The sequence below is a fragment of the Eptesicus fuscus genome, chromosome 17 (assembly GCF_027574615.1).
Source record: "Eptesicus fuscus isolate TK198812 chromosome 17, DD_ASM_mEF_20220401, whole genome shotgun sequence".
NCBI classification, from domain to species: domain Eukaryota; kingdom Metazoa; phylum Chordata; class Mammalia; order Chiroptera; family Vespertilionidae; genus Eptesicus; species Eptesicus fuscus.
This window is the reverse complement of record NC_072489.1, coordinates 47,240,510-47,312,598: the sequence shown is the minus strand read 5'-3', so window position 1 is coordinate 47,312,598 and position 72,089 is coordinate 47,240,510. Positions and strand designations below refer to the sequence as shown.

At 39.0% G+C, this 72,089-nt stretch overlaps 1 pseudogene; it reads left to right on the top strand.

Annotated features, from left to right (window-relative positions):
- The first annotated feature begins 26,842 nt into the window (after positions 1-26,842).
- Positions 26,843-59,531, top strand: LOC114232538 (KRR1 small subunit processome component homolog; annotated as a pseudogene).
- The last annotated feature ends 12,558 nt before the right edge of the window (positions 59,532-72,089 follow it).

Below are 72,089 nucleotides of genomic sequence, written 5' to 3'. Positions count from 1 at the left end.
ACCAGAAAAGATTCAGTTTGTCCTTCTCGCTCTGCAGAAGTTTTTTCCTGGTTGGGGTTGAATTGATGTTTCTGGGGATTTATAAAATCAGATTTCTGGGCATCCATGAGGCGGGGTAGACATAAGTTGGTAAAATGGATTGCTCTCACACACATGCACATTTTTTTAGGTGAATTGCTAGATTAGCAAGAACAAGGAAAATAATCATTAACATGAGATGAGATTTTTCCTATAGAAATAAGCTGAAAATGCTCCCAGGAAATCTAGAGCAGATAACTATTGATTTTTTAAAAAATATATCAGATAAACAATTCAGAAAGTTATTTGTTCTGCCTAGTATTATATTCCAAATTTATAGATTATTTCCAAATGTGCCATAAATAGTATTTCTTCTTTTTCATATGCAACATATTGTGAGGGTATTGGGACTATGGGACAGAAAATGAAGGGTTTGATATAAGTAGAGGTCGATGAGCTATTAAAGGAGAGAAGAAAAGTTGGTTAAGTGTGGTACGTTTCCTATGTCATAAAGAATAAATGATTTTAAACATGCAAATGCTTTAAGGTAGGAATATTCATTTAATAATGCAGAAACCTTGTTCTGGGAAGTTTAAGACGCCATGTCCACGGTCACATAATTCATCAAGTACTAAGTCAGAATGGACACGTGTGCTCCTGTCTCCATTCTACCACCCTGCCCTCCACTCCTACAGGTAAGCCGCACGGTGGTGATGGTTCAAAACAAGAAAAGTGCATGTTCACATGGTCCCCTGCTCCAATACGGTGGTGGGAAAGGGTTTACACAAGGAAGAGGTATCATTCTTTTGAAAGCATCGACCAAATCCCATCTCAGCCCTTATTACTGAGTTGCACAAATAAAGACATATTTCTTTTGACCTTACTTGAGGTGGTAAGAGGGAAGATAAGCCATCTAAGCCCTCCTGGAGGAAAGAACTGACAGTTGCTACTAACTTCAGTAAACAAGTGGTTATGGAGAAAGTGTTTTCCAAATAGGGACACTAAGAGTCTGAGACCCAGCTGCTCCTGTAAACCAGTGCTGCATGTAAACCACAGACACAGACCCGGCCTAGCCAATTAGAAACTGGATTCCTTACTGCAGTTCTCAGGCCTCTGCACGAGGTTTCCTTTCAGTGGCCTAATTGCAGAACAAGACCTTCCGTCCCCACTTTGTCCCACGGAGTGAAAGTGTTTTTGCAGTAACTCCAAATGAAGCTCTGTGCCTCTGATGTATATGAGCACATGTGACCAAGAGTTGTTTTTGTTTTATAATGGATGACAGTCCACAGTAGTATTGAAAATGGGAAAAATCTGCCTGGTTTGACATGTCCTACTCAGTCATGATGCATCATGGGGCTTTATTTAAATGGGAAGAAAGAAGAAATCAAGATTGGAAAGGACGGGTGAGGCAGGACTGACCCAGGTAAGTGGCTGCTTCTTGAATTTTGTGAGGTGTCTAAACGGACATAACAACATTTAGATTGTGTGAGGCGAAATCCCAAATGTGGAACTTGTTACCTGAAGATTCCAAGCAGCGATTAAACCGGAAGTCAAGCTTGTGGCCATAATCCTGGTGGTACCTGGGGATCCTCAATCATCGGTATCAGTCTGACTATTAGGAATAGGAGTCTACTGAGGCTCCAGGGGTTGGGAGGTGGGCAAGGTCTGACCCTGCAGGACAGGGAATAGCAGATACAAGTCAGGGCACCAACTTCAACTTCAATGTAGGTGCCCTGTCAGGGGTCTGGAGTCTAAGCAAAAAACTGAGATGAAGGCCAACAGCTAGGTGTGAGCTGTGTGTTGGAGACCGAAGAGTAGCTGGGATTCAGTAAAATATAGCAGCCAGAGCTAGGCCCAGGTACACCAGACCCACTGCTGAAAGTGTCCCAACCTCTCCAGGCTGAAGACCTGAGCTGGTGACACCTAATAGACTCTTCTATCCTGGTAGCATTGGTGCTGGGACCAGGTGGATTCCACTTCATCCAAACCCTCTGGGAATGGATTGGTGATTTCCGAGCTTCTTTGACATCTCTCAGAAAGTGACATGATAAAAAGCCAAATACTATAAATCACAGCAATTGCCCATATGTTAGTTTCAAATAGATTTTGTCTGCACTTTCTCCCCACTTCCCCCCAAGTTCTCCACTCTATTCCTCTTTCTTTATTTTCAGCACTGATCTGGGTCCTAGCTCAGTGGTGTTAGGGGATAACACTACAGAGGCCACCAACTCACCTTGAACTCTTTTTCAGGGAAAACTTTTTCGTGAACAAGCAGATCTGTGGACTCTGTGTATATGCAGATACACAGAGTATAATGTGCGGTAGGCAGTTTCTAGGAACAAACAAAAACAACGCCAGGATGGATTAGTAAGCATCTTACAGTGGCCCACTCTGCATAATTGCAGAGACCTTACGAATGCATCTGCCATCCATCCACATGTGGGGAGCAGAAAGTAATAGCCTGCGTCCAAGTTTTCAGAGCCCAGGGGATAGTTGTATTAAGAATCTAGTCTGCCAGTGCTGATTTGCTAGAATCATAGACTCAGAATTCTAGAGCGGGAAGGGAAATTAGAAATCATTCCCTAAATGTTTCTTGACTACTGATTGGGCAATCATGCTATGGACTTGGCCAATCACCTCATTTGATTTTCTCATGGACACATAGCAAGTTAGTAGCAAAGACTCCTGTATCCAGATTAAACTCTCTTTCCTATACCCTTTTGTTAATCTAATCTCTATTCTTTCCTCTGTGATACCTTCTTCTGTCTTCATCTATGCAGAACACAGCCAAGATTCTTGGCGGGATGGGGGGAGTAGGGGGGAGGGGAGAAAGAAAGAAAAGTAAGTAACATATGGGCAATTGCTCTGATTTATAGTATTTGGCTTTTTATCATGTCACTTTCTGAGAGACTAGCGAAAGTAAGTAAAGAGGCACAAAACCCAGGCTTGGAGAGTGTGCAATGGCCCTCAATCCATGAACAATAAGGCATTTGATTACTCATTCATTTGTTCATCAAATGCAATCTGAGTAACTATTGCATTACAAGCAATCTGAATAACTATTGCATTACAAGACCGAACCCGAGGTGTGTAACTTAAAGAAGCAGTCTAGGCATCACTAGTAATTAAGAAAAATTCTAACCTTTACTGGCCTCTTTCAAGGGATATCATTGGGATGTGATTCATAGTTCTAGTAAAAATTTTCAAGAGCACTTTTTACTTGTACCAATTTTTCTCCTGTTCACGGTTGCTTGGGAGTCTGTCACAGACAACCCTGACCCATAACTTTTCCTTTAATCTCCACTCCTGTAGGCACCCACCTCTCAGGCTTCTTTCTTGTGAAAATCAATGTAGATTGCTGCTTAAATTCAATCTCTGGCAAGATCTTTATCCATTCACTGGATTCTGTTTTCCAAAAGATCTCTCTTAGACAGGAGGATCAGAGGGAGGTGGAAGAACACGTACACTTTAATAAATCTTGTTTGAGAATTACATGTGTTCATAAGTCCCATAAGAATTCATAGGAGAAAGTAGATTCAATAGTTTAACAACATGAGACAAAGAGGAACTAAACAGTAATATGAAATGTGGAGTCTGGAGGATAGTAAGGCTATTTGTTGAATAGGACCTGGGCAAAGATAATGATTTCAGATTTAGATAACTTGCATACAAGAGGCATACTTATAGCTGTGGTGAGCAGTACTAGCCGACAGCATAAGACGTAGACAAAAATATAAAATCTCAGGCATTCAGGCCACTGTAGCACAGGAATAATATCCGAAATTCATCATTAGTTCTGGGAGGTGTCTCTGTGAACAAAGGGATGTCATCATAATGGTGATCCTATGTCAGAAACATGCATTTGAATTATGTTTAGAGTCTCTTTTTGGGAGACGTGGGTGGCCAGTGTAGTATATTTTAGAGGAATCCATTGACAATTATTTAAAACTGGTTTGCCATTTAAAGTCATATGGTTCAGCTATTTTAAATAAGAAAACCTCACATATGTAAAACTACTAATGCCCCAATGGGGTGTGAACCTTCTATACTCAAATTATTCTAAAGAATCTAGCCAACCTGGAAGTTTGATTTGTAGAATGTCTCTGTGTAAGCACTCATGATCCTTAATATTTCAGTTTAGGTTTAACCCATTTCTCACCAGAGGCCAGCTACTTAGAAATTGCCCCAGTAATGCTAGTGAGTAGGATTACTGAGCTGGCTTTCTCTCAATGTGTTTGGAACCACTAATATCAGAGGCTGAGTTCACACGTTACTAATGGATTTTCCTGCCCCTAAGATCACGTTCTGGTATCAGTGGGACTTTTGGGGTTCAATCTGGATCCGTGTCCTCGATCTTCTTACTAATTGTGTGTCCAGGTGTTTCTTTTATTTATTGTTTTTCTCCCCTGTCCTTTCTTTTCCTTTTTTTCCTCCCTAAAACCAATTGTATAAAATGAATATACAGCAACTTCAAATGTCTAATGTATGGTTTAAAAATATAACCTATGTAAAATATTTAGTGCAGAGTTCTGTAGTAGTGAGAATTCAACACATATCGGCCAGGAATTCTAATAGTAGTGAGCAGTACCAGTAGCAAACAACAGCACCAATGTTCCTCTTTCTGGTTATTTAAGTTAATAGGTGATAAGCATGGCTTCAATAGCAGTATCTTGTATTACACATGGGTCTCCAGAGAAACAACCAACAGGACATGTACATAGAGAGGTTTCGGATTGGCTCATGTGATTACAAGGGCTGCCAAGTCTGAAATCCACAAGACAACCTGGTAATTCTGAATTTTGTTACATTCTTGACAAGGCACAATGCCTTCATCCTCTACAGAACTCATTCTTTCTTCTTATAAATGCTTTCAACTTATTAGATAAGGTCCACACCCATTAAGGAGAGTTATTTACTTTATTTAAAGTCCACTCATTTAAATGTTAATCACATCTGAAAAATACCTTCACAGCCACAGAGGTCAAAAAGTCTACCCTCCCTGCAGCAGCTGCTGGTACATCAGGGCTGGGCTACTGGGTTTATTTTTCCCCACTAAAATAAAAAGAGTCTGTGTTGGACCAGACAACTGGGCACCGTAGTCCAATTGATACATAAAATTATTTAATCATCACATGCCATCAGCATAAGTCCCTGGAATATGCACTGGTCGGCAACTGGGTAACTATTTGTCCCATTTGATTCCATTAAGAAGAAATCTTAGTGTCCTTGGCTATGTCACTGGTTTTGCTGAGCCTGTTTTCTTCTGTGAATGATATTGTCTTTATGATCTCTCAAGCCTCTTTCTATTTCATTTCCTGGCCCTGCCAAGGCAACCAATAAATTTATGAACTGTGTTCACAGCATCATAAATTTATATTAAGTTGTAGGAAAGTTGGTAGGTGATCATCGTGTAAGAAATGCCACACAAATGTGTGATAGTCCTGAAGAACAAATATAGCTTCTTTTTCTTTTCCAGATACAAATTAGTAGAGTCTGGTACTTGAGGTTACAAGTCCTTGCCCACTCTAACAGCATATCAGATAGTCTGCTTTATGCCTGACTATTGTGTTCTCATGGGAGATTTGAGCAAAGGGAGGCCCTAATTCATTCATATGAATAAATTAAGATGGTTTAAATCAGGGGTGGGAATATCTGGCCCAAGGGCCATATAAGGCCTGTGAAATCACTTGGTCTGGCCCTGCCAAGTCAACCACTAAATTTATGAGCTTTGTTCATAGCAACATAAATTTATATTAAGTGAATTATATAAATATCCAAATGGCCCTGGGCAGAAAAATGGTTCCTCACCCTTGGAAATGGACAGTGTGCATCAGGACTTAAGATGTCCCCACCATGAACTCAAAGGCACCAGGCAGCAGGTCAAAAAGTCTGCCCTCCCTGCATCAGCTGCTGGTACATGAGGGCTGGGCTACTGGGTTCATCTTTCTCCACTTAAATAAAAAATATTAACTATTTTTGTATAAGCATATTTCCCACTGGGTAAAAGTCTAAAGAATAGCACTTAGTAAGAGAGAAGGTAAAGAGAAGATAGATTAAAAAGTTGGAAGAAAGAAAAAGGAATAAGAGAAGAGAGAAGGAAAGGGAGTAGAGAAATTTTTATAGGCAGATGATGTATGAAATAACCTCATAAACTCCACTAAATCATCCCTCCATCTGTGGTAAGGAGCATCTGGAGGGCCACCGACCACTTTTCCTTCTATTGTTTCATGAGCCTCCAGGCAGGTTGAAGATGACTGGGAGGCCCTCTGAGAAGGAGGGAGGGTTGTTATATATTTTACTTTCTAAGAAACCAAGAGGCTGAATTGCAAGCCTAAGTGGAGGAGTCCTAGAATTAGAAAATGGCTAATTGAAGGAAACAAAAGGTAGTCATTCTTACTGTCAAACTACGATAGAGCAATCTATAATAATAAAAGTGTAATATGCTAATTAGACCAGACTTCTTTCCAACATCCTTCTGGATGAAGCTGGGGCTGTGAGGGAAGTCCAGGTCCTGGGTGCCAGAGGGAAGCTGGTGCTGGCAGCCAGGGGAAGGAACACCTACTCTTGCACGAATTTTGTGCATAGGGCCTCTAGTTCTCTAATATTAGGGAGATAGGGGAAAAATGTTGTGAGCAAGCAGAGCCTGAGCAGTGGACATTTAGACAGAATACTCCAGAAAGCAGCAGTTATAGAGGGATTGGACCCAAGCCAAAGGCAACAGAGGGTAAGAGCAGAGAAAAGAGGACACCCTCCTGACCAATCAAAACAGAATGATTCCAATGTCTTTTTACTACAGAGACCAGATGCTCTGAAGTATGTTCTAATCTCATCTTCCTTCTAAGGTTCTATTCTGCTACACTTAAGAGAATCCTGAATGTCTTAATTTTTTTTTTTTTTAAGGAAAAGGTTTTGAAAACATGATGGAGCTAAAAGTCTCTGTAATCACTATAATAAAGCCACTAGATTCCTGTTTAGGAATAGGAATTGGAGAAATCAGAGCATGTTATACAGAGAATAGATAAACTCCCATATTGGCTAAAACATCCACTGCAATAGAGGGCATTCTGGGGTATAAAGTAGAAGAGTTGGGTTGTTAATATATTATAGAGGTCCTTGAATACCAGACCAATAAGACAGGACTTTGAAATTTTCAGCATTGAAGTGGCATAATCAGAACTTTTGTTGTCTCTTTAAGGCTGTCCACAAACTTAAAACAACAAATATTCATTATCTCACAGTTTCCAAGGGGTAGGGGTCCAGGAGTGAGTGAAGTTATTGGCTAGGACTAAAATCATATGCAAATTGCAGTGAAATGGAGGATCCACCAAATAGTTCAATTCTCATGGATTTCACAGGAATCTTTCGATTATCATCCCACAGACCTTTCTACAGGCCTGCCTGGATGTCCTCATGACATAGCAGCTGGCTTCCCCAAGCGTGAATGGTCCAAGAGAAAGAGAGTGAGGAGGAAGCCTGCTGCTATTAATGGCCTAGTCTCTTAAGTCCCATACTGTCACTTATGCTCTATTTTATTCATTAGAAATGAGTCACTGAATCCAGTGCACACTCAAGGGGTGGGAAATTAGGCTCCACCTTTTACTCAAGGGAGAGAGAAAATAATTCAGGATGCAAATTAAAACTAATATAGCTTCATATCAAAATGTCCTAGGGGTTTTCTACCCGTGATGCTTCCCATTTCAACGGGTATTTGGCACAAGAAAACAAATTTGAAGTCCAGTGCCAAGGACTTCTAATTTGTTTGGTGAAAAGGACCAAACAAGCAAATCTGAGCTAAAGTAGTATTATAATAAGATAAATAGCACAAGTGACATCTGAGAGATACATTACAAAGGAATATGTTAGAAAGATGGTAATTAGATATTAATAGTAAGGAAGAAAAATATTCAAATTTTTCTCATTTACAAATTACCTATGATCATCAGATATGGTGGATGGAGCTGTTCTTATGATGACATCATAGGCAAAAATAAGGAAGTCAAAGGATAATCTGAGGAACGATGGAGAGAGAGTGTGTTTGCCTCTGGAAAGGTTGAGTTTGTGTTATCAGTAGGCCCACCATGTGAAAACGCTAGCAGTGGGGAACTGAACTGTGAGTCTCGGATGTAGTCAGAATCTGCACTGAGCAGTAATATACTAGTAAACCAGGCAATGAATGAGTTGGCCAAGGGAGAAAGGGTGAAGAAGGCTCAGTTCAGACTCAGGAGAAATAGTTACCTTGAAGGCAAGGAGGGAAGAAACAGACCTATTGAAACTGATCAAGGAAAGAGTTTGGAATTACTTGAGGCCCAAGAGATAACGGTATTGCAGGAGGACCGGGAAGATGGAACCAGCTTACACTGCCAAATGCTGAGAGATCAGGAAGGACATGGAAGGTCCCTGCAGGATTTGGAGATTGTGACATCTAAGGGAGGCTTGCAAGCGGGATGAAAAGTGAGGCAAAGAGCACATGGCACGGAGCTGAGTAGTGAGTGGCAAACTTCAGTGGTGCCCTGGAAAAGGTTCAGCAGCGGGTTCTCCTGAGCTGTATGAGCTGGCTGTACATCATCACTGCCAGAACTGGAAGATGAATGAATGGGTATGTGTAAGGCATTCTTTTGAACTTGATTGTGCTCTGTAAATGTGGAAAGGCATAGCAGCCTCTTAGAAAGCCCCCAGCAATCCTCACAGTATCCAGAGGACAGAGGAATGATTTTTTAGCTCTACTCCCTGTGCCCCTTTCTAGTTACATGGGCACCTGCAGTCCCCGTGGCCACCTGGCATCACTTCCCTTTAGTTTATCTCTTTCTTTTCTATCACTCTTCCCCTAGGGCTGACTTGACCTCACAGAAGCCATATTTTTCCAGTATGAATCTTTTGTCTAAAATACTCAACTTCTTTCTGGATGAAGTACCTAAAAAAATAAGCAAACTTCTTGCTGTCTGGTATCTGTCATCTCTCATAGATTTTTTATTGTCATGCTTCAAGCCTTCTCCCACACCAGGAATTAAAAACAGTGAGGAAGCCCTAGCTGATTTAGCTCATTGGATAGAGCATTGGCCTGCGGGCTAAAGGGTCCCGGGTTCGATTTGGGTCAAGGGCACTTACCTAGATGCAGGTCCTCTCCAGCCCGGGCCCTGGTCTGGGCTCATGCAGAAGGCAACCAATTGATGTGTTTCTCTCACATCGATATTTCTGTCTTTCCCTCTCTCTTCCACTCTCTCTAAAAACCAATGGGAAAATATCCTCAGGTGAGGATTAGAAAAACAAAAACAAACAAAACAAACCAGCCAGGAATAAAGGGACAAAGGAGGGAGGAGAATCATGGCCTTTCACATTTACAAAATGTAAAATGAGACTTCATAATAGAGACTGGGTGCCCACTACCTCCCTCTGCCAAAATGCTCGTATTTCTCACCCTCATTGTGATTTTGTTAGCAATCCGTGGTGGTGAGCCACCACCCCTTCCCAAAGAAATCTCAACAAAGACGCGACCAAGACAAGGGCTCTCTTCTAACCTGTTAGTGTCTCTTCTGTGCCAGGAGATAATGCGCTTCCTGGAGAGTTTTGAAGAAACTCAGTGCCAACATTTATTCATGATGTGTGTTCTTCCAAGCCGAAAATTACCAGGCTTGAGAGCTGTGTGATTTCAAAGCAAATTGATCAAGACCACAACTGTTAATAAAATGCATGACTACAGTCTGTATATTAACTAGGATCTCGGAGGAAACACACGTGGGAATCCCACACCCGTATTTTGCACTTGAGCTTGGAATCCTCACTTTCTTTAAATGAAACTTTATTGTGACTATTAACCTGCAGAAATTTTAATTATCCTTTCAGTGCTTGAAGGTTCATCGTGGAGAGGTGCCGGAAAAGCCCCACTGCTAATTAAATCCAACGGAATATTTCCTCTACCCGAAGATGTAGAAGTGTTTCTTGTTTGTCAAATCCCTTTCAGCCAAATAACCACTTAGCTAATCTCAAATTGAATATCTTATTTAAGATTTTGAATTATCTTCCCTCCCCAGGGAGCTGCTGTTGAATATTGTCGTAGCATCATCCAGGGAAATATTTATTTCCCTTTTGACTGAAGGAAAAGGAAATTTTAAAAAGCCCATGTTTCTTTATTTCACTGAGTAGATTGAAATCTGGGGAAATGAACAAGCTGACATTTGAAAGCAAAGGGGCATTAGTAGGTTGAAATGGCTTCCATTGCTGCATACAAATCCTAGTTCTGAGCTCACCAACAAGAAAGGAGGCGTTGGATCATTTTATATTTAGATAATTCTGACTCTTCCTTCTGAGAATTTTAAATCATGCCTCTAATAATTGAAACTCTAAAACACCAAATAATAACCTGGAGACCACAGGTTAAAGGCAGGGGCAGAATGACCTGGATGTCAGCATATTATGTGAGAGGAAAGAGAATCGGATCTGGCTCTATCACTTGTTAGCATTATGAATTTCAATAAGTCCACTTAGGTGCTTTGAACTTTAGTTCAAATGACATCTGAAACCTGTCTGAAATAGTGCCTGCCTTTCTATCCGTAAGGGCTATTTTAATTGAGATCATATCAATAAAAGCATATTGCAACATGAACTCATGTTAATTCTCTGCCCAGATCATGGAATGGCTGACTATTACACTCGGATGAAAGCCCAGCGTGCCTTCAGTGGCTTATGACCTGACTCTGCAATGCCTCTCTGGCCTCAGCTCCTGATCCTTTGCCCTGTGCTCTTGCTGCTTGCTCCAGCCACACTGATCCCTTCCCTGTTTCTTTCAGAAATGCACTCCCACACTAGTCCTCTTAGTGCTCACTGGTCCATTCCTTGAATATGCTCCCCCTAGTTTTCTATGAGACTTGCCCTTCCACTTCAATCGCAATAGGGTCTTCTAAAATGTCAACAGTTCACTATTGGTAACATTTTCTGTCCCTCTTGTTAAAAGACACTTTATATATAAAAAAATCCTTATGTGTCATATGAACATCTATGATGGTTAAATGTATGTGTTAATTTGATGGGTTTTTTTATTTTAAATATATATTTATTGATTTTTTACAGAGAGGAAGGGAGAGGGATAGAGAGTTGAGTTAGAAACATCAATGAGAGAGAGAAACATCGATCAGTCGCCTCCTGCACACCCCCTACTGGGGATGCGCCCACAACCAAGGTACATGCCCTTGACCGGAATCGAACCTGGGACCCTTCAGTCCGCAGGCTGATGCTCTGTCCACTGAGCCAAACCAGCTAGGGCTTGGTGGGTGTTTTTTTAGGAGATTCACATTTGCTTAACTTTGAGTCAGCAGATAGCACTTCCTAATGTGGGTGGGCCTCATCTAATCAGTCGAAGGCCTGAATAGAATAAAAAGAGCTAGAGAGAATACTCCAGCAGACTGTGTTTAGGTTTAAAAAATCATATAGGACCCCGAGCTGATTTGGCTCAGTAAATAGAGCGTCGGCCTGAGGACTGAAGGGTCCCAGGTTGGATTCTAGTCAAGGGCACATGTCCAGGTTGTGGACTTGATCCCCAGTAGGGGACATGCAGGAGGCAGCCAATCAATGATTCTCTCTCATCATTGATGTTTCTATCTCTCTCTCTCTACCTCTCTGAAATCAATAAAAACATATTTAGAAAATAATGTAAGGGCTCAGGAAAATCCTAGGATGGAATATAGAATCTGAAGTAAATTAAATTAATCTCAGGTAAATTATCATCTTTTTACTATTGGGAAAACAGGTGGTGTGAGAGAGGAAAAGACAATTGCTGTTTCCCTAACAGTCATGGGCCCTGCACATGTGAACACCTTTGGTCACCACAGCCATCCTCTCAGGTGGCCTTTATTGCATCCTCATTGACAGATCTGGAGCTTGAGGCTCAAGGAAGCATATTCAATCTCCCAGGGCTGCCTGTTGAATAGCATCCGAGCTACTAATTTTGAAGTAGCTAATGCTTGTGCCCCTAACTCTTCCCTTCCAAATTGATGTTTCTCATACTAGGATATGAGATGTATTTTTAGTGACTTGGAGGCAATGGGTTTTGTTTTGTTGTTGTGTGTTTTTTTTGGTTTTTTTTTTTTTTTTGCATCTCTTTTACAAAAAAAAATGTGGTCTATTTTAAAGTTAAATGTGACTATTACTACCCTACACTAAGCTTTTCCTAGAAAAACCTTACATTATTTTGGCACCTTTTTTTCCTTATGGTTTCCCTGCAGTAAAATAGGAAACGAAACAATGGAGAAATGGAAATGCAGGCACTGGCATTGAAAATAAGTAGTGAGACAGCAAAGATAAAAATTCAGGTTTGAGGGCAAATGAGAAAAATCAGTGATGCGGTGGGATCAATTCCGGAGAGGGCAAAGACAGTCTTCTGTGGTAGTTGGAGGATGAGTTCTAGGCAGAACTCCACTTCAATAAATTATTCATCGGTGCCCGAGAGCGAGCCAGGTAAAGTTCCGGAATGGCGCAGGCTCTTCCCTGGTCTGCGGGCAGCTGTGGTGCTGGGACTGACACGGGAGCTCTCCTGCCTGGATGGGCTGCCCGTGATCCTACCAGTCCCACTGGTTTCTGATACTCAAACAAAAGGAAAAGAATCCTCTAGCCCCTAATGAATAGCATTTTGTTACCTGAGAATGGGAAATATGTATACAGTTTTCATCAATAGTGACTTTTACCATTCTTTTAAGGTCTCAGCAGAGAAAATAAACATGGCACCTCAGGATAAACATGAGTTGATATCCCACAGTCTGTGCATCAGCATTGAGCTTCTGAGCAGCCAGGGAAGGTGTATGTAGACGTCACCCACAGAGACGCATTCCTTGCCTGTTTATTTTCAGAGCTGCCTTGTTTTTCTCTCCATCCTGTGAGGGAGAGAAGGGAAAAACACTTGGGAGGAGATGAGAGAAAGTTTTTGGTTTTTGGTTTGCTTTATTTGTCTTTTACTGAGGGTTTTCTTTCCCGATGGAAAGAGCCTTGGCTCATTCTTCCATTCCTCTGCAATGTACAGGTGTTTGACAACCTAGCCAGCACTGTTTTAAACGTTTTATGTATACTGGATTATTTGATCCTCAAAATAACCCAATGAGGTTGATTCTATGATGAATTCAGTTTACATATGAGAAAACAAAGTCACAGAGAGGAGATACACTTTACTCAAAGTTACACAGCTATTAAAATGTGGTGATTCAAACCTAGCAGCTTGCAATTTAACACACACACACACAGAGAGAGAGAGAGAGAGAGAGAGAGACAGAGAGAGAGAGAGAGAGAGAGAGAGTTATTGATTTCAGAGAGAAGGGAGAGGGGGAGAGAGATAGAAACATCAATGATGAGAGAGAATCATTGATCGGCTGCCTCTTGCACACCCCCTACTGGGGATTGAGCCCACAACCCAGGCATGTGCCCTTGACTGGAATCGAACCTGGGACCCTTCAGCCCCTAGGCTGACATTCTATCCACTAAGCCAAACCGGCTAGCGCTGCAATTTAACACTCAATCACATAACCAGACTAGAGTAGAACCAAACAATTGCCACCCCCACCCCACCACAGTGATCTTGCTTAGGTCATTACCTAAGACAACTGCCATGCCTTTTTTTCTGCATTTGTTTATTTATGAGAAAAACCTATTGGAGTCAGTAGGTAAACTGAAGTTATGTCTGGAGCAATCTACCTGTTCATGCCCACTTTGGACCTTAAACACTATCAATTTAACACCACCTACTTATTCCCAGAGACATAAGAAAGCAAAGAATGGTAATCTTAAAAATTCAAAGCTTTTAATTAAACCACCCAGCACATTTTTAAGAGTAAGTACTGAACTTGGTATGCAGTAGTCATGCCAGGATTGCTTGAATCTTTGACATGGAAGGCAATGCTTGGGTCACGCAGTAGAAGGTCTGGAATGTGGGAAGTGAGCTCATTGGCAAAGAGAAGGTGCTGGGATACAGAGATGTCTAATACAGAGATGTATTTGAAGGGTGAGTTGGTTTTGTTACAAAAGAAGCAAAATGCATCTTTCTAAAAACACACCCTCAGAGTTTCACTTGTGAGAAAAAAAAAAAAAACAAAACAAACAGCCAAAGAAACAAATAAAACACTCAGACACTACCACTAGTATGTACTCACTTAGAACCTTGGCCTCCCAAATTCAGAAATGATGCAATTGACTGGGGGATGATTGAGGGAGAAAGAGCTCAATTATCATTTATTTAATGAATACCTCTTATATTTCAGGGACATGCTATACATTATGATAAATCATAAAGGAGTTCAAGTATTTCTGAGGGCCCCCTGGGAACTTCCAAACCATGTGAGACATGAGATATAGACATATGGAAGAAGGAGAAAGATCTGTGGAATTATTTAGCTTGGTATAGTATTCTGTTCAGATCACCTTATGTGATAAATGACAGACTACCACCTCAAACGGACTTAAACACCAGGAGAGTTTTAACTGCTGGACTTGGAATGATCAACATCCAGGGGTTCAAAATGTGTTACCTGGAAAGTACCTGTCTCTTGATTTTACTTCACTCTGTGAATCTGGAGTGACCTTATCTTCTTTCAGCTTGGTCAGTCCAGCCAAAGGAGGACATCTTTCTTAGTAATTCCAGAACATCTGAGTCTAATAAGCCTAGCTTGGGTTATGTGCAATTTTTTAATCCATGTCTGTGGCCAGTAAACATTTTCTAATTGACAAGGAGCAGGTTGGTTTTCTAGCCTAGGTTGAGGTGAGTCAGCATTCTCCAAATGGAATGAAATTGAGAGTTCTCAAAATGAAAATCATGTACTCCAGTGAGATGAGGGAGCAATGGACACTGTATGGGCATAACAACAGAATCCTCTCATGGGATTACAAAACTACAAAACCATGGTGTGTAGCATCATATGGCCCTACTCAGTGACATCCAGGCGCATCGTAGTAACATTATCTTCACAAGGTAGGCTCACTTTGCAGATAACATGGAAGCTTTCTTTGGCCTGTGTCTGGTGTGCAGCTTTTCCCAGAGCCAGTTGGCTGACTTCCAGCCCAGGACATTAACTTTTTAATTTACACTGGCTCTCAGTCAGCTTCCAAGTTTTAGTCAAGGTGTTGATTTTAATCCAATGTAAAAACCTCCAAATCCCTGGCCACTGTAGCAGCAACAGCAGAGTTTGCATTTTTACTTTTGCAGACTTAGCTTCCTCAGACTGATGGTTAAATTATAGCCTCATTTTTTTGAGCCATAACCATGGTGGCTCCTTCCTTTTTTCCATCTCCTATTCAACAGACCTGTAAAACAAGGTTTAATATGACATAGTCATTGATGAGAAGATCTAACATTGAAGCCAACAAAATGAAAACATCGTCACCAGCTCTGGAAGAGACCTTCATTTTTGCTTCCTGATTCAACCGCCTTTATTAGATGTATCCATTGCCATTTTATAAAAAAATTGGTAAAAAAAAAATCATAACATAATATTTACCATCTCAACTATTTTTAAGTATATATGGAGAGGGAAAAGATCCAGAAATCCAACCTAATATTGAAGGAGAAAAACAAAATTGAAGGACTCATGTCACCTGACTTCAAGACTTAGTTGAGTTACATTTATCAAGACAGTGTGATATTTGTGAAAAATAGACAAATAGATCAATAGAACAGAATAGAGAGCTAAATACTCATAAATATAGTCAATTGATTTTTGACAGTGGAACAAAGAACAAAATGGAGCTAACAGTCTTTTCAACAAATGGTACTGAAACAAATGGACATTCACATGCAAAAACATGAATAGAGACACAAGCCATACACCCTTTACAAAAATGAACTCACACCTAGCCTACATGGCTCAGTGGTTGAGCATCGACCTATGAACCAGGAGGTCACAGTACAACTCCAGGTCAGGGCACATGCCTGGGTTGCTGACTCAGTCCTGGGTAGGTGGGGTGCAGGAGGTAGCCAATCAATGATTCTCTCTCATCATTGATGTTTGTACCTCTTTTCATCTCTAAAATCAACTTAAAAAATTAAAACAAACAAAAATGAACTCATAATGAATCAGACCTAAGTATAAAACACAATAGCATAAAACTCCTAGAAGATATTATAAGAGAAAACTCAGATGACCTCATCTCAGTATGCCAATGACTTTTTTGATACAACACCCAAGGCATGACCAATGGACTTCATCAATATTAAAAACTTCTCTATGAACGACAGGATAAGAGAATGAGAACAAAAGCCATAGAATGGTGAAAAACATTGCAAAATACAGATCCTATAAGGAACTGTTATCCGAAATATGCAAAGAATGCTTAAAGCTCAACAATAAGAAAACAACCCAATTAGAAAAAAATGGATCAAGGATCTTAATAGATACTTCACCAAAGAAGATACACAGATGACAAGCATATAAACAGATGTTCCACATCATATGTCATCAGGGAAATGAAAATGAAAACAATAAATTACCACAACGCACCTATTGAAGTGGCCAAATCTGTTACACTGGCAACATCGAATGCTGGAGAGGATGTGGATCAACAGGAACTCTCGTCCATTGCTGATGGGAATGCAAAAGTTGTACAGTCACAAAGGAAGACAATTTGGCAGTTTCCTACAGAATTAAACATACTCTTACCATATCACACTTTATAATGCGATCACACTTCTTGTTATTGACCTAAAGGTGTTGAAAATGTAGATGTTTATAGCAGCTTGATGCATCATTGCTAAAACCAGGAAGCAACCAAGATGTTATTCAGTAGATGAATGAACAAATAGTGGTATATCCAAACAAAGAAATTTTATTTAGTGATAAAAGAAATGAGCTCTCAAATCATGAAAAGACATGGCAGAACCTTAAATGCATACCTTACTTTGTGAAAGGAGCCAATCTGAAAAGGCTACATACTGTATGATTGCAAGTATGTGACATTATGGAAAAGCCAAAACTTTGGAGACAGTAAAAAGATCAGTGGTTGCCAGGTGTTGGGGATGGGGAAAGATGAATAGCTGAAGCACAGAGGACTTCTAGGATAATGAAAATACTCTGTATGATACCACAATGATAGATACATTCTATTTTACATATGCCCAAACCCATAGAATGTATAATACCAAGTGTAATGTAAACTATGGACTTTGGATAATTATGATGTATTATTCTGGTGGGAGATGTTGATAATGGGAGGCTATCCATGTGTAGGGGCAGGAGGTATGTTGGAAATCTTTGTATCTTCCTCTCAATTTTGCTGTGAAGCTAAAGCTTTTCTAAAAATTTATTTATTTTTAAAAAATCCAGAATGACAGAGATAATAGAACTAGCTCAGATGGATGTGAAAATAGTTTTTATAGATCTGAAAAAACTTTCAAAGCATAACACAAGAAAAGGGAAACTTGTATAAAAGAACTAATGGTACATCTAGAAATAAAAAATTAGGCCTCTATGTCCTTTAGGAATACAGGTTCCCCTGGTGCCTTGATCCTCAAGCATAAGGGCCTAATCCTTTCTGCTGTGTTTATCTCTGAAAAAGGTCTGTGCCACCATGAAAAATCTTAGTAATGACTTTTCAAGTTAATTGAATGAATTCAGTGTGGTTTAGAGAGTTCTTCACAACCCAATTTTGGTCCAAGAGTTGTTGACAGAACTATTGATAACGTTAGGTCTCTCTCTTTTCCCCAAAGGGAAAAGGACTCCTGGTGAGCTCAGTTCTCTCAACAGTCTAAAACTATGCACTAACAACTGCTCTGGGTTGGTATATTTTCTTTCCAATCATGCATTTTCTTTTGGGTTAACTAGTGTACTTTTGTTGTCTCATATATTAAAGCTGTTGCCCAGCTGGATTTTAAGTTCCAAGAGGCTCCTTATAAGCCTGACTCTGCCACATATCCCTAAGTTCTGTTCAGTCTTAGATGTACAGTAGACAAACACATTCTCATCCAGAACTTGGCTTTTTTATATTAGTACAATAACCTTGAATGTCACAGAAAGTGAATCTTCTAGAGCAGTTGCTCAGGGTGGGGTGTACAATTTCCTGATGATAAATACATAACTTCCAATGCTATACAGATCATTTAAAACAAAAAAGAAAAAAAACCCTTTTAAGTCTTCTGCATTTATTGTAGTAATGCATTAAAATAAATAAGCAGATGATAAATCCTATAATTTCAGGGATGATATTCTGAAAGACAAAGCTTAAGGTGGCTATTGAGCTAAAATAGAGAGGTAAGTTAACATTTTAATTCATACACAGAGAAGATAAAATGTGGCAAAAATCATAAAGATGATGTGGAAATGTTTGCTTTTTGTGGGCAGTGGGGTAACTAGTTAAGGCACACAGTAGAATGATTTATTACCTAAACTTAAGCACTCTGATTTTTAGTGTTATATTACATAGCCAACTTTTGCACCTCCCTTCCTCACACTCTGCTATAAGCATAATCAAACACTCCTCCTTAGATACACACACACACACACACACACAGACAGTGGTAGACATTCCAGCTGGCCAGTGTGTAGTGATCGAAATGACTTACTTGTAAACCTGATGGGCTCTAGGAGTGAAGTCCAGCTCATTGAGCTGATCCCCTGACCTCTCACTCTGTGGTGTATCAAGAGGAGGCCCCAGCAAATAGGTTTCAGGGTGTTTGCTGTGATTTATGAGCTTACAAACTAGGTCATGAGGAGGAAATAAATGCCATTTATCAGCTCTCCAGAGTCAATGGCATAGAATTGGAGTAAGAGCTGACTCCTAGGCCTAATAATGGAATAGCTCCCACCTCCCCAGAAGAAGTAGGGCCAAAGCAGGGACTTCATTACATTTCTCACCAAATTCTACTTTTGCCAAGTAATTCTTCAGCTTCAGTTGGAAATCTTTAAAAAAGGACATGTCAAAATTAATGTCGAGAATTGATTTATGTATAAAAAATTGTGCCAAATTAGCACTCCAGATTTAATTTTATATGTAGCATGCTGCCAAGCAACTTGGAACGTTTGCAGGTTGTTGGGAAATCATTACAAATGGCAAACAGCTTCCTCACCACATCCTCTCCTCTCCTCTCCTCTCCTCTCCTCTCCTCTCCTCTCCTCTCCTCTCCTCTCCTCTCCTCTCCTCTCCTCTCCTCTCCTCTCCTCTCCTCTCCTCTCCTCTCCTCTCCTCTCCTCTCCTCTCCTCTCCCACACAGGCACTGTCTCCTCTGGAAGAGACATGGATTCTGGGTCTCTGTATGTATTGGAGGGTGGGAGGAGGGTGATAGATATTGCGGGGACCTTGATGACTATAGGAAAATTTTAGATTATTTCCAACCTGCATTTCCTATGAAAGACTTTCAGGTCCCAGCTTTTAAACAATAGGAACTACTCATTTCAGATCTCTGTACTTGAATCCACATTGTTTAGGTCAGAAAAGATTTTAAAAAATCAGCCTGGATTCATAATCTGCTCTGTCCAAGAACCTGTAAGAACATCATTGTACAATGTTTCTCTCTGTTAAATAATCTGTTTTTAACTTTTACAAAAATCAAGAAATAAGTTAACATTTGCTTTTTGTTTATGTTGAGCATGACTGTGAAATAGGCTGTGATTCGTGTCACATGGCACCTGACCCCCATTTTCTGACTCACTATCATGTGACTCTTTGATAATATCAAATCTTAACTGAATGATATAAACTTGACTATTAAAATGGGTCTTTTATTTACAGTAAGTCTTATACTTTACATTCAAAGAGAGAGATTAAATGCCTTTCATAGCTGAAACTAGAGATAATATCATCATGTACGATTCAAGGGCTTTATTTTTTCTTTAGGTGGTTTTGATATATTTTAATTAATTTTTTAAAATCTGATAACCTAATTTACTCTTGATAGATGAGGTATCTGGGACCAGAGAGTCAAAGATTTTGCAAAGATAATGCTGATATTAGTGACAGAACTAAGCAGAACTACAGGCCTTCTAGCTCGTTCCTGGTCAAACTAGGGAGTGTGTATCTTTGCTATTAATTTTCTTCAGTTTACATAATTGGGAAGCTTTTATTTTAAGGAAAAATAAAAATTCCATTTATCTTCAAAATTGTCACTTTCATTTCTTACAAGCTATATGTACACCAGGTATTTCTGTCTTATATATATTTTTTGTGTGTGCATTGGAACCATGTCTTGGATTTCTGTGTGTATTGGAGGATAGGGGGAGGGTGATAGATATTGAGGGGACCTTAACCATCTTAATTTTTCTCACAGCCTCCGCACACACCATGACCCTGTGCAAGGATGCCCTGCTTTGTGTATTTCATGAACTAAGTGAACATACGCCACTGAAGCAGAGAGGTAGCCTGTTGGTAGTTATCACATTAGGATTAAGAGGTAAACAGACCTGGCTTGTTATTTACTATTTGTAATATTTATAGCAAGTTGCTTCAACTTGGTAATTTTTAGGCTTTTGTTTTTGCTCCTTTGTAAAATGAAGTTACTAACAGAACTTAATCTAATAAGCGTCTCTGAGAATTGAATGGAAATGGACTAATCCATGTGAAGCGTTTAGCACCATTTGTGGCATTAGTAGGTTTCTGATTAATTGTAGCTATTCTTATCTAACCCTTCTCACCTTTGATAAAACAAGAGTCAAAAGGTCTTGCAATGCCGTAGGTGGTTACTGACAAATTTAAATCTGTAATGTTTCCATTCTAAAACCCCTCCTTTAAAAACATCCTTTGAACTCAGCAAGATGTTAATTTACAAGGAAGTACACTGTGTTCCTGGGAAACACAGCCTTGAGTTTTCTAGAGTGGTGGAGAGTTGATTTAATGGTTTCCCTTATTAATGCAGGAGAGATGGTTTTTGTGACCTTTTGTCCTTTTCATCTTGGTAGCTCAGCTTTGTGGGGATGGTAGGTTGTGATGGTGATTTTGATGATAACCAACCAACGTCTTTCCGGTAGCTCTGAGTGTCTGTTTTGTGTTCAAATCAGTGAGCAGAGGCCTCAGTGCTCTTCAGAATGACATATACATTGCCAGTAATTACCTTCCTAAAATGGAAAAGGAATTAAAATAAAAGCCTGAACGTAGAAGGGGGTGGCAGGGTTTTGGAGAAGTGTATGGGCAATTTGAAGCATGAATAATTAATTTTGTCTTGATATTAAGTTCAGTCTGTGTTTATGATCTGTTGGAGGGAAAAAAAAAAAAAGAACCTCTAATGGGTTCTAAATAAATTCAGTATCAATTTAAACTATTAGAGGAAGTTAAATCAAAATAATTAGGATATTAAAATACTTTGTGCATTTCCAATCACTGCCTTATTGAAGCTCTGGATCTTTTCCAAGGAGCAATAATAGCATGAATATATTAGGGTGTTTGCTTCCCTTAGAATGTAACTGTTTGCTCCTGTAAAGATGATTGAGAACTTGCAGGAGACAGAACACCAGATTGATGTGTTGACATATTTAAGGGAGTGGGTGCTATATAAATGACAAATTATTTTGTACATATAGATTAAAAATGCATAGTGACAGTTTACTGTTTAAAACAGTTGAACTTGAAAATTCTTTATTCACAGTTGTTGCTAATTTCACACTATAGTAAGACAAACATTCTATATGTGACATTTTCAATTACTATAGAATGGGTTGGTAATATCTGAATTAGATTAAGGTGAATTCCAATATAACACAGGGGTTGGCCATTTGTGTATTTTGCTTAAAACTATCAAGTCTCTTGTAATTTAAATGGAAATCAAGAGAGTCTTCTTTTATATCTTAGTTATTACAGTCCTCCCCCCTCCCCCCTCTCTTCCTCCCCCCAACCCATTTTATGTCTGTGTGGAGCATAGCAAGCATGGAAATTAGGACTCATATAAAGGATTTTGAGATATATTCTGACCCTTTTCCGAAGCAACAGCTCATTTGCTTGTAAATAATTTCAGTGCCTGCCACAGTGGAATGCCTATCGACACTCAAGAGCTCATGAACTCTCTGGATTTAATTATTTTGGTGGCTTGGAGGAACTGGTCTCTAGGTTATTTCCCTGCAATATTTCAATGTTGTTTTTTTTTGTTTTTGTTTGTTTGTTTCTTTTCTCCTAAGCATTATCCAGCTCATCTACATTTAATATTGTCCCTTGAAAAATATTATTAATTAATCCAACAAAAATAATTTGATAACTGGATTTCAGAGCTGCCAGACAAATATTATGACACTGTATAGACTGCTTTCCTATTTTTTTTTTCAGAGAGGAGATAGAATTTCAGTGCATCCTAAGTAATTTATTCTAAAACTGAAGCATCTCATTGCATTGAATACTTTGCTTCTTGGAGAATTGGGAAAGGTAGTCAGGATTTGCAAAAATGGGTCCTCTCTCTCAAACAGATATCATAAAGTATAATTCCTACTACTATTACAAATAATCCAGCAAAAACAGTAGTTTGAGCTCCAAGGAGTTTAATGAAACTATAAACAAAAATTAACAAGCAATTACAAATTATTCTTAGTGAAATTATGAAAATGTTTGTTATGTATCTTAATGAGAATGAATAATGGCTACTTCATTCACTATTTATACCAATATAGTGAGTTTTCCTTTGCTTGAAATACCCAGTTTGTAATGGTAATGGAAATGCGTTGTTTCTCTGCCTCATTAGAAGAAGATTGTTATGCATTCAAAGTTTTTATATTTTCTAAAATAAGGCTGAGATTCAGCAATTGGAAAATTATCTTTAGAGGCTTTTGTCTCACTTCAGAGGATTCGATTGGAGGAGGCTCTAGTACAGATGAGGGGAAGGTTTCTTTTTCTGAGTTAATTTCCATAATATTTTGAATAGAGAAACCAGTCTGCCTTTGTCCCAGGACTCTGCTTACTCATTTCTGTCACTTTCTTCCTTAGGGGTCTGCCTGTGTATTCTTCTCACATACAACAAAGCTAAAATCGTCCTTATTCAGCCTGGCCATCTTTAGCTCAGTTATTGTATGTTGAAACAGAAGTCACAGTTCTATTCCCCATTAAGGCACATTCCCAGGTTGCAGGTTCAATCCCCAGTAGAGGGAGTGGAGGAGGCAACCTATTGATGATTATCTCTCATTGATGTTTCTATCTCTCCCTCTCCCTTCCTCTCTCTGAAATAATAAAAATATTTCATCCTTTTTCAATTTTCCACAGAGTGTGAAGAAGCCAGAAAAGATAGGACAAAGAAAAGATAGGTCAATATGGTCAGAAAGCATTGGGTTTTCTTGCTGATTCTACCACAACTTTGGGCAAGTGGCTGTATTTCATAAGGTCTCCATTTCTGCTCTTGAACAATAAGTACATTAATAATACCTATTTGCAAGTCTCTGATAAGCAGTAGAGATAATTTATGTAAAGTGTCTATTACAGTGCCTGGTAAATTATATGTACTCAGTAAATGTTGACTGCCTTAGAGGCAGCCAAGATCACAGTTGTTGCAGTAGTAACATTGACATCCAAACCCGTCATTTTGCTAAGATGATCATCAGTGATGTGTTCACAAATTATAGTTGTTGTTTTTTAAATTTCCTAGTCATTTAAATCCTACATGGGCCAGCTAGATACCTTGGGTGTATGTCTCAGAAAAGTGTGATGTAAGGCATGTGACATTCATGCTTCTGGTCAGAGAGTCAGCAAGCAGCTCTGGTATCTAGAACACCAGGGAACACAAGCCCTGTCTAAACAGAACAGACACTACTTCCTCCCTGCCAGTTTTCCCCTTTAGTAAATGAGGGCTTCAGTGCTAACCAAGCCTTCATTTTTTTTTTTCCTAAGAAAATACAGAAATCTGGATTTAATGCAGAATTTTCTCCTTTAAATGTTGACAACAGTGTTAGGTTGAACAGACCATGATTCCAGGGCAGATCCAGCCTCTTAACCTTTTGCACTTGGATGTCGAAATTAAAATTACTCTTTGAATGTATCAATAATTTGAAATATAAAAAAATCCAAATAAATAAGTTTGTATGAAAAGAAACTCCAGTTTTTTATTCTACTGCCATGCTTTGTAAAATCTGGGGTATTTAAAAAATTAAATCCTGAGTAGAATAAAGGAATTGAGAAAAAAGCAAGCGAGTACAAAGGGTTAATGCCCATTTGGAATGTCTTACCTATATAATGGACAGCAATATGGTTAATAGTTTTTTTTAGTATATACCATATGCTAGGTGGGCACACTTTTAAGTACTTAACATATATTAATGGCCCTGTAAGATAGGTATTAATCATCAATATTATTATCATATCCATTTTACAGATGGGAAAAAAACAAGGAAAATAGAAGTTAAATAACTTGCCCAAGATCTCTGTTGCTTAGCAACAGAACAGAAATTTGAACCTAGGTAATCTGTCTGCCAAGTTCTTGCATTTGACTCTGGGGTTGACAGACTCAGGTAAAGAATTCCTCCAATTTATAGAAACCATTTATTCAATGTGGTCTTAAAGAAAAAATTGTATAGGACTTAAATTTTATTTTAGATATACATCAACGTTTATTGAATATGTTCAAAATGCAGAGCACTGAATAAGGTATATTCAGTGATGAGGATAAGATATATAAGGTGGTAAGGGAGGTAATGCATGACTGGCTGTTTCGTAGGGTATAGAGGGTTTTCAAAAGAAATTTCTAAAGGTTTTTGTTATTAGAAGAGGGAATTTGATTAGCAGTTAATAGAAGGCTTGACAGATGTTGCCTTTTACTTATATCTGAAAAATAGGTTATATTTCAGTGGACAGAGATGAAAGAACTAGGGGTCAATGGAAGCAAAGATTTTGTGGCAGAAATAAACTATATTTTACTAAATACAATGAAGAACCTGTTACTCTATATTAGGATTTGTGGAAGAATAGAAGAAGAAGAATGTGGAAAGAAATATGAGGGCTAAGATGTGCCAATTAAACTATCCTGTTTTCTCCCGGTCTTAATTAATTAAGAGTCCATTCCCTAATCGTCACACATACACTAGCAGCACCAAATTTACATGAAGTTTCTAGAAGGACCAAAATACCTCAAACAATTCAGCAGGGTCAGTTTTTGAAATGAGTTACTGTAAGTGTCCCCCCACCCTGCCCCACCAGAATTGTGAACAATCAAAGACAGAGCCATAAAAAATCTACTTTCCTTGCTTTGTTTATAAAATCAAAATCACAGGAGAAAGATATTTCAGAATGAGACTTTAGAAAGGGAAGGGGATTAGGAATGGCCATGAATGTGAGCTGAGAGTTTCTGGACCACTATCTATGCTGAATTACAATTCTCACTCCACTGCAAGAGCAACACAAGCTCGCAATAATCTATTGCTAACACAATCCTGTTAGGTGGTCACAGTGATTTCAAAATGTCATAAGTGTTCGCTTCTACAATAAAATGTTCATGCTTTCTGATTACCACTAAGTAGGTAGAGGTGGTTCTTTTCCATTTTCTTATTTGAAAGAATATTTATGAGTTTAAAAAATATAAATGCAATTTCAAGTCTAACTAATGTGAAGCTATTCCAGTCCAACACACGATACTTAACAGAAATAAGCTAAGGCTGTGAGGCAAGGTTATCCATACTTTTTGGCTCTTAAATCTCCTTGTTAAAACATCTCTTCAAAAGAACATGTTTTATGTATATACAGTGCTCACTACAACACGGCATAGGAGAGTGCTCTGTGCATTTGCTATCCTCACGGTATTCCTTGTTATTATTTTGGTCAGTAGCAGCAGATTTCCCAGGCCACATTGCAAAAGTCATACCTTCCTGGTCATTAATGCCTCCTAAGGTGGTGCTGGATTCATGAAGTCTGACAAGGCAGAATTTGGACAATATTCTGTGCAAGGCCAGTGAGTTTTGTACTAGTTACTGGGAATCCATTTATTTGCTGCCAAAGCCTTTAATTTTCTGTGTTAAACCACAACAGTAAAAATGGCCAACCCAAATTTTCTCTATCACATAAAAAACACAAATTACCTTTTTAAAGCACATGTTTCTTATTCTTTCTTATTTTCTTTCTTACTATATCATTTTCTCTAGGGGGCGAGAAAGTGGTTCAGAGAGTCCTGTCTTTGAAGTGATTTTAATCTTTATTCTATCTAGTTCTTTCCTGGACTCATTTAATCTGCTTGATTTTTTTAAGTTATGATTATATCCTCCAGATATTAATTCATGACATCCTTCCAAAGAATTGTTCATTAAAATCTGAGTTTTACACTTGAATGCTGGCTTTTTAACTACGAAATCTGCCATAATTATAAATATCTATCTTGCCAAACCTCAGAATTATTGGCACTTATGTAAAGTCAAGAAATTAGAGAATAATATTAACATTGAAGTTAGCTCTTCCTTTCATTTGGATGAAGTGAAATTCACACATCTATACTTATATATATTTAAATAAAAGAATCTCCTTTAGCTTCTTTCAATATGTTACACTGTCATTAGAACTCTCTTTTGAAAGATACCCAGGGGAGACCACATCTAATTTAAACTTCATGGCAGGAAAGACATCAGGAAACTTCAGATTCATTATTTAGCTTGATTATCTGAAAAGACTGAGGAAAAGTTCCTGTGATATTGGGCTCTGATCTACCCCAGGTGCCCGATAGCGATAGCTTTCCCTCTTTTTTTTTTTTTTTTTAATGAATTATCAGGTAAAATTTTATCAAAAGGACAAATCATTTATGAAAAGTTGGAACACTGTGCTAGCTCATAAGTTAAAGCTTTGCATCAGCAAAAACCATAACTTCTAAATTTTGTTGACACTAACCATGTAAGAGTGTGCACCCTGGGACAGGAGTGAATGTGTCTAGGGTTCAGTGCTAATCTGTGCCCAGTCTGTACAGCACAAAGCAAAGACTGAGGAGTGGATGAGGAAGGTCCACAAAATACGAGTTCCACTGAAGTGTACTGTGTTGGAAGGGAAAATAGACATATCACGGTATAGTGGGAAGAGGGCAGATTTGCTCAAGGATACAGGATTCGAATATGGCAAAACCATGATTCAAATCCAGGTCTGTTGGGGGCCAAATTTATATTATGTACCTGAGCCTCCATTTCATTTTCTTTAAAATGAGAATAATAAAGCCTACAGCAATAGGCCTGATCTGAAGTTTAGATAAGATGTTATCCACCATTTATTGAATGCTGCCAGTTTACTGTTTTCATTTAATACCAAGTGTGCCCTGGGGACCAGAACTGAAAATTAGCCAGTGTTCTTCAATGATTGAATCAAACCCATTGCCACTAGAAGGAAGCATGAAATGAAGCCCATTGTTCACAAGCAGATAGCCTTCAGCTTCTTACCCGTAGGCTGGTGCTTCATGTCTTCCTTGGAGATAATTAAATGGGAAATATAAGCTTGGGGCCTTTGCACTGAACTTCTGCGTTGGGAGGACTGACATTCAACATCACAGGATAGTTTTGGTAAGTATCATTTTTCTCCTTCCAGCATAAAAAGAGAGAAGACTTAACCAGGTTTATGTACTCCCTCTTATTTCCACAACAGATTTCATTTCAAACACCTTGGCTAAACCTGAGGTTGTCTATCCAATATTACATGAAGGGTTACACTGGCGAACCTCTTCAAATCTCATATTAAGAAATCCTCAGTCTTTGCAAACTGAGTAAATCCTTCATATTATTTTGCCTATTTGTTCCCATTTTAGCTTTAATAGAAAAAAATGAATTATTTTATTATGGCTTGCTATACAATTTATCAGATTTATAGTTAATAAAATATCTATGGTTTTAGGACCACCAACTCATAATATTTTTGATTTTCAACATTACCCATTTATCATCTCTTTATGTGGGGTCCACAGTAAGCACTGTATTTATTCATAATAATGTATATATTTTATTAATATTTATTAACTTAACATATATTATATTAATTAGTGTGCATCCAGAAATCTTCAGAGTAAGAATAAAAACAATAAAGAAACAATTTGTTCTTTTTCTTGCCCTCTAAGCTCTTAGAGATGATTCAGAAAAGCATGACTAACAAGTAAAACTCTTCCTTTTATAATATTGTGAAATGAATTATGTCTTATATATCACAGCGCCCAACTCAGCTGTGTTATACTGTCATGCTTCAGTTTTCTGAGAAAATAACAAAACTCCAGTGGTAATAGTATATTAAAAACCACAGAAATGGGGTTGAGTGGAGAGGCTTAAAGTATACATCATTTTGGTACTGCTGTTTGTTTCACTCTGCTGATGACATGAGATTATATTACAAAGGTCAGTCTTATTGTGTTAATTTTTTTTTTTTTGGAGAAGGTAGACTGATATACTTATGTATTAAAGGACTTCAAGGAAAAATAAAGTAAGCCAAGAGTCATTAACACTCAATTAAGAGAAGAACAAATGCATCTGAGGCTCTCTAGATATTTCGTTGGCCTTGTGACTCCATGTTTCTAGGGATGCTGTTGCCAAGATTTGCCAATATAGACATGACAGGAAAAATTGACTGCTAGGTATTAGGAGAAATGGCTTATTTAAAGAATGAGTCATAAGTCATAGGAAAACTGTAATATGGTAATGTGAACATATGAAATTAATGAGACTATCCCAGCGAAAAGTAGAGTAAGAGTAATAGAATTCTATTATAGTTATTGTTGTTGGTTGTGTTCAGCTATAAGAACTCCACTTTCTTCTAATTCTTCCTGATTTTGACATGGTCACAAGTGAATGATCTTTGCTATAATCTGTGCCTTTTGTATTTTTTCCCCCTACTTTCTATAAAATCAGGTGGGAGGGAGTTACAAAAATGCAGTTCAATCCAAATAGTTATCAGAAACTCCAGGAGGAATCCTATATTTGCTTATGAATTCATGTTTATTTGCATTTGGATTGTTTTTGTTTCTTCTCTGTTCCATAGTCTTCTGCTGGGGCCATCAAAAAGTTGTTTATATGCTGTGTCATCTTCTTCTTTGTCTGGTCCATATATTTGTTCACACTAACTTCCACATGTCTCATTCTCCAATGCTTAAGACCTGGAGAGATGATATTTCACTGCTTTGCTTTTGATTTATTCTATTACCCATGTTATGAAGTAGAATTACCTCATTTCCTCAATGTAGCAATGTTCATATTAAAATAGTCCACAAAACAAACAAAAAAATAGGCCACATATTCATGACTATCCATTTGCAATTTAATAATTGTGGAAACTTTGTATTTCTTTAAAATTATTTTAATTTGAAAATTGAGATTGAGGTTGAAGGCATAGCTTCTTAGATGCTATAACTAGCCCTCGATGACCCACAGTGTATGTCTGATTTATTATGCAAATAAAGAGGCAGAATAATGTATTCTGTTTAATCATGCAGAATTTCTTTTTGTTTGATGGAGTGTCCAGGCAACAAATGAATATTATATGAGTCCAAAATCTACTTCAGAACAGATCTTTATATGGGGTTGTAAGATTAAGGCGCCAGAACTGTGATTTACAGAAACCACTCGGTCAATTTTAGAAAACAGTTTGTCTTTAAACAACTGAATTTTATAATGAGAAAATTACCCAAAGCTTTTAGCTACTCAGGTTATTTAAGTGAAATATGAATTCATCCATTATGAGCTATAAAACCCATTGATTACTTGACTTGATTACTTAAACCTTGCAGTCTGAGAATCTTGTGGGACTGATATATCTGCCCTTCACCCGGAATGTATTATTGAGGAATGATTTTATGATACTGCAGCATTTCAGATAGGCCCTGTTCTCTCAACAAACAATCGGAGATAATTCACATAGGTGAACGATACTATATTTAGAGGCTAGCAGTGTTTCTTGGCAACTGTTAACCATTCCCACGCCAATGCCAAAACTCACATCTCCAGTCTAAAACCTGACCTCAGTGGAGAAACAGGAATAATTTTGTTTCTAGAATTTTTTTTTCAGGGTTCAAATACCTTTCAGCAAAATTATCTTTTTTTGATAAGAGCTAATACACGTCAGAGAAAAGTACTTGGGAAGATGAAGAATACATGTATCACTGCTAGGAATAGGTTGATGAGGGCTGTTTGGAGCAGTGAAAACAAATATTGAAAATTTTCTTTATTCCTTTATGCTAACCTTTAGGGTAGTTATTATGATCCTTATTTTATAGATGAGAAATATTCAGAGAAGTAAAGTAACATTTCAAAGTCATTTGACTGCAAAATAGCAGGATTAGGATTTCAAAATGGATTTTCCTTCCTTTGAGTACTCTTTGTGAAGAAGCATCAATGATTTCAGAACTTGATTTTTAAAAACCATGAGAATCATTGTAAAAGTTTTACATATATGTAGAAATACAATATATATGAAAAGAACCACCATGAGTATAAAATTTGCACTAATATATTGTTAACATGCCAATATATTATGGGCCTACATAATGGACAGTTATCTTCTAGTTCACTTAAAAAATCAGAGCACTATTTATGATGAAGTTAGTTAAGATTGCAATGTTCCTTGAAATATTCCTAAAACCCAGACTTCTTCCAGATTTCATGCTATCTCTACAGACCATGAGAGATTGATCAGTTCTTTCAAGAAGAATATATTGAGGCTTATTTTTTGAACAAACAAAACAAAACATCCAAGATATAATTTGCGCTTCAATTGTCAGATTTTAAAGTTGTGTGAGTTGTAATGTCTGAAGGGAGCCAAGGCCAAGATTAACTCATGATGTTTTTAAAATAATGATGACCATCTGCCATCCAGTATGTTTAATGTAGAACCAATCTCTGAAAATTGCTCCTCATTACTGAAATAACAATAATGCAGAGTGTTGGGCAAATTATGTTCATTTCCTTGCTACATCTTAAAGAACCTTTGATGCTTCAGGGCCATGGCTCCACTAACTGTTCAATAGATTTGAAAACAATTCTGGGTATTGACCACATCCAGTCTTGTCTCTGTGCTTCATATTTTGGGGGTAATTCTTCCTTAAGACAGCTAAATGGAGATAATTTTAGCTTTTAGAAGTTCATCTACTTCTACTACACTATTCTGACTTGATGTTATTTTTTTTCCTGTTTGTATAATTAGTTGCCATAAGGATGAATGAGCTTCTTTGTTCTATCTGATGGGTAGGTTTCTGGTTCAGTGATTTGGGGAAGAAAAAAGATTTCATAAAAATCCCATAAATTTCCTTGTTTAAAATGAGTCCAAGAAGAATAGGAATGAAAAATAGATCCCATGATGATGGTTGCCCAAATGGCTCTTGCTTGTCCACTTTCTTCTCTGAGCATAGCCTTCTTCCCATGGTACCACATGTGCCGTCCTTGGGAAGCACCAGATACTGAGAAAGAAAAGCATAAATGGAGCTTGTATAGGATCCAATGGTTGGTCAAGGTAATGTACCGTTGACTTTATCCATTACACTGATCTCTCTTAGAATAGAGAACACTGATGTTTTGCTTTTGTACCTATAGTGCCTAGCACGTAGTAAGAAGTCAATAACTTTGATTTAGAGAATGAAAGTGACAGCCCCAATCTCTTTCACTCTCTATATAGGTATTCTCATACCAACAGTTTGTGACTTCTTATGCTTAGCTAACCATGCTCAGTGAAGTTTGTTGGAGAAATTACAACAACGTTTGGGGTAATTCTATGTGTTGTCAAAACAGACAAATTTGGTGGAGCTGTGGTGGACGGATGCAAAGAGGGAGGAATAAATTGCAATGGATTCTTTAACAGACATATGAGCACAATAAGGAAGGCATAGCCAGAAACTTTCAAAAGGGATTTGAAACAAATACCTATTTCAGTGACCTCACAGGGTTATTACAAAGAGTCCATGCTTTGAATCATATGAAGAATAATAAATGTGCCAAATAGTATGGTGGGGGTTTGAAGTTGCTAGTTAATCACATGCATTTCCCTCCAAATTCTAAAACAATGGGGCTAGCTTTAGTTCTGCCTATTTTGATTTAAGAACATAGCAGGAAATGAACTTAGAATGGGTTTCCTAATAGAATCTCTCTCCTCTCCAAGTCTAAGATTCAGGTGGGGAGACTGCATCTGCAAAGCACCCACTTACCCAACTGGCAACATAGAATAATGTGGCCAACCCACACCTTATTATGCACAGAAAGGCCAAGACTCCAAGATTCATATTTAGCCTTTAACATATTGGTCCTGCCTAAAAGAGAAATAAGGACCAATGGCTGTAGTATTTGAGCATTCTCACCAGTCAGATAAATTGTTTCCCCTCCACAGGGAGAAGCTGTTAAGAGAGTGAAGAAGGGGGAGACTCTTTATCCCTCTTACTTCTGAGCAATAGAAGTTCTCATATATAGGTTGGCAGGAATTAGGGGGAAAGAAATGGTTTCTATCATTATTTTCCCCATCATCATTGTGGCCTCCTTCCTCTTTTCAGTGACTCAAGATTCAACACTTCATGAGGATCTTCTAAGCAAAGGCTTGGAGACCTGGAGGACTGCAGGCATTTTCCCAGTGAGTAGAGGAGCCGTGGTGGGAGCTTATAGCATAATTCCTCTCTGGCTACTACAACCTATTCTAATTACACCAGACAGGAAACTTTAGAGCCTGGTTGTTCCCTTCTCTGCACGTCTTTCCTAGTCCTCTACCTCCCTAAGAATTCCCAAACCCTGTGCGAAAGTATTTTATATCTTTTATAAGCTGTATGAGTATAAAACCTTTAGAGAAATGTTCTTCACAGATTGAGGTCTCTGGATCCTCATAATTGACAAAGACCACCACATAAAGGACACAGGGCTACAGAATTTAATTTTTGTAGTACTGTTTAAGTAGTCTCTCTCTTTCTCTTCCTCTTTCTCTCCTCTTTCTCTTTCTCTCTCTCTCTCTCACACACACACACACACACTCACTCTCACACACACACACACACAGCCAAAACTGTATGATTTATAAACCTTTCTACATAAATGTGGATTGGAGGTGTGTGGGGGGAGGGGGGCATTCAAATATCATTATTTATTATGGATCCACATGACAACAGCAGCTACAATTATAAACCCATTAAGAGATAATTGACAACACAAGTGCACTGACATTGTGTTCCACTTGTTTCAATTGTGTTTAATAGACTGGCATTCCATATTTTTCACAGTGAGGCTTCTAATCAAGGCATGCATAATCTTCTACTTAACTGTCTTTGCTATCCTCCAGAATAAAATGTAGTTTGTTTTAGGGAAATTCAGTAGCTGTTAGAACCAACCAGGCATATTTCAAAATTTGGAATTGTGACTTGGTCATATTTTCTAATGTATCCAGTGGCTTTGATTGTCATTTGTAAAAACACTGTTTAACCAGTGATTCTTTTCTTTAAAAATATATTTTATTGATTTTTTACAGAGAGGAAGGGAGAGGGATAGAGATTAGAAACATTGATGAGAGAGAAATATCTATCAGCTGCCTCCTGCACACCCCCCCACTGGAGATGTGCCCGAAACCAAGGTACATGCCTTTGACCAGAATCGAACCCAGAACCCTTCAGTCCACAGGCTGACACTCTATCCACTGAGCCAAACTGGTCAGGGCTCTTTTTTTTTTAATATACTTTTATTGATTTTAGAAAGAGGAAGGGAGAGAGATAGAGAGATAGAAATATCAATTGGCTGTCTCTTGCATGCCCCCTACTGGGGATTGAGCCAGAAACCAGGGCATGTGCCCTGACCTGGAATAGAACCATAACCTCCTAGTTCATGGGCTGATGCTCAACCACTAGGCCATACCAGCCGACTAGCCAGTGATACTTAAGCCTGACTGCACATTAGAATTACCTGAGAGGTTTTTAACAACCACAACTACCCATGATTCAATTCCAGAGCAATGTAATCAGAATCTGTAGAAGTAGGGCCCCAAGAAAGATTCTAATCTGCACCAGAATTGAGAATCACTAACATAGACTAAAGGTCGGCCATTTTTTTTCCCTGTAAAGAGGCAGTTGAGAAATATTTTAGGTTGTGCCGCCACTACTCAACTCTGTCACAACTGTGCCGCAGTGCCATGGAAGCAGCCGTAAACAATAGGTTAGTGAATGAGTACAGCTGCATCCCAGGGACACTTTACAACTGTGACATTGTGATTTATAATAAGAAATATATATTTGGTCTTCCCATTTCTGGCACAGAGCTCCTAAAACCCTTGACATGTCCAAAGTGAGGAAAATATAAAGTGTCTTTTGTTATGTTAGTGAGGGGGCTTTGGAACACACCTAAGGATGGGGGTTGGTTGCCAGGAGAACCATTCCTGGGACTAGATGGTTGGAACTTTTAGTTTCACTCTCCTGACTTCTGGGGAAGGAAGAGGGACCAATGGCCATTGGCCAATGATTTAATCAAGCATGCCTATGAAATGAAGCCTTCATAAATGGGGTTTGGAGAACTTCCATGTTAGTGAACCTGTGGAGATTGGGGTAGAGTGGTGTGCTCCTGGGGGCATGGAAGCTCCTTGGCCTTTCTCCATACCTTGCCCTATGATCCCTTCCATCTGGCTGTTTCTGAATTATCTTTTTATAATAAACCAGTGATCTAGTAAGTAACATGCTTTTCTGAGTTCTGAGCTGCTCTAGCAAACTCATTGAACCTGAACACGGGGTGATTAGTACCTACAATCTATAGCCAGTTGGTCAGAGGTAACAATTTGGGCTTGGGACTGGCCCCTGAAGTATATGTGCATTGGGAGAAAGTCTTGTGGTACTGTGCACTTAATCTGTGAAATCTTTGGAAGCCTACAGGTAGATAGTGTCAGAATTGAGTTAAATTCTAGGACATGCAGCTGATGTCACAGAAAATTGCTTGGTGTGGGATTCCTCCCCCAATCTCTCTCTCTCTCTCTCTCTCTCTCTCTCTCTCTCTCTCTCTCTCTCTCTCTCTCTCACACACACACACACACACACACACACACACACACACAAATACCTTGTAATTGGGTTCCAGAACCATTTCAATAATCTAAGGCAGCAAGCCATATTTGGCTTGACATTAAGGATTTGGATATTTGGATTAGCAACCCATTAATTCTGATTTTAGCCTCAGAATGCAGCAACTCATTTAATAAGTGAGCACCCGCCACTATGTGTTGGCAGCCAGCAAAATATACTGAAGAAAGCATTAGTTTTATAGTAAAAATAAATCTGTGTTCAAAACCTCGCTTGCACTGCCATTACATGCTGTGTAGAAATACGGGAATGTCACTTACTACAGCTTCTTCACTTCTAAAATGGAAATAACAATTCTTAAGTCAAGGGGCTATGGTGCTGCCTGATTTCTCATGAAAATGCAATAATTTCTCTAGCTAATAATACCTCACATTTATTGAGTATTTTCCCTACAGCAGGCACGGTTATCATCATTTCATATTCGTCATGTTATTTCATTCTTTCTGAAAAAGATAAAAATGGCACAGCCTTGCCTTCAATGAATTGTCACCACAATGGAGGGAAAATATATTCACAAACTGCTACATTTCAAGAGGGAATGTGATTAAGCTGTAAATGCTAAAAGATTTGCAACGATCTAGTAGGTGTTGAGGATGGAGAGATCACATATAGATGGGTTAATTAAAATTTTCAGAAAAACGCCTGGCAACTAAAGGCTGGGTATAATTTTATTTTGCAGATCTGGGAGATGGAGAAAGAAGAGTCTGGGAGAAAATAGGTGTGGGAGTGGAAAAACATGGGATGTGTTTAGGGATGGAGGCCTGGAGTATGGAGTTGCACTAGCGGAGTAGAAGGTGATAATGCAGGAACCTTAGCTTAGAGTCAAAATATGCAGCACAGTGATTTCCAGGTTATGCACTTGAACTTCTTATAAATCAATAGAAAAATAGTTAAGGTTTTTAGAGGTGAGTGCTGTGCTTTGAGTGGTGATTTAGAAAGATTTATCTAAGTACTAGTAGCCCTGTGCATGAATCCGTGAGCGAGTAGCTCACTGCCGCGTGCCTCAGCTGGCTGCCCCATACTTCTGTAGCTCTCTGCTGGTCGTTATGCATCACGGCATAATGACCATTTGCATATTACCTCTTTATTATATAGGATTATTCCTTTATTATACTTATTACATAGAGTTGCAATAATTAAATGACTTGCACTGGTAAAACTCTTAGGACATTTTCTGGCAAAGAGTAAGTACTATGTAATTGTTAGGATTTATTATTATTCCATAAACAATATAGAATCATTTTCCAGGCTTTTTCTTATTTTTTTTATTTTTTCATTTGTCTAGTTTAACATAACTTTAGAAGAAATTATCGATGTATGTGCATCTACTATTCTTTACTGATTTTAAGGAAACAATGCCCAAACTTGGAAATAAGGCAAAGAAGATGGTGGTGACAAATCTGTCAATGTCATGCTGGTGCATTAGTAAGTCTGTCCACAGGTTATTGAACTTAGACCTAATGCCTTTGCTGTGGAGCCAGAGAAGGCTTTGAGCAAAGCAGAACCTGAGTGCATAGAAGTACAGCAGTGGAATATTCGATTGATTCAAAAAGGAGAGAGGAAACAGGAGCTCAGGTAAGCTTTTCAGCTAAGAAGTTAGGAGAATCTTAATGCTCCTATGGCAGCAGCCTTGTAAGGAAGACTATAGATTCAAGAGTCTCCATAAGTGTAATGACATTAAGAAGTAGAGGATGGCCCTAGCTGGTTTGGTCAGTGGATCGAGTATTGGCCCATGGATTGAAGGGTCCCTGGTTCAATTCTGGTCAAGGGCATGAACCTCAGTTGAAGGCTTGAGTATGTGGGAAGCAAGCAATCAATATGCCTCTCTCTTTGTATCTCCCCTTTCCTTCCACTCTGTCTAAAAATCAATGAAAAAAAATCATCCTGTGAGGATTAACAAGAAGAAGGAGGAGGAGGAGGAGGAGTGGGAGGGGGAAAAATAAGGAAGAAGTCTAAATCAGTGTTTTCTAAAAAGCAGAGTCATTAACAAAACCAGGGAGGTCTCAGGAAGGAGATGATTTGGCCTGAAATTGTGGTTGATTTGTGCATGAACCTCAGTTGAAGGCTTGAGTATGTGGGAAGCAAGCAATCAATATGCCTCTCTCTTTGTATCTCCCCTTTCCTTCCACTATGTTCAGTCGGAGGTATTCAGAGCAGAGCTGTCTTGCAGGCAGGTGGAAATGGGGGAAAAATCAAAATCAAATAGAAACCCTGGGATTCCATAAATAGGGTAACTGAAACCATGAGCAAGTTTCCATGCAGAGATTCCCTACTGCCTCTTCCTTTCCTGATGGCTCAAGATTTGGACAGGGCAAGGCCATGACATAGGATATGCTTGAATGTGCAAGAAGCCTAATTCTCTCCTGCAAATCACTAATCTATTCTGACTGTATGCCTAGGGGGCGTGTTTTCCTACCTGCCTTCATTTAGGGAAGAGTTTTACTTACTGCCCCTTTGAACTTATTTGTGTTTCATAGTGAACTACCATATTTTCCGGCGTATAAGACCCCCGACTTTTGAGAAGATTTTCCTGGGTTAAAAAGTCATCTTATACTCCAGAAAATATGGTAGTTAATTTTTCCTGTTTTCTCATTTCATGGTTGATACATTCGAAATACTTCTTTTTTACTCAAGGAGAACAAACACCAAAAAAATCTGAAGAAGTCAAAAACCATCAATCATGAAATATTAAAACGGGAACCTGTGTGAAAGTGAACACAGCTCTCTGCACTTTTTCCTAGGGAATTGTGGACTTATCAGTGGTAGTCTAACACTTAGCATTGATGAGAGCAGGCTGAAGGACTTGGGAACAGCATTGAAGGTAATTGATTATCAGGAAAAGTTTCTGAGATGAGTATTTGCACAACTTTTAACTGTGTGATGTAGACCAGATTACAGTAGACAAGATTAAAAAGAGGTGAGTTAGGAAGCTCTGAAAGTGGACCCTGAGATTGTAAATATTAAAAAATACATGAAAGATACAGCAGAAGTAGCATTGATATTGTTTAATAAAATTTTAGATAAGAGGAAGGACTTGTAGGAAGCATGACTCGAAGGCTGCCACATATTTTTAAACTTGGGTGGCTGAAGAATGGTGAACAATTAAACTTGTCAGGAAAGCTGGCAGGAGAAGATGAAAATTTGTTCTTTGTGCCTGAGAAAGGAGACCTTTGAACATGAATGTTAGAACCTGGTAAGTACATATAGAGAGAGGGGTGATGGTTATGAAGTGAAGATTAGGGAAAGCAGGAAGGCTTGGGTGGCTCTTTGTGTTGGATTTGAACAGAAGAAGGATGTCTTTCTTTTGCTGACACAATAACCATCTAAGCCACCAAAGGGCTCCACGCTCTCGTATAGTAAGAAAGTTTCCTGGGTCCAACTTCTAGGAAGTGTCATTACAAGAGACAGAGCATCTGTGGTGAGCCATTGTCCCAATGGAAACAACACATATAAACCAGAGGTCACTGCCTCAAGATCACCTGGGCGTGTGTACCTGCAAGGAGTGGGAAGCTCTTAGAAAACTGTAGGCCCTTTATTCAAAGCATATGGCATCTTCTAATATTGTTTGAGTGCTTCTTTTGTGCAATTTTTGTTTTGATTTTTAGGCAATTCAAGACTCCCCACAAAATGCTTGCATTTCCCCCTGCCCCAAACAATGTCTGCTAATATAACTGCAATAGATCAAGAAAAGTGCAGGCTTTGCTCTCCTCTCAAAATATCAGTAAGGGCCAACCTTCTGCATGTTATCTTGCTTTTCATTGAAAAATTTATTGTTTTTTTTTTTTTTTTTGGCGGGGGGAAAGGATGCCCCTTTTTATTGTTGTTGTTATTCTTTTAAGCTTTGTCCTATACCCACAAGTAGTCTAGCAAAAGGGACCACTTCTGACAATGGTTTGTGGTTGCATTAATTGTTGGATGGTACTACTTATTATGACCTCTATATTTTGGGTGACTGAAGTAAATCCTCCATTATTCTATGGCTACAAACCCCAGTTCCTCAAAAAAAAAAAAAAAAAAAAAAAGAACAGCTTACACCAAAACAAAGCAAAAATCCACAAAAAAGCAGCTAAACTAATGAATTCCTATATGACTATTTTATTTTTTATTTTATTTTATTTTATTTTTATTGATATCAGAGAGGAAGGGAGAGGGAGAGAGAGATAGAAACATCAATGGTGAGGGAGAATCACCGATTGCTGCCTCCTGTACACCTCCCACTGGGGATCAAGCCCACAACCCAGGCCTGAGCTGTTGACTGGAATCAAACCAGGGACCCTTCAGGCCACAGCCGATGCGCTATCCACTGAGCAAAACCAGCTAGGGCCCTATATGACCAGTTTACACAACTAATTAGTCATTAGTTATTGTAATTTACTCAATTCGTATTGTTATGTAGAATTTTTAGTTTGTAATTTATTTTAGCCCTTATTTATAATGAGTACTTTTATGAATTGTGCTAATGAAGCTGATACTGCTGTAATTATTTTTTTTTAGTTATACTCAATTTGACTTTATCTCTAGCTCTTTTGAAAAATCATCCTTTAAGTGAATAATGTCAGAACTTTTGTCCTCATAATCTACTACAACCAAGGTCTGTATCTTTACCCCTTTTTAAAAGCAGCAGTTGATGTGGTTATTTTTTTTAAATAACCCATTATTTAATTGAACTAATCAGATGGTGTTGCTAGCTAAAGGCACTTTTCTACTTCCCAAGGGGGATTTATCATCAGGCCAAAGAAAACCATTCCATTTTACAGAAACAAATACCTTCTATTATCTTCTCCACTCATTTTTTACTTGGATTATTAATTTTTGGAAGGTTTCCCAATTTAGTAACAATCTCCAGCTCTACTACCACTCAAAACATGTAAATCTTTACTTCTATTGTGTCTTTGCCTTTTTCCCTTAAAAAAAAAAAAAAAAAGAAGTAGCTTTTATGATGAGACAAATAGACAAATAGCCTCCCGAAGAGGGAGATTAAGGAAAACCCATCTCTATTTGTTGCATCCAGCGACTCCACAACCAGTCACCTTGTCACCAGTAATTATTATGTGGCAGCTCTCATTTCGGAAGGTTCCAGCGAATGGAATCACACCGATCCATCTCTAGCACCATCAGCACGTCAATGAAAATGAGTGAAATTGCAGGGGGGAAACATCCTGTGTCTAAAACAAAACAAACAAAGCACACAGGGTCCCTGAGAGGGTTTTTATCAGCACAAACAGTATCAGTTTGGCTCACTGAATTAGGAATAAAGAGCTTCTTGTTCTGGGTCGGTGTGTCATAAAAGCAGAATATACTGCCGCATGCCAGGTGGTGCTGGTGACAGCACTTTAAAAATATAGGTTCTCTCTTAGACTGAAAAACCCTTTGCTCACTTGAGACTTATGTTATCTTCATATATTTTGCCTCCTCATGGAGATGAACATGCTCACCTACTCCTCCTAACACTCAGCATTCCCTACTCTTATGTGAATCTAGCCCAACTCAAAGGGGTTTAAGCAAAGGGAATTTCTTGTACACCACCCTTCTCAAATAAGTCACTCAAATAGTTAATGAAAAGCCCACAACTGGAATTTGCCTTATACGTTAAAATATATATATATAAATATATAAATATATATATATATTATTGATTTCAGAGATGAAGGGAGAGGGAGAGATAGAAACATCAATGATGAGAGAGAATCATTGATTTGCTGCCTCCTGTACTTGATGGGATTAAGCCTGCAACCCAGGCATGTGCCCTGACCAGGAATTGAACCGTGACCTCCTGATTCATAGGTCAATGGTCAACCACTGAGCCATGCTGGCTGGGCTAGAGCCTTATAAATAGCTACATTCAGAACCTCAAGTAATGGCAATAGAGTTTAGTCTATTTTCCTCTATATATCAGATCTCTCCTCCTCTTGGGCTGAGTTCTCGGGCTGTATTCTATGATGGTGCATGCAACCCCAGGTATTTATCTTATCAGCTGAGCACAACCAGTAATCCCCACACCTGCATTCCATTGGCTTGGGCCCCAGACCCATCTCTGAAACAGTTGCTCCAACTGGATTGCCTGGTGTGCATCTAGTTGACCAGACACAGGCCATTTGTCAAAACTTGAGATGAAAGTAGAAGAGAGATGGTTTCCCATTGGAAAACCAGAGTGCGGTTATTGGTATATGGGTGAATAGATGCCAAACACACAGAAGCAAATGTCAACTATCTACAAGCCTTTGAAATGCTTTAACCAGTGGCCTCTCTTGACTTCATTTGTGAAAAAAGCCCCTTTCAGTCCTTGGGCAGAGCAAATCCCTCACTGTGAGACACTTTCATAGCACCCAGATGGGTTCGGGCCATCCCCCTTATTACACTGTCACGTTACTATTTCCTAAGACATCTTTCTTTCCCATAGAACTGGGAGATCCAGGAAGACAGAAAAAAAAAGTGCCTTTCTTTTCCTCTTGTACAGACTAGGACGGTGTTCCTATAATAGAGTCTCAATGCATGATTTGGCAAATGACTTAATAGTTGATTTTCATATATTTAGACCATTGGACTTTGGTTGTCATTTTATTTTCTTGTAATGAGTCCAGGCTTTTCTTCTCCTGAGAAGACTGGGCTGATGGTTTTTACTTCTGTCTATTTGCAACCAGTAAATCACTAAGAAAAACTTTACATCCACTTCTCCACGAAGTCTTTCTTATCGATTATTGCCTATTTATTACGTTTTTCAATTGATAATATCATTCTTGCTATTTTGGCACCATTTTATGTGTTTTTATAGTATGTGCAATCAACTACATTGAAATACCATAGTATACCTCATGTTCTTCTCTAACTTTTGGAGTCATTACATTAATGCTTTGATAACATATGGCATATTGAAAAATATGAAACACTAAATATGTGTTAGTGACATAAACTAAAATGCCAGTAGTCAAAGGTGCATATAGGTGCCATCTCTTCATTTCCTAATTTTCTACAACAGTTATGATTTATGTATGTAGTTAGAAAAATTTAAGGTTTTTTAAAAAATCCAAGGGGATAATTTGGTTATATATTATTTATGTTTACTCTAATATTATAATTTTGACATTATCAGTTTTTCTGGTGTGTGTGTGTGTGTGTGTGTGTGTGTGTGTGTGTGTGTGTGAGATTATATAAGATTTCTAAAGATAAACTACCAATCAACTTCTGGTCTTAGGTATTTCAAATTCTGAATTATTGGCCTCTCAAAATTTTGTTTGGCTAATCCTCACCTGAGGATATGTTTTCTTTTCTTTTCTTTTCTTTTTTTTTCGAGAGAGTAGATGGTAGAAAGAGAGTGTGTAGGGAGTGGGGAGAGATAGAGAAAGACAGAAACATCGAAACTTCATAACATCCATGTATGAGAGACACATTGATTGGTTGCCTCCCACACATGCCCAGACTGGTCCAGGGATAAAATCTGCAACCAAGGTATGTTCCCTTGACAGGGAATCAAACCCAGGACTCTTTGGTGCAGGGGTGAGGGGGAGAGTGGAGGGTGGGCACAACACTCTAACTACTTAGTAACACTGCCCAGGGGTAGTGTTTCATGTTAATGATTTTGTGCTCTTAGATTTACTATTGTATTAATTTCGATACAAAATTCAGTAGGTAACAATCTCTTTGCCTATAACTCTTCAAAGTTAAGGAATAGCCTTTAAATAATACAGTGATTACTTTAAAATATTATGTCATAACACAATGGAGAAATTGAAGACCTAAAAATTAGATAACATTTCCCTAAAGTCTGGGTTAAATATTAGGCAAATAAAGGATCAACATTTAGTAAACACATATCTGATGAGAGTCGTAATTAAGTGCCCTATAAAATTTGATCAAAGGGAGATCTACATGCTGTAGAATAATACATGTATAGGTAAAATAAATTTATATTCTACTCATACATGATATTTATATTCTTGACTGCCTAAATTAAAGAAGAGGAGAATCAAATGGTCATGTCTAAATTCTTCTGGGTAAATATGCAGTTGAGAGCTTTGTGATATCCTATCGAATAATAGAGTAATATGCAAATTAGGCATCACTCCGCGACAAAATGGCGGGACCCCTACCCACAAGATGTCGGCGCCCAGTCCCCTCAGCCCCGCTGCTGGAGTGTCTGGCCTGTCCCACCAGCAAACAGAGCACTGAGAGCAGGGCATGGTTGCTTCCTTAGTGCTGTGGCAGCAGGAAGCCACCAGGCCATGCACACACAGAGCCAGCGGAGGAGCAGGGCATGGCATCTTCCCAATGGTCGCCACGGCGATCGGGAAGATGCCAGGCCCTGCACACACAGAGCTGGCAGAGAAGCAGGGCCTGTCACCACGGTGATTGGAAAGATGCCAGGCCCTGTGCACACGGAGCCGGCGGAGGAGCAGGGCATGGCATCTTCCCGATGGTCGCCGAGGCAATCAGGAAGACTCCAGTGCCAGCAGAGCAGGGCATGGTGGCTTCCTGATCTTGGCAGCCTGGAAGCCGCCAGACCCTGCAAAGCCAGGCATGGCGGCTTCCTTAGTGGGGCAGTGGCAGGGAAGTCCCCAGACATGGCAGACAGAGCCCAGACAGCAGGGCTTGGGGGCTTCCTCAGTGGGCAGTGGCAGTGGGAATACCCCCAGGCCCTGCAGGCAGAGCCTGGACAACAGGGCATGGGGGCTTCCTTAGTGTGTTTGTGTCTGGGAAGCCCCCAGGCCTGGCAGACAGAGTACACTGCAGGGCATTGGGGCTTCCTTCACATGGCACCTGGCGGAAGCAGGCAGAGAGTGACAGCAGGGCATGGGGGCTTCATCTCCATGACTGCAGGGAAACCTCCAGGCCCCGCAGAGAGCAGAGAACCATGGGGTGTGGGCCTAAGCCATCAGTAGGACATCCTCTGAGAGATCCTGGATTGTAGAGGGTGCAGGTTGGGCTGAGGGAACCCCCGTGCACGAATTTTGTGCACCGGGTCTCTAGTTTAATATAAGAGAGACAGTTTATATAGTACAAAGTTAATGGTCTGTGCTCAAACTAGCTGTTTTGACTATATGAATGTCTCTAAAGGGCTTATATCATCATTGGAAAACTGTTCTGATTGTCTCTCAATTGTCTGGTTCTGAGCCGAACACAATAACTATTATTAGAAACCAAAAATATGTAGAAGAAACTGATAGAGAATCTGTCATGTGAAATGATAATGGTGGGATCAAGAGACTATGTTGGGTTCAGTGGATAACTGACTCTTGAGTTGGATCAAAGGAATCTATAAGAGTTTACCAGTGGGCAAGGGCAGGGTGGAGAGCATGCAAGGGGAGCTGTATGATTACCAATAGAATATCTGATGTTGAAAGCTCTGAATTGTGCTCTACCTATTAGCATGAAGTTGATCAGGTAGATTTATAATAGTAAATAAAGTAAAATTATTTTACATTGGTTATTTGAGTTTTGGAGAATGTCTATTTAACCTAACATATTTTGTTTTATTTTAATAAGTTAAAGTCTCTTGTTTCACTAAAATTTATCAATGAATCCAATATCTTAAAATATTTTGAAACTTCTTAAATTTATGATGATAAAAATCACAAATCACCATTAAACTCTTCTTAACTTTTATATGCTACAGCAACTAAAAATGCTTTTAAATTATTTAGCAATTATCTCAAGTTGTTTAAATATACTTTTAAATATAAGGGTCAGCATTTAAAATACAGATGGGCATTTTTAAACTGTAAATATAATATTTCACTCATTTTTTATTCTGATATATATTTTTAGTGGGCAGATCTTGAGACACATTACCAGGATAAGATTTGTACTGAGATTATAAAACTTGGTTTAGCTGGCATCTGTAGACTCTAAGGTCAAAAAGAGATTAGGTAATAGTATAAATCTTTCTTCGTTCTTAATCATTTTATCAGTGAAGTTAAATAAATATAGAAGTGTTTAATAATGAAAAAGTTGTACTTTAAATTAATTCTTCTTTATGAATGACATTGCATTAAATGTTCTAACCTATTATTTTTTTAAAGGAATGTTGGGATAAGGCTTAAAGTTCTGTTTTGCATACTAATGGGCTATGACCTTTTTGACACATGTATTAGAACCATGTTTTCCCTACTCTTAATGTTTCCTTCCTATGGGTGGGTATCAGTTAGTACAATATGTCTCACTACTCTTTGCCTCTTTATCTCCAGGAAATGGAGAGATATCTAACTGGCAAGGCTAAAAAAAAAAAAAAAAAACAAAAACAACAACCAAAAAAAACTTGGTATGCTTTTCCCAGCCCCTCTTATCCATCAGGATAATATCCCAATAGAATCAAGCTTTCTTGTCTGCTCTCCTTACCATATTTCCAATGGGGGTCAGCTTCTGACTGGGGGTCGGGGAGGGGGTATGGGATGCTTTGTCCAGGGCTACCTGCTACTGAGTGAACAGCTGTTTTGTTCTGATGGTCATTGTCAGGAGGACCATTGGCCCACAGGTAGATTCAGCTACTTGCCCACAGAGTGGGATCAGATATGAGAAATAAAAATACCTATTGTCTCTACATGATTGATTTATTCTCTGATCACAACTTTTAATTGATTCAGAATTCTGGCAGAAGCAGGGGAGCTTTTTATTTGCTCTCCTCAAGCGTCTCCAATGCGATTGACTAAAAGGATCTGTCTTATTTTACAGTCTCAGAGGCAGACCACAAAGCCAAGGTTATGAAGGAAAGTGAGGAAGGAAATGAGGTGAATAAGAACCCTTCTACTTCTGGTAACCCTAGGGAGCAATTTGAAGATGGCATCCTCCAAACTAAAAGGGCTGCCCATCGTGGCTGAAAAACGTGAATTTCCTAACAAGAAGTCGAAGCCAGAAAACTGAGATGAATCAGAACTCTTCATTGTACCTGGGAATGGAAGGAACTATTTCCTGCAAGTGGAAGGAGCTATTTCCAAAGAGGACAGTACGAGAGGACTCTTAAAGGAAGGTGGTTTTGTAGCTTTGTTCCCTGAATATTGAGCGGCTTATTTGAAGGAGTGATGGCCACTGGTTGAATGAACAAGCATTGGAACTCTTAACAAACTGTTACATTATGGCTCAGTGAAACACAGTTTCAGCCATTGGACCTTTTAGTGCCTTAAAAGAGTTCAAACACAAAAATGGGAATAAACACAAGAAACCAAACAAAAAAACTAAGAAAGAGTACACACCATCCCCATCACCACAACCAGAAAGTCAGATTTAAAAAAAAAAAAAAAAAAAGGCTAGTGGTGAATACTTTCTATAGGAAAGCCACAAAAAGTGACAGAAAATGAAAGCAATAAGGGCTAAGTAAGCAGAAGCTCTCGGTAACAGACAAGGGGGAAGAAAAAAGATTTTATTCCACCTAAAGAAAAACTAGTTATGAAACCTGAGAAAGCGTCTACTAAACGGAAATTGATGTGGCTGCCATCAAGAAAAAGAGGAAGAAAGCAAAGAATAAGACACTGGAGCTCTTACAGCTGAAGAAGTTAAGCTTAAAATAGAAGCAGATCAAAAGAAAAAGAAGAAAAAAAAGGAATATGCATTAAACAACCCTGAACTAGAATTTATTAAGGTATTTCCTTTTGTAAAAGATTTTGAGGCATTAGTTTTTTTATATGTAAGAAGGAATTCTCTGTTTTTTTTTTTCTGAGTTTGTTTTGTTCTTTATAGCAGTGTTTATCTATGCAGCTGTTCTTTAGAAATATAAACTACTAGAGGCCCAGTGCACGAATTCCTGCTCAGGTGGGGTCTCTCAGGTGGCCTGTGGAGATCAGGCCCTAGATTATGCCCCCAGCCTCACAGCCCCACTGCCCCGCCTGGCATCCTGCCTTGGTCTGGTGCTGCTTCCTCACCTGCTTCACCATCCCGCCTGCGGGATGATCAGTTGAGGCTAGGCCACCCTGCCCAGCTCCCTCAGTGCCTGAGAGCTGGGCAGAGGCTCCACCCCCCACTGCTGCTGCTGGTCACCTTCTGCAGGGCTCTGATTGCACCCCCCTTGACCTGGCACTGCCCATTCACCTGCTCCACCATCCCACCGTGGTCCCGCTCTTGTCAGGGCCCATCGGGACTGGCAGTACCTCCACTGCTACCCACTGCCAGTGCTGTGTCACTGACGCCATTCCACGCCACCCCCTGGTGGTCAGCACACATCATAGTGAGTGGTCGAACGACCACCCAAGGGGACAATTTGCATATTAGGCTTTTATTATATAGGATTATATTAAGAATAAGAGCATGTTATTAAGCCAGTTCCCATGATGGCCATCTGGAGTTTTATCCAGCCTGGATCCCTGGAAACACTATAGAACATTGCTGCAGAGTCATCCCCCGAGAGGTGATACTTATGCACCGACTTCCATCAATCAAGATTTGGGAACTTCTACGGTGGGCACTAATTCCCTGACACTTTGGGCCTGCAGTGCACATGGCAGATAGGCTCTGGAGCCACAGAAAGCAATGATATTTGTGGGATGGCAGTTGAAATTTTAGCCCAAGTGCACTGAAATAGAAGAGGGTAAGGTGATATGTGTTGGGCCCAACAGCATCTGGGCTAGAGCTGGACATGAAGGGTTTATTAGGGTAAGTTGTGTAGTGGGCATTGAATACCTTCAGTGTAACAGCATCTCAATAGTTCTGACATTGAGATTCCCTAAAAGTCATCTGCTTATGTGACAGACACTTTTACATTGATTGCTATACCACATCTATGCTTTCAAGAACCAATGTACACAATTTGGAGAACTGTTTGTAAAGTTGAGCGGCTCTCCTTATTGAGCTAACATTGAATGCTCGCCAAGGATAAGTTATACTATCAGTGACTTTTCCTATATATTTTTGCATTCAAAATTCAACATCCTCTTCTGCATTATGTCTACAAGCCAGTGTGAAATCAGATTTTGAAGTCAAGCAGAATTAGATTTAGATTCTATCTATGCTATTGAATAGCTACTGTCTCTGGTCAAATTATTTTAATGTTTTTGACCTTTAGGTTCCCAATTTACATGATACAAATAATATTAAATACCCAATAGATCTGATAATTAAATGAGGTAATGTACATACAACACAAGCAAGGAGCCTGGCATATAACAGACATGGAATATTACACAAGTAGACATTTAAAGATCATACAGGCAGTAAGTGTTGGAGCTAAAATTAAATCCAGATGCCTGATACTAAATGAAGTAGTCCTTCCATAGCACCAGTCATCAGTGGGAATCTGTGCGTCTGCCTTTCTTGTTAGCTGCCATTGTATTGGTGACTTTAACTGTGGTCTCTGAAGAGTGAAACGGAGACTTCCTGTTGAGATCTATTATAATCCGATTTATGTTTCATAGGTTTAAATTGCTAATTAAGTGATTTCAACACAAACATCAGATTTGAATCTGAGCTTTGTTTGAAGTGCTTTTTTGCTGTAAGTATTTTGCAATGGAGCTGGCAAATATTTAACCCTATCAATAACAGTTGAATTTTATTAAAATGGTAAGCTAGAAATTTGGGTTTGAATCCTTTTCTATCATTTCTCAGCCACATTTGTACCTCAATATCTATATTTATCAGAAGTGTGCTAAGTGAATGAAGGAGAAGAGTGGTCCAGAGGGGTGGAATAGCACATGAAAAGGCCCAGAGGCTGGGGAGAACCTAGAGAATGGAGGGCCTAAATGGTGTGGCTATAGTGTACAGATGTTTGAAAATGCAGTTGGTAAGGTACGTGAAAGCAGGAAATACAGGGCTTTATAGGGTATAGTCAGGAGTTGGATCTTTATCTAGAGAAAAATGTGAAGCCATTGGGGGTGGATAGGATGAGATTTGCATTTTAGGAAGCGCATCCTGGTTGTTGGAGGAAAACAGATTGTAAGGAGCAAAGGTGAAGATGGTGGGGAGGCTGCTGATGTCATGGAGTGAGAGTCTGTGAGTTGGATAAGGAAGCCCCCTTTGCCCTTGGCCTTTTGCCTTGCCCTTGGTCTGTCTGGAGCTGTGTTTCACCTACATGAAGACTTGTGGAACCAAGCAAACATTCAGCTAGTGTTCCTTTCAGGGCACTCACTGAATCCCAACCCATTTTCTCTGAAGAATCTATCTTGTGTGTGCGTGTGTATGGCATATATGTGTGCACTCATGCACATGTGCATATCCTTGTTATCTTGGAATTGCCACAGTTTTGCCAATTTTAGTAGCTTCCCTGAATCCTAGAGCTTGAAGCTGCTGGTGCCAGGGTCCTGCTTCAAGATGTGACCTGTGGTAAGTGACATGGGAATGCTGACTCATGGCCTCTGCCTTCAGGACCACTTGGGTGGAAGCTCTAATGGGGAGATGTGGCAAATGATGTAGGTGTGATCCCTCTCAGTGGCTCGCTGTCCCACACACCCACCTGGACCAGGGGCCTTTCCTCTTTCCAGGAGGGTGGAAAGATGTGATCTATGATTTGTCACTTTTTACTTTCCTGGTTTGGCAACAACTGCCTTTATGTTTGCCTTCTCCAACCCAAGGGAGAGATGGGAGTCAGGGCTGTGGAGTCTGAGACACTCCCATCACCCCCACCCTCAAGGACAGGATGAAGAGAACCAGTAGAATATTTCTGTGTTTGAGGCAGGAAATGGGTATTGATGAGAAAGAGAAAATAACAAGGACTAGAAATAGGGCATCTCCTTTTCCCAAGACTTACTTGCCAAAATATTTGCTGTGGTGAATGATAAAGAAATGAAGCCTTGACGTGATTCCTTGCATGGCAAAAATTTATTCTAAATAATTAAATGAGAGCTATATGTACCCAAACCTGTTCAATGAGAAATAGAAGGTGGATAAGGAGATAGTGAGGCATAATCTTACATCAATTTCAGTATCGCTATGCCCTTCTGGCCAAGTTATTCAACCTGTTTAATTCTGAAACAAATGTCTATACATAAGGAGACTTTTGTTTCTCGCCTTCAAGATTGAACTCTGTTAGTGTATCCAGTCCAACCTGAACCTTAACTCCAATTTTGGGTGGTCTCCATTGACACATGCCAATCAAGAACCATAGCTGGGAATCTCCTCCATGGACTATTTGGGGAACTTCATAATGGTCACAGAATGCTCAAAGACAGTGCTAGTTGGCAAGCTGCCACACCTATGGAACTTAGAGGACCTCGAAGGGCAGTTGTCTAAATCTAGAAGCCAGCATAACAACACCTTATCTCCAAACCCTTTGTACAGTTACATGAAATGAATTTATTGCAATGTGTATGTGACTCACAGATGATGCTTTGAGAGTTGGAAGGGACATTTTAACTGATCTGAAGTAAGAACACTCCAGAGGTAGAACTCTGAAGGGGGAAGGCTCTCTTGGCACTTAAGGAGTTAACAGAGCTTTGGTTCAGTGTTATGAGGTCAGTCTGTACTTAAGTCTAGTAGTCAGACCACCAGACATTAGAGAGAAATAGACCTCCGTAGCCAGAGCTTGAAGCATATTCTATATTGTTTTTGGTCATTGGCTTGTCTGAATTCATGCTGCCCCCTAAAGCCGTGCTTCAAAAGCACCTTCTGTGTGGGATGCATCTTGCACACCTAAATGAGTAGGTGGGAAGGCATCAAGAAGTTCATAGAAGCAGCAAGAGGAGGCCAAGACCTCTAAACCCAAGCTTGATCATCTGCTAGCTCTTCTGGGGGCTGACTTTGTTCTTAAATGGTGGTGAATTTATGTTGATTCTCATGTTAATTCACAATTAAAATGTATCATATCGAATAGACCAAGTTATTGTTTCAATATTCTCTTGTGCTCTAAAACCTCTTCCTGAGTAATACCTTTTTCTTTTATCTATTGTTTCACTTAAGGCCAGTTTCTTATGGGAATCAAAAGAGTCAATTATAAAATGACCCAAATGAAATCATGGATTTATATGCACTAATGTCAGGATTTGGCCCAATGGGTACATCTGTAATGCAGATGGTAGCTCTATGGGAGGGACCTTCACCTGTAACCATCTGTCAAACCTCAGTGGAAGAACATTACTGCAGCTCTGGAGTTTCTGGCTTTTTATACCTTTATATCTAATAGTGTGGCTTAAATGATAGGTATTTGAGCCTTGATAAGCTAAAGGGTAGTCATTTGTAATTATTTAACCAACATCATGTGGTAAACTCAAGATTAGCCCCATACCCACAAAGTAACCAACACCATGTGGAAATGTTATGTTCAAAAAGAAAAAGAAAAACCTCTATTCCACTGAACTAGCTTCTCTGTAAGGGTTGGGTCTATTTACATCATCACTGGCCAACCTTTCGGGCCATAATACTCTTGCACAAAATCTCAGGGCAGAGCATTTAATCCCCGAACATGTTCTTTTGTGGATTTAATGAAATGATCAAGAATAGGAAGTGTTTTGGATGGATTCCAAGCAGTTTCAATAAAAGGCAAGCAGGGAAGTATTTATGATACAGTGATATTAACATGATTACTTTTGAATGGCTATAATCAACAGAGACACAGGAAAATCTGTGGTAATTTGGAGGAAAAAATGTATTTTACCTCCTATGTTTCTATCACTTTTCCAACATGTTTGTCATGGAGCTGAGGTACCAAATAGACCCATGCTCTCCAGAGTCAGCTGTGTTTGGGAAAAGCATTCAGCCAGGATTAGTATAACCAGATAATGAATAACCTGTACCTCAGAGTGCAGAAGAATCAAGGATCCAAATTATACCTTGTGTTTTTTATTTGTTTGTTTGTTTCAAAGTGTGGTTGTAACTTGGTTACAAAATCTTTAAAAAAATTTTTTTTATTGATTTTAGAGAAAGAGGAAAGGAGAGAGAATGAGAGATAAACATTGATGTGAGAGAGAAACATTGATTGGCTGCCTCCTATATGCACCCTGATTGGGGACCGAACCCACAACCTGGGCATGTGCCCTGACTTGGAATTGAACCAGCAACCTTTCAGTGCACAGGATGATGCCCAACCAACTGAGCCACACTGGTCAGAGCTTGGTTGCACATTCTTAACACATTTTCTTCACAATGATAGTTCATGTATCAGGTCAGGACCAAAACTGATTCAACTTATAATACAACAATGCATATAATACTGGTTTGGTGGTGAGTCTTTGACTCAAGGAATGAAGGCAAGGAAAGAAGAGGGTATAAGGAGAGAGGATGAGGTGAACGTTAAGAAGAAAGAAGATGGAAAGCAGGTAAGAAAAAGCAGTCATAGGGAGAGGTTATAAAAAGAAGGGAGTGTAGTAATTTCTGCTTCATTCCAGAGCAGATGGATGACCCTAAATTGAATAAGGTTTATATTGGAAGCATCCTTTTTTTCTATAGCTCTCCTATCTTCTGCTGAACTGGAATCTTGGACCACGCAGGACGTGGAAAGGGACTCCTACACCCAGGCTTTGCATGCCCCTAAACCTCCAAACTGTCATGCCCCACCCTTGCCTACCATAATACTCTTCAGGCCATAAGATTACTTTATGCCCCAGGAGTTTATACCCCACAAGTACCATATTTTGGTCTTGTCTAAAAAAACCCAAAAAACAAAACACACACACACAAAAAAAAACACACACAACCAAACAGTAAACTGAACTATTTTACCCAAAATTCAGAGTTACTGATAGAATGGGAACATACAAAGGCACTTGTGTTTTCAAAACTATTTTTATTTAATTCAAAGTATATTTAATTAATGGAATTGCAGGTGGTTTGGGTATAAGTGAGCGAATTCTAGTAGTGTGGAGGAAGATATTTTAAGGCTTGGAGGCCTGGACAGACCTCCTCTCAGGAGACTGTTCACAAGCACCCTGTCCTTGCCATTCACTACTTCACCCAAAGAATCTCTGAAAATTCCAAGGTTTTGCAAGAGGATCTCTATGTTATTTCTAAAATTTTCTCTTTCTGTCTCTTACTGGACTATTAGTATTGTCTAAGTTGGGACAGAGTTAAGTCATCTGTGTGCTGCTTTACCCTTTTACTATCCATCTTCTAGACTTAACCTGACAACAGTGTTCAATACCCAATAATCTTTACATGTGTAATGCAGCTTTTCTCTACTTTCCTTCTAAGGGTCAATGCATTCAAAATATTTTTCTATTTTGTTCAATTATTATTATTTTAATATTTTAAAAATTGATTTCAGAGAGGAAGGGAGAGAGAGATGGAAACCTCAATGATGAGAGAGAATCATTGATCGGCTGCCTCCTGCACATACCACACTGGGGATCAAGCCTGCAACCGGGGCATGTGCCCTGGCCAGGAATCGAACCATGACCTCCTGGCTCATAGGTTGAAGCTCAACCACTGAGCCACAGCTGGCAGGGCCAGAACCCAATATTTTTCTTTCCTGCTCTTAAAAATAGAAAGTCATGGTTGTTGCATTTATCTATGATTTAAAAAGGGAGGCTTCCATTGAAAATATATGAAAACATAGGGCTCTGCTATTATATAGTCTGGGCCATTTCCCCCAATGTAGCATTGAATCACTTGAATTCCACTCACAAATTGAAACCAACTTTGTCTTCTCTTCAAAGTAAAGGGAATTTTATGAAGAGGTCTCTTCTAAATTATCAAAGGCATCAAGTTTTCAAAGAACTGATATCCCCCTCACATTTTCTATAGGGAAGGAAAGAGAGCATTCCAGTCATTGCAAAGATCTGCGTCCTGAAATGATACTGAGGGATTCAATAAAGATGGAGATAAAAAGACCATGACACTGAAACTCAGAGGGGTTTTGATTATTTCAGCATGTGGGCTCATAGGCACCAAATTCAGCAAGATGAGCATTAGCATAATGTAATGATACCAGAATTAAGGAACCAGGGCACCGGGAAGAGAGAGTGAAAAGATTCTTCACTTAGGGAAGACAGATCTGGGTAGAAGAGGAAAGAAAGCAGAGAATATTCCTGTCAATCAGACACTGTATCTCTTAGAATTGCCCCCCATCCTTAATAGGGAATGCCTCCAAGGCAGGAGTGTTATAAATGCCAAGATAGTTCATACCTCGTTCCCTGGGTGTCAGGATATGTTCTTTCCTTATACAACTCAGACAACCAGGGAAAATGGAACTTTTTAAAAAAGGACAAATTAAGTTCTATTTGTAATGTGAAGCAGGAATGATGCCAGGTTGTCAGAATTTTAAAACGTGTGTGGAAAGATGGAAGACTTTTGCTTCACAATTACTAAAATCTGGGTGATATCGCTGGGTGCTAATTGCCTCTTCAGAGTTGAAGAAGGGGCTTGTTAAAATGGATTTAGTTGGATATAAAACACAATCCAAGAGCAGGTAAATGCACGTGATGGGCTCTCTAAAGGAGGTGCTGTCAAGAGAAGCAGATTGTTGTTCATGGTGGGACTCCATAAAGTAGGCATGACGAGGTGATGGTCAATTACAAGCCCCAAACAATTGAGTCATGTCCTGGGAGAAAAATGGGAATTTCTAAGGTAGTTTTGAGATCTTAATAAGGAATTTATACTTATTTCAAGCCGAATATGACTAGTTTCCTTTAAAAACATATTGACATTATGTGGTTCTTTGAATATTCTTATCAAGTTTTCTCTTTACTGATCAATGTCCAGTGATAGCCAAGGGGGTGGGGATAAGATTTTCATATTCTTGTCATCTTCAAGGAAGTTATCATACTGTGATGCACTTTATTTCAAAGAAGGGAATGTGATAAATGTTTTTTACGTTGTTCCTAGGGTGATTATGGAGTGGGCCCATTATGCAGTGGGTCCATCATTATGCAGTGGGCCCATCAGATCTTCATGGGGGTTATCTCAGCATGCAATATATTTGGAACGATGCTGAAAAATCTACAGTAGCCTCCTGCAAGGCCTGGCAGTGGAGACTAGAAAATGAAATCAAGAGAAAGCTCTCTTTTTCTTTTTATCATCAAAGTATCTCACACTTTATGTCCTTTCTTTTCTTACTCTGGAGGATGAGGCACTTGGGAAAAGTCATTCTATCATGTGTATGCAATTCTTGCACCAGAATGAATGAGCAAGGCAGACTCCTGGCAGCTTCCTCTGCGATGCACTAAAAAGATGGTCAGAATGTCCCCAAAGATTTCACTGGCTGGATAAAACATATAGGGCAGTAATCTGGAGCTCAGTTTGCCTTGCAGGTTTGCATCTTTTTGTATTGTGAGTGGTATGGTCTTATAAGACCCGGGTGGAATCATTCTCTCTAGCTTTTACCACGTGGTTGGAGTTAGCAGGCTCCCCTCCCTCCCTCCCTTCTTCCCTCCATCTATCATCAGATGATATTAAAAACAACTCTAGATCAAATAATCTGGGAATTGAGATAGTACATTATTTTGTATTCTTTTGTTGCAGGCGATCGAAATGAACAAGGTTGAACGTTATTGGAGCCCAGAGATCCTGGAAAACAGTGAAGCTTATGAAATCCTCCAGTGCTCTTGTGTTCTGGGAAACAGCTTACTATAAACAATCACCCTTCCCCACATGTCTTAGACTCATGGGTGCCCTTCATGTCTTTGGACAAGAGACAGATGACAAGGCCAGATACAGACCTTGCAAATTCCTGGATTTTTTCCCCTCCAAATTGAATGGCTGAAATACTTGTCTATACTGCTCAAATGAAAAAAAAAATGCTCCTTAAAGAAACTTTATTAAGTTTCTTTCCTTCCCTCAGGACCCTGAACTTTGATCCATCCCTCAGCCTGAGCCTGCAAAGGTCTCCCCAAAAGCCCTCTGAGAATAGGTTGGGCTCATGGAAAATTTTTGTCTGATTTACTTTCCATCAAGCTACCCTTCCTTGTACCCTGACTTTTCTACATAAATTTTTAAAAGTGTGCTTGCTCTTCTTTTGCCTTATTTTTTTTTAATACTCACTTGAGGATAATTTTTCCATTGATTTTTAGAGAATAGAAGAGAGGGAGGAGTGGGAATCTACAAGTTTCAATTGTAGATTCGATGTGAGAGGGCCAAAGATCGAATCTACAATTGAAACTTGACCATGACCCTTCAGTTGGTAGGCTGACTTTAACCGTTGAGCAAACTGGCTAGTGCTCCTTGTCTAATCTTTGAGAACACTTGCATAGCTCAACTCACCTCTCCCTATTGCAATAGTCTCTTCTCTAACTTCCCTGCCCTTGTAGTGATCCTTCTGAAAAGTCTCTCCTTGGTAAGCACATGTCCTTTGAATGTGACAAAAACAATGCAGATAAAGTCAAAAGAAGATATGGAGTAGCTCAAGGACATAAAGTAGTTTACTGAATAAAGGGGTCTTAGAAGGGACAAAGTCTAGGCAGAGGTGACTGATCAGCCTTATACATTTCCTGCCCTTGGATTTTTACTCTCAAGAGATAAATTGCAGGGCTTGAGAGCCTGTCTCAAGTCACCAAAGAGCATGCAGGGCAACTTGACTGGAAGTCCCACCAATACTCTATATAGTAGAGGAAAGGTGATTTCTCAAGATAAAGCTGGGATCATGTTGCAAAAAGGAAAGGGGAAAATGTTGGGCAGGTAAAGACAGTAGTGGTTTACTACAGGTATGATACTTACCTAGAAGGCTCAGCACATTTAGATTTTCTACAAAAAATATAAAATAAAATATATGAGAGAATTACAGAATTTGGTAGCTAACACATGTGGCTCTATGCTGAGAATTCCCATGGCTAATTTGCAAAGTAGCCACTTGGTGTCACTTTAATATCTACATTTTTTATTCTCTGTCAAACATAAATGAAATGTTAACCATTATAGTTATATAACATAATTCTGTCTGTATACTTAGCATGTTTTCAGAGCTCAGCCTGGGATACAGTATCAGAGGAAGGCATTACTATGCAGCTGACCCTGTACTCCATGTGTAATCAGCATAAAATAGATACAAAGTTCTCTAAGATTTTTTCTGACAATCTCCAGCTTTATAAGCAACTGTGCAGAAGTATTTATTGCTAGTCTTACCATTCTCTCATTTATTTTGGCAATGTACAGGCATGTGCTAAATTACGGCAGCTTTCAACCATAAAATCCTATACACTTTCAACCATAATTTCTAGAATCTCCCCAAACATAAAGATGTTTATAGGGTTTCAGTCTTGTGGAAGCCATAAAATATGCTGGGCTGAGCAGGCAGCCATTCATTAAGTCTCTCTCTCTCTCTCTCTCTCTCTCTCTCTCTCTTTCTCTTTCTGTTTCTACAGTAGCCACAGGACTATATAAAATCATATTAGTCAACTTAAGTCAATATGAGCACGAGACCTTGATGTATTGCTGAGAGCATTTTGCCCATGTGATTCTCTCCTCTGGTTTAAGGAGAGGCACTCATTTTCATAAACATACTAACGTGATTATATTGCCAATGCCTCTGGTGTCAACAGATCTATTTTTTTTGTGTGTGTGTCAACATATCTTGTGGTAAAGCCAGAGCATGGCTCAGTCACCTGTAATTGCTGTGGGATAAAAAACCAGCTAGAGATTTTCAAGAAACTTGCTCAGCCTAAATTCTCGTGACCTGGTTCTTCTCAATAGCATGAACTACAATGCCGACGCCTTTTGCAATGTCAGAGGCATATCTATGAATAATAATGAAGTCACGAAGACAGTGTTACCTTGCAGCTAAAGGAGAGTGTTGGAGAGCTTTTCCTGCCCTCCATCTCATCCTGTAGAATGTAATGGAAGGCAGCAGTAGCACTCTTGTCATACGAGCTTCCTTGCTGCTTTGCATTCTCTCAGCAACTCAGCACCAGTGTCCAACGACCGAACAAATAACATTAGATTATCACCAATAACTTGTTACAAGGAATGAAGGATTCCTTTAATTCCCTCAACAGCACAGGTGTGCTCTCTATCAGCAGGAGTTTCCAGAACAGTGTCAGTTCCCCTGACAGAACAAGCTCCGATTGACAGGAAATGTCACAGACAGTCTTCTCAAGGCGCTAGGAAAGCTTTTATGTATCATTATTCTCCTTTAGATACAATACAGCTAAAGCTGACACTCGGGTTTGTAATGAGATCAGCACCACTGATGTTTTCTGTATAGTAAGACAGGGAACACATTCTGAAAATTCCCAGAGACGAGGACCCATCATTTTTAATGAGGAACAGCAGTCACTGTGACTGGATGGGTACCCACTGTTTTCAGCCCTGAGCTTGACGCTGTGTGGGAGTCTTGCAATAATTAAATGAGGCAGAGTTGTCCTTTAGGAATCCGTGACCTCTCTGGGGAGGTAAAACGAAGATGCTGAAAGTAATTTGCCTAAATGAACTGAATGCTAAATTGAACATTGGCAAGTGTGTGGGGGTGGATGGTAAAGGGAATCCATGTTTTGAAAGCTTAGGAAGGGAAACCTGGAGGAATGAAGTATATGCTCAAAGAGAGAGGAACCCATTCCCTCCTGACCACCTAACACACTGAAGGCCATGTGCTAAACACTCAGTTTATATTGGAGGGGGGAGGGAGGGGGACCATGAAGATTACCAAGGGCAGCTGGTGAAAGGTTTACTTTCCTATAATAGAAGTCTACATCTACACACATACCGGGGTTACGGTGTGTGGATGTACCTTCCCTTCACAGTGGTCTTGGCCATGTGACTTCCTTTGGAAATAAGTTGTCAGTGGATGTGATGGGAACAGAAGCTTGAAATGTGCTGTGTAGGTGGAATTGCACTTGTGTCTTTTTTTTTTTTTAATTCTATTTATGGCTAGGTTTGATGGAGTGTCATCCATCAAAAGGTTGTGGGTTTGATTCCCAGTCAGGTGGGTATGAGAAGAGGCTGTGTTATCTCTCATACATCGATGTCTCTCTAAATCAATAAACATGACCTCAGGTGAGGGCTAACATTTAAAAAATATGTTTATTGAGGTTCTGTTGGTTAATAACATCCAATTTCTCTGATCTGCCTTGTACTTTTCCACCTGCCCAGACCTGAGAAGAAACATGCAGCACTCAAATCTCAGCCCAACAGCAGACTAGACCCAAGTCCAGCTGGATCCTGTTGTCCTGAGCGTACTGCCCAGCAGAGCTCGGACTAGACCTGCTCACTAGTCCTCACCCTGAAGACCAAGAGCAGGAGAGAAAAATGCCTCTTGTTATAAGCCACTGAGATATTGGCTTTTTGTTTGTTTGTTTTGTTGTTGTTGCTGCATAGCAAAATCTGACTTACAAAGAAATTAAGATTGCCCTCATATGTTTTAATGTAGAGGGGAAATCATGGTTTGTGTTTACTAAACTCTACTATTCAGTAAGCAGGATAAGTGTTTTGAAAGAAGTATAAAGTATCCTGGGGCGGTGGGGGTCCTGGAGCAGGTATGAGACCTAGGGTTTACAAGGACTTTATGAAAGTGACAGTAATATACATGCCCTGAAGGAAGGGAAGGGTTTGAGCAGATTGGGGAGCGGCAAGGGAAGGAAGGAGAGAAGGTACCTGTCCTGCTGGCACATGGCAGGGTTTTAAAATGTATAATGCAAGTGTCTGACATTAAGCTCTTGATTGCCCAGACATGCGTTTCAAAGACAGCTGTCTGGAATAAACACATTGCCAGCCACACGTGTGAATACAGAGCCAGGCCATCCACCCCTGAAGTTTCCTTTGTTTTTGAGACCTCTGGCTGGTTTAGATATCTGACTGTTAGACAGCTTGTTTTTCCTTTCCTGCAATCATTCCTGCTCTTACGTTTTAAATTCACAGTGAACCTGTGAAACTGGAGATACGAGCAGCCCCTCAGGCCCCAGCACTCTCTTCCTCTCTCTACTGCAACCTCACCCTGTGGACTCAGGCCTGCTGTGTACCCTCCAGGACTTGTGAGTAACATACCTTGTCTCTTTGTCTTTTCAAAGTTCCCTAATGGCTGTTGCTGAGGTTTGTTATTCAGTCATAATAAGAACCACAGTGACTGGTCCAGCCACAGCATGGGCTCTGGAAGGGGAAGTGACTGTGGGGTCTCTCCCGGAGCCCGGGTGAGTGTCCCCAGACATTCTAGCCTGTAGTGACCATAGGACAAAACTATATTTCTGTTTACAGAGTGGGATACACTGGGGAAGGAAAGCAGTGTGTAAATGGGGTAGAGCCGTGGTCGGCAAACTGTGGCTCGCGAGCCACATGTGGCTCTTTGGCTCCTTGAATGTGGCTCTTCCACAAAATACCATGGCCTGGGCGAGTCTATTTTGAAGAAGTGGCGATAGAAGCAGTTTAAGTTTAAAAAATTTGGCTCTCAAAAGAAATTTCAATCCTTGTACTGTTGACATTTGGCTCTGTTGACTAATGAGTTTGCCGACCACTGTGCTAGGGCAATGGTGACGAAGAGCAAGGTAAGATTTATGCTCACAGCAGTCATGAAATCAGAGTTATATAGTAGAATTCCCTAACTTTGTTTGGGAGAAGTTTCAGGAAACAGAAATTCCAATTTATAGGTTATTGCTATTGTACATGGTCATTTAAACAAGATTTAACTTTATTTTTAGTAGTAAATATAGCAAGAGGGACAGATATAGAAGCCTACCAGCTTTAGATCTGGAAGACGTTGGCCCATGAGTGATTAGAATGAAAATTAAGGGAGGAGGGGGTCAGAGAATTGACAGGAATAGGGAATAAGAGGCACAAGAAGAAGGTGAAGGTTCAGTGGGATGGTTTCTGCCCACCAGGCAGTTGGGAATATGGTAATCTGGGCTAGTGACACTGATTTGGCAACGATCTGCAAAGAGATAAATGCCAGTGTTTGGGTGCATCTAAGACCAGAGAGAGAGATTTGGGAGGAAATACAAAGAGACAAAAATGAGTGGTTAAGAACAGAACTTTGAAGAATGTTTACATCTTGTGAATAGGAATAAGAACTGGTCAGTGAAGGAAACAGTAATGAAAGTCATGGAAAAGATATGCGGAAATATCAGTGCCACAAAATGTGCAGAGGGGAGAATTTTACAAAGGAAGTGCTCAACAGTGATGTATACTGAAGAAAGATTAGCTTATTCATTTCTCTGGCCAGCATTAGAAGTTGACCAAAATCCAATTTGCTGTCACAGATAGAAAAAGGATCTGAACTAAGAGCATTGATATCAACATTGTGGAAAACACACGTGGTTGTGCTTTTACCTGTGACCTTCATTTGCAGAAATCTCTTAAATATTGCTTACTGAGAATTATTTTCCAGCAGATAACGCTGCAGGAAATGCTAAGGAAACAGAAATTACATATTTATTTTTCTTGGAATTATAGGAACAGAAGTTTCCCTGAATATCATTTTCTTTCAATTACAGTTGATATTCAATATTATACTAGTTTCAGGTGTATAGTAAAGTGGTTAGACATATACTTTACAACATGATCCTCCCAATGAGTCTAGTACCCACCTGGCACCATACTCACTGTATTTTCCAGCGTATAAGACGACTGGGCGTATAAGATTTTCCTGGGTTAAAAAGTTGTCTTATACGCTGGAAAATATGGTAGTCCAATATATCTAGTCCATTATTTCTAATCCCATCAATATAGTCCAACATACCGTATTTTTTAACCCAGGAAAATCTTATACGCCCAGTCGTCTTATACCCCGGAAAGTACGGTAGTTATTGCAATATTATTGACTATTTTCCCTATGCTGCACTTTACATTCCTATGAGTGGTTCTGTCACTGGTAATAAGAACATCTTAATCCTGTTCCCATTTTTACCTATCCACCCAACCATCCTCTCATCTGGGCAACCATCAGTTTGTTCTCTGTATCTATAAGTTTGTTTCTGTTTTGTTTATTCATTTATGTTGTTTTTAGATTCCACATATAAGTAAAAGCATATGGTATTTGTTTTTCTCTGTCTGACCTCTTTCATTTAGCATAATACCCTCCAGGTCCATCCATGTTGTCACAAATGGTAAGATTTCATTCTTTTTATGGCTGAGTAATATGTACCACATCTTCTTTACCCAATTGTCTATTGTCTATTGATGGACACTTAGGTTGCCTCCATATCTGGCTATTGTAAGTAATGCTTTAATGAACATAGGAATGCAAAAATCTTTTTGATTCTGTTTTTTGTCTTTCTTTGGGTAGATACCCCAAAGTAGAATTGCTGCTTTGTATGGTAGTTCTATTTTTTTATTTCTTGAGAAAACTTTATACTTTTTCTGTAGTGAGTGCACCAATTTGCAATCTCACCAGCAGTGCACAAGGGTTTCCCTTTCTCCACATCCTTGTCAATACTTGGTATTTGTTGATTTATAAATGACAGCCATTCTAACAGATGTGAGATGATGTCTCATCATGCTTTTAATTTTCATTTTTCTGATTTTTAGTAATGCTGAGCATCTTTTCATATTTCTATTATCCATCTATTATCCTCTTTGGAGAAATGCCTATTCAGGTCCTCTGCCCATTTTTTAAAAATTGTTTGGTGTTTGTTTGTTTTTCTTTTTTTTTTTTTTTGTTTTTTTTTTTTTGGTGTTAAGTTGTATGAGTACCTTATATATTTTGGATATTAACTGCTTATTAGATGTATCATTGGTGAATATTTTATTCCATTCAGTGGACTGCTTGTTTTGTTTTGTTGATGGTTCCTTTGCTGTGCAAAAACTCTTCAGTTTGATGCACTCCCATTTTTTTCCTTTTGTTTCTTCTGTTCAAAGAGACATATATTACTAAGAGTGATGTATAAGAGTTTACTGCCTATGCTTCCTCCATATTCTTTTATATTTGGAATCTCCCTCAGAACCACTTCTGAACAAAACTTCAATTCTTGAATGCTATAATTCTGAGAAATTCTGGTATGAAGGAAGGAAGAGATGTTTGGCAGAAATAGTAGGCTAAACATGAATTTAATAGCACTTTAATTTTAGTGAGCAAAGAATTTACCAAAATTATAATGTAATAAAGTTAATTTCATTCAAATAATTATAAAGTAAAATAAATATTCAACATAAATTTAAAGTATCTAAAGTTAAGATTATAATTTTAAAAATGATGCAATATCAGGAAACGTGGGATTCTGTTTTACCCATTGATAGAATAGCCAGAAAATTCTTTTGACTCTACAGTTATAGTCTCCATACCAGATTTTCAGAGAGACCCATCTATTGGTAATAAACCCATCTATTGGTAAATATCTGGAATATGGAGGTAATAGCACATATTTGGGCTCACATGATGATAATGACAAATATTCACTATTTTTTAGTATTGTGTTTCTTGAATATTTAAAAATTCACTAGCTACTATTAGCATTTGGGATGGCGTCTAAGTGAATTTTAATTCAAGAACATACATTGAAAAGCCTAGAAATATATCATCCATATGTATTACACTGGTAAATTTTTACAAATTATTCCTGGTGATTTTAAACAACATACTGCTTCCATTTTTACTGCTTATAACTAGGTTATGTTCAATTTCTCCTGGTTCCAGTCCATCTCAAAATGCCTCAAACACAGCTGTTCCAACATAATTTTGGCTCATTGGGTTTCTGTCAAAACCCAGAACTACAAATACTGCTCTGAAGATAGGAGGCGAGGGAAAGCTTCAAGAGTGAAAATGATTTTAAAGCTCAAAATAGCTCACATTGACTTTGGCTTAGGAAGGTGTTTATTTTTTTATTTTTAACTCAAGCATATTTAGGATCTTTTGTAAATTAAATAGAGTTTGCAACTTTTATTAAAAATCTTATCATTATCAAGGTTAATTTTTCATTATTCTTTTACCATGAAGAAGATGGGGAGAGGGGGTCCCCATTATCGATAGGGAGAGGCAGTTCACACAGCAATATCAGCATTTCGTCTTTAAAACCAGGCTGCCAGGGTTGAATTCCTGCTCTGTTGCTATTGGTCCTATGATCTTGGGCAGGTTGCTCAACCCCTGTGCAACTTGGAGCAAAATGAGACTGGTGATAATGCCACTTCCTGGAGTTATTGTAAGGATTAAAAACAGTCCCTGACAATAATAGATACTCAATATCATTAAAAGGCTCTTTTAATTTGATTTATTACTTAGTAGTTCCTTTGCTTGGTATACTCAGCTCGTTCATATTTTTATTTCTTTTTATGTTGTGTTTTTGTGTGTGTGTGTGTGTGTGTGTGTTAGTAGGTAACATTCCCTTCTTCAGAACTACTCAGATCATCAAGACAGGTCTTAGCAATCTGGATAACATTTCAGTCTGAAGTGGACTGGAGTCCCTAAACCTGTTCTGGAGAGCTCTCCAGCATTCTGTATCCGGAGATAAATACACCTCTTGGAGAGAGTGAGAGGAGACACCTTGCTGAGGCAAAAGTTCTTCAAACAGTTGTGAAGTCTCTGCAGATGGAGCCAAGATGTTCTTAAGACCTTATGATGGGCTTTAATCTTCCATCGGGGTTATTTTTATTTCTCAAGACATTTCCCATTCCTGAAAGATTACTCATTTTACTTTGGACATAGAGCCAGAGAGGCTGTGACAGCTCCTAATTCTTGTAATTTCTCTGGATATGAAATTCCTTTCAGATAATAGTACTGACCTGAAGTAAGTACTAAGTGATTTGTTAACACGATAAAACTAGTCCATCACCAGAGACAGAGCAGCCTCCCGGGGGCCTCTGATTTCTCACACTTATGCTTTATGACAGCATCATTCATCCAGGGAATAGATTTGATTATTTTAGAACCCTGTGAAGATAGACAATTTGTAGGGTATTTGAGAGATGGAAACATGGATACTGTGGCCAACACAAGATCAGATTTCTTATTTGGAGATGTTACTATTTGAACAAATGCTATATATCTTTGTTTTTTTGTTCTTTTCTATTGAGGATTAGAATACATTTACACGTACAGAAAATCTAACTACAATCACCTTCAAGAAAAATACTTTTATGCAGCTATTTAGAAAGCGAGGTATTAGCTGGCATCAATTACCCTATTTTTCACAAATTCCATGTCTTTAATTATAGCCCTGTTTTTTTTTAATGTTAGAAAGACTTAATAAAATGTCTGTGGATGAATTTCTCCATCAGAGCCCTCATGACATGTAATTAAATAATGAAGATTTTTAGAGAGGGCTTTGCACTGAATTAGAGTTAGGAGAAGTGACTTAACCAGGCTTTGTACGGAAAAAGTGAAGAAGTGTGACAAGATGGAAATCACGTAGATAAAGTGACTAATGAAACTGCTCTTACTTTAAATTATAACATTACACCTGGGGGAGGGGTTGAAAAGTAGTAAGGCTTGTTTATGATATTGATTCACTTGTAAGCCCTACAGCAATTATTCCCAGATTTTAGTGTTCATAACAATAACTCCTGATGCCTATTACAGTGGCAGGTTTCTTTGTCCCGCCTGAGAACTACTAAATGAGGAATCTTAATCTTATGCATCCTGAAGGTTGAACTTAGCTGGCATAAAGCATCCCTCCTCTTTCCCCATTTTTCCTTGTCAACAAATTTCCTTTGCAAGATCTGTAATGGGAGTCCTCACTCTCCATTTCTGTCTTCCTTCGTCACCTCCAGCTTTTGACAAATATAATTGTATATATTTAAAGTGTAACAACATGGTGGTTTAATATATGTGTACATTGTGAAATGATTCCCACAGTCAGCACAGTCAGGTTGGTTAGTACATTCATTACCTCACACAGCTACGGTTTATGTGTGTGTGAGTGTGTGTGTGTGTGTGTGTGTGTGTGTGTGTGTGTGTGTGTGTGTGTGTGTGTGATAAGAATGCTTAAGATTTACTCTTTTAGAACATTTCAAGGATATACTACAGTATTATTAACCATAGTCACTCTGCTGTGCATTGGATCCCCAGAACTTATTCATGCTGTAGCTGAAGGTTCCCAGCATCACTGTAGTTTATCCATTTCTCAACTTCCCATAACCACCATTCAACTCTCTATTTCTATGAGTCTGACTTTATTTTTTAAAGATTCCACAGACAAGTGAGATCACACAGTACTTGTTACTCTGTCTGGCAATGTCACTCAGCATAATGTCTTCCAGGTTCATCCATGTTGTTGCAAATGGCAGATCCTTTCATGTTTAGGATTTTGGACTTTGTCCTGAAAACAAAGGGAAGGATGGCAAGAGGCTTTCTGTTAGAGATGGCACACAACTACCAAATAGAAGTATCAGGTGGTGGGAAGTTTTTGTCCATCACAAAAGTTTGCCATTGAGGGAACAAGGCTCCTAACCAATCAACAAGGGAGAAGGAAGAGAAAACATACTGGGATTATGTGTGTGTAGAGGGGGAAGTGGGAAGGAATGATAAAAAGAGCAAGAAAGAGGGAAAGAGATAGAGAAAGAATAAGTAGAAAATTTAAAGAAGGGATAAACAAGTATTATGGTTTAGTCCTAAATTCTCTATACTAGCAATTTTCAACCCTTTTCATCTCATGGCACACTAAACTAATTGCTAAAATTCTGTGGCACACCAAAAAATGTATTTCTTGTCGATCTGACAAAAAATAGTTATAATTTTGATTCATTCACTCTAAACAGCTATTGTTGTGAGATAGACGCATCAATTGGTTGTCTTCCGCATGAGTCCTGACCAGGGCTGGGAATCCAGCCTGCAACAAAGGTACATGCCCCTTGACTGGAATCAAACCAGGGACCCTAGCTAGCTTAGACTCTATCCACTGAGCCAAACTGACTAGGACTATTGTCATTTTTTAAATTTGACAATCTAAGGGAAAATAGGTCAGTGCCCCTAACTAAATAGTTGGGGATTGTCAAATTTAAAAAAAATGTAGAAATTGCTGCACAATGGTTGAAAATCCCTCTTCTAATGAGTTGTTAAGTTCTGTCAGGGCATCCACTTGCATGTTATTAGGCTGGAAAGAGCTTAGAGGATGGATATCTATGTGTTCCTGTGATTTTCCACTAACAGGAGGTTTCCTGGCCTCAAGCTTCACAGACTGTCTCCTATGAAGAGCTTTGATCCTATTCCATGCACGGGTAAAAGTTTTCAATTTAAAGGGGGAATCCCAGAAGAGGAATGCATGCTTTGGAGCTAATAGTTTACAAAGTTAATTTTTGTCCTCACAACTAAAATGTCACACACACACACACACACACACACACACACACACACACACAACGCAGATTCCCTTAAGCCTTGTTTTGTTGCCATTAAGCACCCACTTAGCAAAATCAGAACCTGTATGGATAGTTTGAAAGTGTTTGAATTATGCACTTGATAAGTTCTATTTTTTTTTATTGTGTTAAATTGGAGCAGAACCATTAGAGTCTTGAAGGGCAATCCTTCGCCAGGTGGCTAATTCAGGCCATTCTCATCTTGATCCTTTGCACACATCCTTTATTTATGGATTTATTCACGGAGCCAGGCTGCGTCAATCTATGTCCCACTTAATTTCAGCAGACTGGTGCTGAGAAACCTGCTTTATTTTCTTCTGCTGTACCTGCACCAACAAGAAACTACCTTTAATTGGTGATTTGTGGGACAGCAACTAGCCTCGAGCTCATTAGTGTCTGCGCTGGTGATTCGGAGGACATCCATTGGAAATGAGCTGAGAAAGTTGCCCTTCATTGAAAACGTTCTCTCTAGGAACAATCTAACATCATGCCATGTAAAAACAAACAGACACTAAGGAAAATACTTTGTTTTTCTCAAATTTCTGTGTTGTGTGCAATTAAATATACTCTTGCAGTAGGTATGTATGTGCTCATGACCTTTGTTTCACCTTGGTAGGTAAACCTCTCTCCTTAGCAAGACTCCTTACTCCAATAGCACAAGACCTGTTGTCTTGGTTTCTTCTTTCATTATTCTATAATTTTTAGTTGGTTAATTATATTTTCTGGTCTGTACATTTCATGGCAATAGGAAACCCATTTAGTGTAAAAACATCTATCATTTGTTGTTGGTAAAGCACACAAGAGGTTAGTTACCTTGAAACCAGAGGAAAGCAGAATGGGTTTGGCTGTTCCCTTCAGTTGTTTTTGGAAATAGATGTTGTGACAAGATAACTACTATGTTTTATTTTCTCAAGGTCCTACAACTCAGATAATCTGAACTGTTTTCCAGATAAGTCTATGTCGTTAACTGTCAACTTGAAAATGAAACTCTACTTCCTCAAAGGGCAGCTTCAGGCTTGCTTAGTTCACTGCTCCTTTCTCATGTAGATTTTCCTGCACTTATTCATACTTGCAAGTTTGTTTTCAACCAATATTCATTGAATATTTATCAAGGTCCAGGTGCTGGTTGAGTAGCTGGAGGTAAAAATATGAATGACAATGCAAAACCTGAGGTGAAGGATCTTTGGTTTAGAAAACAAACAAGTAAATAAATAATGTTACTACAGTGTCTCAGTAGTAAATACAGGTGTTTCGGGGAACATGGAGGAAGGGCATCTAATTGAGACTGGGGTGGAGTGAGGGGTAGGGGGACATTTCCAGGGAAAATTGATATCCAAATTGAAACTTGGAAGATAAATGGATGTTGGTTAGAAAAAGATTTATTCAAATTTACTATTTTGAGGCTTAGGATGACCTCTTATTACTACTTAAGGGAAAATAATGAGATAAAAATCCATTGGGGAAAAATTCTATGTAAAGAAAACATTGAACATTGAGTATTTGGCAGAGGAGAATCTGTAATGAGACCCCAGGTAGAACGGGAAGATGAAGGCAACACTTCTGACTTTTAACTTCCCTTTGGGCATAAGGATCACCTTTTAGTGGTATGTATGTGCAGTAGAAATCATTATCTTTAAAAAGCATTCCAATTGATTCTTCCAGAAGAAGAATTGGAATGCTTTTTAAAGATAATGATTTCTTGGTTCTGTTTTCCATAAATTCTGATTTATGGGTCTGGAGGGAGGTCCAGGAATATAAATTTGTAAGAAGTCACCCAGGTATGTACAGAGTTTCCTTCACCTTAGGTTGTTTGTTTTTTTTTTAATACTTTCCCCAGGATATGTTTCCACTGATTTTAGAGAGTAGAGAAAGGAGAGGGAGAAAGAGAGGGAGAGGGACAGAGAGAGGGAGGGAGAGAGAAAGAAAGAGAGAGAGAGAGAGAGAGAGAGAGAGAGAGAGAGAGAAACATCAATCAGTTGCCTCCCAAATGCACCTGGACCAGGGATGGAACCCACAACCTGGGTATGTACCCTGATGGGGAATCGAACCAGTGACCCTTTGGTGCAGGGGACAGTGCTTCCAACCAAGTGAGTCACAATGGCTAGGGCTCCCTCACCTTAGTTTTTATTCCTATCACCCTACCCAGCCTCTTTTCTATACTTCTACTAGCATTGCCACAGGAGTCTGGAAATTTCAAAAAGAATTATTTTCATTACTGAGCAGTATTAGAAAGGACATAAGAGAGTCATATAATTAGTTAAGCTTATGCAGCACAAGGTGCTGTTGCTACTGTAAGCACATTCTAGGTTTCAGACTTAAAACAGCTTTACGAGGCCATTCTTGGGTTGCTTTCCCTGCCAGCATATTTCTCTGTGACACTGCCCACAGCTCAGTTCCTGCACCAGAAGTATGTCAGTTGTTCATTTTATCAGTAATTCATATGAGCATAAACATTCACTTTCAACTCTACTGCCTTCCTGGAGCCTTTCAGCTCTGTTTGCATTTTCTACTCAAAGGAACATCCTCATCTTAGCTGATTGTAAATAATGTATTAATATCTCAGATCAGCAGACACTCTATTCACTCCACACACTGTGGGGCCTTTGTTGACCCCTTCCTAATGACACTGGCACAGGTTAAAAGTACCTTTGCATTGAAATAATAATCCTCATGACAAAGCACTTGTACATATCCCATCCCATGGAACATGCAATGTGCTCAATTGATATTTGTTGGAGAACAAACAAAGATATACAGTAATGGTGAGTCATTTAGAGGTACCTGTGTGTCAGGATACTGATATCAAGGAAGACAATTGTTATATCTTACTCTGGACCTTCCATATGACATCAGGAAAAGTGACTTTGTCAAGGCTCTATATCAAGAACTCATTGCAATAAGTAATTGTTATGTCTACCTATCTCAAGTTGTTAACTTCTTGTGATCTCTTCAGAGATGGTTGATTAACTAGGAATTATTAGACAATTGTCACCAGGCTACTCTCTCTGAGAAATCAGAATTGTCACAGTAAAATTATAATATAGGTGTTTTGGAGACATATTCATTAGAAAGTTATTTTAGACATGCTCTGTTCTGAGGTTTAGGGATAGAGGAATAAAATAGACACTTTTATTTTCCAAAGTGAATGGGTCTGGAGAAGTAATTCAGAGATGTCAAGAGATCTGAATTAGAAATGCAGTTATTAAGTGAAAGTCTGTGCAGAAAGATTATGCTGAAAAGCCCACAGCTGACCAACCAAATTCAGAAACCAGGGCAGGGAGATTAATAATTTCACTTTGGGTTCAGAATATTCAAGACACACCTCCTTTTCTTTTTTGGAATGTAGATTTCTGATCTGTACAACACAACAGGGGCCATGTGATGCCTTGTCTCTCTTATTTTTCCTTTTGATGTCTCTGAGGCTGAAATCTAGTGAAGAATCCCATGGGCTCATTCTCCCGAGAAGGCTGCTCAATTAGGAAAATATGCTAACCTGTGAAAAAAGATGAAAGGTTGATGAGCCAACATAGGAATTAACATTGAAAACTCACTTCTGTGCCAGCTCACAACACTGTTAGCAACAATAGTAATTATTGTTATTTCAAAAAACTGTTAGTCTAAGAGTGGGAGTAGAAAGTCAAACAGGAGAATAAGCTTCCTTTGTTTGATTGACATATTGGAGGCAATTCTCTTTCAGCCTAATCATCAGCCGGAGGCTTATAGAAATAATCTCTGAAAACTCGTAAGCAGAGTCACAAATATGTGAATTCTGTTAAAATGGAATAAAGTGCAGGAAAAAGCAAACCTAATCCAGAGTACTTAACTATTGCAAAATTATTTTTTCTGCCTCCATAGACACATGGAAAACATATTTAAAAATGTAATTGTAAAAGCTGATTAAAAATCCATTTTACCAACTTCCAGTTATAAGATAAATAAGTATTAGGAATGTAATGTACAGCATGATGGCAAAAGGTATCACTGCTGTGTGATATATAAGATATAGTAATCCTAAGAGTTCTTATCTCGAGAATTTTTTATAAGATAATAGATGTTAACCTATTGTGGTAAAGATTTCACAATATATATACAGCATGCTGTATACCTTAAAATTATACAGTGATGTGTGGCAATTACTTCTCAATAAAACTGGAAAGTAAATTGCACATATTTTATCATTACAAAAATTTTAATGTTTCTCAAAAATAATTTAACCTTATTTACTGAGGATATTTTTGTGTAGACACTGAAAATGGTGTTGGGTGTATAACGGTCAATAAGATAGACATGATCTCTGCCCTCTTGCAAATTACCTTCTGTTGTCCTCAGATCTCTTTATACCTACACCTCTAGGGGTTTGATGATAAAAATCAAACCTTTTACATCAAACCCAACCCCTGGCAATTCTATATCACCTGCTAGTTCTCTGTTCATCTCCCTCCACTCCAAGCACCTGCATCCTCCCCCCAGAGGTCTTTACTTGGTCTTTACTTTGCTATTCCCCACAAATACCTGCATAACTGATTGTTCATTATATTTAACTCTGTTTATCTTTCACTTTATTAGAGTGACCTTCCAAACCATCCAGAATAACACATTCATCCTCCTTACTCTGTCTTTACATCTTTTCTTCTTGGTATTTCTCATGGCCAATCACAGACATGTTCAAAGTGGTCACTATTCATGGATTCCATATTTGTGAATTCTCTTACTTGCTAAAATTTATTTGTAACTCCTAAAATCAATAACTGTGTCACTTTCATAGCCAATCACAGATGTGTTCAATTTGATGAAAAATGTCAGCACCTGGCTGAGGTATATAAGGCCACACTCTGCCTTATTACAGCTCTTACGCTATAACCACGTGTCTTCTTTTAGCACCACATCTTTCTCATCTTTATGCATTTTGTTGGTGATGTCACGGTTTAAAATACTGGATCTCACTTTCCTAAGTGGGTCTTGTGTTCCTAAGTGCAAAAGGTGATGTACCTTACTGAGAGAATGCATGTGTTAGATAAACTTCATTTAGGCATGAGTTAAAGGGTTGTTGGCTATGAGATCAATGTTAATGAGTCAACACTATAGATTAAATAAAGTGTATTTAAACAGAAACACACAAAGTGAGGTTATATATTGATTACTTGATGAGACTGTTGCAACCACAGTCTTGCTTGTATCTAATCACTATTTCCCTTAGGAGCAGTGTGCAGTA